The sequence below is a fragment of the Doryrhamphus excisus genome, linkage group LG8 (genome assembly GCF_037039965.1).
Source record: "Doryrhamphus excisus strain RoL-2023G ecotype Guam linkage group LG8, RoL_Dexc_Guam_v1.1, whole genome shotgun sequence".
NCBI lineage: Eukaryota > Metazoa > Chordata > Actinopteri > Syngnathiformes > Syngnathidae > Doryrhamphus > Doryrhamphus excisus.
In genome coordinates this window covers 14202285-14273549 of record NC_136364.1, presented here as the reverse complement: position 1 = coordinate 14273549, position 71265 = coordinate 14202285, and the positions used below count along the sequence as shown (strand labels likewise).

Genomic DNA, 71265 nt, shown 5'->3' with positions numbered 1-71265 from the left:
TTCTAACGGAAGAGACTAGCCCCCCCACTCTACCTGCTCATGCGTCACCTGGCGGTTATGGCTAACATACAGAACATTTGGAAAAAGCCAAGTGGTGGGTTGTCTCTGGTGGTCGAGTTCCTGCAATCGGTAAGCCCCCCCCCCCAAGCAAACACCCTTCAGCCCTTTCAGCAAGTTCTTGTAAGTTCTTGTCCGCCATTTATGCCGGGATGAATGAACACACGGAGAACATGTATGTACAAAAAAATGTATGTTTACAGCAAAGGCAAAGTGGTCTAAAAGTTCTTTCACTTGCAGCAACTAACTAGGAGGAACAAACATGAACTGTGTAGATAAGGTGGAGCACATACAGTACCCAATTGGTTGTTTTGAGTGGGGAGGCGGGGCTTTGGAGGAGGTTGGATTGGACTTGTAGTCAAATTCTCCCTGAAATCAAATCCAAACTGTCTTCATTGTAATGTACACTTGTTTTTGTTGTCTTTTCCCAAAAGATGAGGGGAGGATGAACGTGCAAAGTTCCATGTGGTCACTGTAGAAGACAAGATGAGAGGAGGATGCATATTATTCCTTCCCACGCTGCGTGTGTTTCCTTATGGTACACTACCTTTCACATTCCCAAATGGCCGCTTGCGTTTTCCTCTCTACACTTCAGCTTTCTGGCTGTTCTCCTCCACTTTCTCCTCCAGCTTTCGCTCCTCCTCAGAAGAGCCGTTCTCCTTCTCGCCAGTCTTCCAGCTTCCTTGCCTGCCAAGTGCGACACATTTCCACATTATTGTCATGATGATGCTGTTGCGTGCACAGTCGGTGCCCTGAGGGATGCCCAACAGCGCGTGGGATGGACCAGGCAGAAGATACAGATCATTTCTGTAACACTTAAACAAATATAGCACTCCATGCTACTTGACATCCTGTAGACACGCTGGCGATTGGTGTTAGCCAGTAACCACTCTCATTATTATTCAGTAGTAACCACTCTACGTATTACCTCCTCGGGAACTACTGCACTTATTACTTCTTTGGTAACCACTCTACTTATTACCTCCTCGGTAACCACTGCACTTATTACTTCCTCGGTAACCACTCTTATTAGTATTATTCCTCTGTAACCACTCTACTTGTTACCTCCTCTGTAACCACTCTACTTACTACCTCCTCGGTAACTACTGCACTTATTACTTCCTTGGTAACCACTCTACTTATTACCTCCTCGGTAACTACTGCACTTATTACTTTCTTGGTAACCACTCTACTTATTACCTCCTTGGCAACCGCTGCACTTATTACTTCCTCTGTAACCACTCTTATTATTATTATTCCTCTGCAACCACTCTACTGATTACCTCCTTGGTAACCACTGCACTTATTACTTCCTCGGTAACCACTCTACGTATTACTTCCTCGGTAACCACTCTACGTATTACTTCCTCGGTAACCACTCTACGTATTACTTCCCCGTAACCACTCTACTTATTACTTCCCCAGCAACCACTCTACTTATTACTTCCCCAGCAACCACTCTACTTATTACTTCCCCAGCAACCACTCTACTTATTACTTCCCCAGTAACCACTCTACTTATGACTTCCTCAGCAACCACTCTACTTGTTGTTCCTCAGTAACTACTGATCTTATTGTAAAGTGAGAGCACTTATTTTCTCCACGTTGTATAACGTATGAATGAAACGGAGTGCAGAGAGCCCGAAGGCGCCGCGTGGCGACTCACTTGGATTTCTTCTGGTAGATTCCATATGCCAGGCCGATTACCATGGCGGCGATGAGAAGGCCGACCACGACGCCCACCACCAACTTGGTCTGATCGCCGTCTTCTGATTGGTCTGCAGAAAGACGACAGACAAGCCTGAAAGTCGCACGCCTCCGATTGAGGAAACGCAGACATCGGCACTTCTTCATCATCCAGCCAGCAAGGATTATGGGTAATGTTTGCCAGGATGCTGGTGGCCCCACCCCTTCCTGGGATCTGTACTTGACTTCCCTTTCCACCACAAGCAAGAAGACTTCTAGGACTTACCTCGTTTATCCACTCTCACCTCCTCAAATACTGAAATCAGATATGAAATCAAATTAACGTCCAACCAAGGAAAAATGAAGTCTAAGCTACTTCTAAACTACCGTGGCATGCAGCAGGTTCAAGAGGGGACGGGTCGAGTCCCAGCATCCCAACATACACGCACTGGTGGAGGGGGCGAGAGAGAGGGAGAGAGAGAGGGAGAGAGGCCAAGCGTCCCAAACACTCGGCGAGGAAGAGCAAATGAAATAGGACACGGCCAACAGGACGACAAGACGGTGGCATGCAGGATTTAGATTCCAGCGTGGACACGGCACCACACCGTGGACGGTATGGACAAACACACACAGACTCCCCCACCCCTGAATTATGGAAAATAGTATTAGACAGGAAAGCTTGAACAAAAAGCCTGCAACAATAGCAGCGAGAGGAACGGAATATGGGGAGGAATATGACCTTTAAGAGCATAGAGTTGAAATATGATATATATTTTTATGATATCCGCCAATACAGTTGGAATGTTTGGACAAATTTACAATGTCACCAGAATAAATTCATCATCATGAGAAGAACATCATTGGACAGAACAAAGTCCTATTCTAATGAGACCAACTTGGAATGTTATATTTTAGTTGGGCATAGTTCAAATACAAAAATAATTCAATTAAAAGTTATATATTTGTCATTTTTGGAAAATTAGGTTGCAGAAAATGTAAATATATTACCAGAATAAAGAACAAAATCCTCACAAAGAAAGTTGAAACAAATAGAAAAAAAGTGTAACTTTACAAGAATAAAGTCCTAACATTAAGAGAGAAAAAAGTCATATTCCAACAAGAATAAAAGTTTCACTTTTTGAATAATAAAATAGTAAAATGGGAAATAATGAAAGGAAACATTTCCCAAGTTGTAAGTGAAAAGAATTAGCTTGGGAGAAGGAATGATCAAGCCATCATGCTAGGAGAAGAACGTTGCCAAAGAGGGTTGGTGAGGGGGCGGGGGGCGGGGTGTGACATCAATAACAAAATAAATAAATAAATGAAATAATAAATAAATTAATAAACAAATAAATGTCCCTCCCCGTTTTAATCCATCAGGAGTGGACTAGACTCCTGGGGACGCGTCTATCGACATACTTTGGTCCAATTGCGTGTTCTACCTTCCGGCCACACGTACTGAAGTCGGTCACCATTAGGGACGCCATCTTGAGCCCAACACAAACACAAAGCCGCGTACGAGTGGTGGAGTCGGCATGCGAGCGGTTAGCAAACGGCGTGAATGAAAAGCGGAGGTGAAGGCTAGCACATACGTAGCTGACGTGGCTGCGGCGTACTTACGAGACGACACATCGATGTCCGACGTGTCGGTGCCAAACATGTTGGTCACGGTGCACGATACGGTCAGGTTGACCGTGGGCACCACGGTGATCTTGTGCGTGATCTTCCCGTTCACGAAAGGACTTTCGGAAAGCTGAGAGAAAGACGAGACGTAAGCAGGGTTCCTTTGCCTCATAGAACATTCCTACCCATAAGGCATTTCCTCAAATACTGCTCTAATGCGGTACTCGCCACCCCATGGAATACTTGGGGAATACTTTGATACTATCACCTTCTAAATACATTGAACATCATTAGAGCCCCCAGACATAAAATAACACCCCTACATGTTCTGGATGTGGGACAGGAAGTGACGTGGGGGCTTGAGAGTTGAGTGATTAGACTTGTTGGATTGTGATAATTGTTTTAATTCTTTAAAGCACTTTGTGTTGCATGTCTTTGCAGGAAAAGTGCTGTACAAATAAAGTTGATTTGATACAAATCAGCTATTTTCATTCTTAGCAATTTCCAGACACTAAATAGTTAGCTAACATTAAATAATATTAGCCATAATCAGCCAATACGCCACTGAAAGTATTAATAGGACTCTATACTAATACTAATGTGCGTTTCAATAAATGTGTTCTGGATGAGGGGACAGGAAGTGACGGCGGGGGTTCAGGGTTGAGTTTCAGCTGGATTACTGCCGCAAAATAGCGTGTGTAATTATAACAAGTACAACGAAATAAAAAAAGTGCGAACAAAGTTGAGATATAATTCCAACCTCGGTGTCACTTTACGCTAAGACAGCCAACAGAGCGTCGTTACGGAGGAACTAAGGTGTAGTGGTTAGGGCGAGTTGGTTTGTTCTTCATCGCTGGTCAGGATGCCCAAAAATGATATTTTTCCCAGAGTTTGAAAATGTGAAAACGCCGTTTTGATGTCACGACCCACGGCCACGCCCACCCCATGGTAGTTCCTTGCTAGTTCCTGATAGTTAGAAAGGACTACGCTTGCCTTCTTTCTTCTTCTATGGTTTGCCGTGTCTGGTGGCTCCGTCTGGTGTCACACGCTGGTGTGCCGTGTTATTACGTGGTTTAATCTACATCCAACTGTTTACTCATCCGCCACTGTGTGGACGCTTATTTTTCTGAAGGAGCATACCACCATGGGCATGAGACATCCACCCCAGTGCATTTATTCTATATGATATATGATTTAGTCATTCATATACAGTATGTAAAAACTCTCCTTTCCTAATGCAACCCGGGCCCAAATCCCAACTACACCACTAGGGGGCGATGCTGGTTCAATGTTGGCACCTTGGCTGTGCATGCCTGTCATCCTCAGGGAGGGAGGAACCGGCCGACACCCTTTCAAGCTCCCCCATGTATAAATAGGATGCGGCTACACAAACAGCCATTCGCCAGGCTGCTATTCAGGGAAGGGAAGCTTTCAGCCACAAGCAGTCAAGTGTTGTTTCCAAAAGGCTCCTTATCATGGCCGCCAGGTATCAAGGTTATTCCTTGGTAGGCCAGTCTAGAAGGTCTGAAAAGGATACTGCACAAGCAGACCCCTCAGGCCCCCCCAGGTGTAAGTCACTCTACCCACGCTGAGTGTTTGTGCTGTCAGCTTGCACGCAGGCATGCATGCATGGGGGGGGGGTTCATCATCATAGTAGGATTGGACTGGGGTAGGACTAGTAGGACTGGGGGGGTGGCCTTGGGTATACATTCATTCATTCATTCATTCATTCATTCATTTTCTACCGCTTTTTCCTCACGAGGGTCGCGGAGGGTGCTGGAGCCTATCCCAGCTGTCTTCGGGCAAGAGGCGGGGTACACCCTGGACTGGTCGGCAGCCAACCATTCACACTCACATTCATACCTATGGACAATTTGGAGTGGCCAATTAACCGAGCATGTTTTTGGAATGTGGGAGGAAACCGGAGTACCCGGAGAAAACCCACGCATACACGGGGAGAACATGCAAACTCCACACAGAGATGGCCGAGGGTGGGGATATACATATATATTCTATTTTATAAAATAGATATAAATAGCCTGTTTATAATTTCATGAGGGACCACAAGGCATGATATAACACCCCTATAGTCCCGTCCATGCTACTGTTAGCCAATATAGTTAGCATTATCATAGAATATAATTCATCATCATAGTAGGATTGGACTGGGGTAGGACTAGTAGGACTGGGGGGGTGGCCTTGGATATACATATATATATTCTATTTTGTAAAATAGATAGCAATAGCCTGTTTATAATTTCATGAGGGACCACTATGCATGATATAACACCCCTATAGTCCCGTCCACGCTCCTGTTAGCCAATATAGTTAGCATTATCATAGAAAATAAGCCATTTAAGACATGCATTCAATTGAATTGAATTTGACTTCATTTCAACAAGTGTGTGTGTGTGTGTGTGGGCGTGTGTGTGCGTGCATACCGAGGTGCCATTGATGCTCCAGGAAACAGATGGCTTCGGAGAGCCCTCGGCCTCACAAATCAAGACTTTATGTTGACCGTCTTCACCGCGCTGTTTGGACAGCTGCTTGATGACTGGAGCGCCTGCAAATGGATGCTGGAGTTGTGATCTTCTTTTACATACTAGACACACATATGCATATACATATGGGGGGGGCGTTCTAACTCCATTTGTAGGTCAAAAAAGTAAGTGGAAATGTATCATAGGTCCCCTTTAAATGAGACATTTTTTGTCATCATCATCATGGTTCAGTTCTACCTGCCATTGAAACTGATGGAGAAACTGGAGAAACAGGGCTGGTCTCATCCTTTTTTCAGTTCTTTGTCTTCTCTTAGTTCATCTTTTTCCCGCCTGCTGCGTCCTCTGTTCTCTTATACATTATATATATATATATATATATATATATATATATTGCATATTTAAGCCCAGCATTTAACCTGCCCCCCAGCATCCCATTGGGAAGGCCATCCAGGCTACATCCATCCCTGGATGCATCAATAAGTTTAAAGATGTTTGCATTTCTTTTACCGACATTTTAGTGGTGACCAAGCCAACGAGCACTCACTCTACGTTGGTCAAATAAATCTATACTTATATACTATACAACTATATACTATACTTATTATTCTTTGTTTCCCAGCCAAAGTCATAATAATATCATCTCCTGTTTTCCAAAGACTTTGTGTGCATGACTGCTGTAAACACACACAGATGAAGACACACTGCAGATTAGACATCCTAACTGGCTGGATAGCATTGGTACTTCCTTCCGGAAGGCCCCCTCCAACTGAAAGGGACAGGATTTCATAAGATAAGATTTCATAAGAAATCACATAAATCTAAGTCATCCCTCCCAGGAAGCCATGAAGTCTGATTATGGTTGTCCATGCAGCATCTGAACGCACACGAAGCATCAACATGGAAGGTCACTCTCAAAGACAGCGAGGCACCACACAGACACCACCTTCCTGTTTTGCCATGAGTTGTTTCTTGGAGCCACTGAATGTTGACAAGCGGCAGCATTTTATTATTCATAACAATTATTGATCATTGATCTTTGATGGTTGTACCACAGGAAGGATCAATTTTGTCTTAACACGGTCAACAGGCATTGACCAATTTTGGCAGACATTTTCAGTGCTCACCGAACCACCAAAAGCCTCTGGAGCCGCAGTTTGGACAACCGTGGTGTGTACAATCAGACAAAATGAGACATAAATACAAGTGGCGCTAGTAAATGACTTCCGGCGCTCTTCGGGAAGCAGAGTGGGTGGCAGACAGGAAGTGACGTTGGACGTTCAGATTTTGCCGTCATCATGATGACTTTAGCTAATGCTAACGTTAGCTTTAGCTAACGCTCTGCTTTCCGTTGGAGCTTGTGGATAAAATCCATCATGCAGGCGGGGTCGGCATTGTGCCGTTCACGTCTTGTGAAGATGTCAGGCCCTTACCTTCAACAACCAGGTGGAAAGACATCTTCTTGTTCAGGGCTCCCATCTTCACTTCACACTCATAGTAGCCATTGTCTGCGTACGCCAGCTTGCTGAACTTGGGCTCTTTGTGCAGCTTGATGTTGTCCTGGTGAAGCAAAACCATGGGAAACAGACCCCGCCCCTTAGAGAACGGCACAGAGAGTCACACCAGGGACTGTTTACCTTCGTCCAGGAGACCTTAGATTCCCCCGAAGAGTTGATCTGGAAATGTAGCTCCAAAGCCTCCCCGGCTCTCTTGACGACGTTCCCAGACGGGCTTAAATTGACGTCCAGGTCTAAGAGAGAGGAGAAGATGGGAAACAAGCTAGCAAATATTTCTATTATTAGCAGAGGAGCTGCTGACACAGCAAAGCCAGGAAGACCAAGACGTATGAACGTCGTGGGCTGACAGCAACATGTGAGGCTAAGTAGGAAGACAAACAGAAGCAGGACGTGATGTCTTACAATTGACCAGGACGTCCCGGGAAGCCATCATGGAGGGGTTGTCAATGAGGGAGCATTTGTATTCACCGCTGGTGTCGCGCGACACGTGACTCAGGGTGTACGAATCCGTGTTATTGACGGTCACCATGTCCCCCTGCAGATTGCACAATAGCCGCTGATCAGCCGGGGGGGACGGGCGGCGTCCACACCGTGGGGCTAGTGTGTCCCGTGTACCTTGAGGTGGAAGTTAAAGCTGGTCGGGACCGGGTTACCATCCGCCACGCACTTCAGGGTCACGTTGGCTCCTTCCACCAGAGGCTCCTGTGCCTTCACCTGCAGGACGATGTTCTCGGTAGAGTCTGAGGGCGGTAAACGGAGTGTGAAAACATAAACGGTACTATTGTTTCATATGGCACGTCACACAAGGCCTCAGATACTCCGCCTTGGGCAATGATTCCCAACCACTGTGCTGAGAAAGCTGGTCTGACCATGAACCATGCGGGGGTGTCCAAACGTTCCTCCAGCCAGGCCCACAAAGCAACACAGGGAGAGATGCCAAGAAGCTATACCTATTTATTTGGTGATGATGCACCTCCACAATGGAAGACATTGTGTTTGGTGCAGTTGTAACCCCCCCAACCCCCACTCTCCACTCTGCTTGCACCTTTCCCATCGAGATCCATGCTCCGCAGCAACTGGGATGTGAAAAGGCATCCCGGAAATTTCAACACATGTAAATAGTTGATGGCGTTACATCTAATATCTAAATATCTATGGCTACATTTGTGGTGGTTATGCTGATGATATATCTGGCAAATCCTACCTACTGATCTAACCAACTCGTTTTTAATTTTGCGGCTGGAATATTCTGTTCAATCATAAAAATGGAAATGTAGTCTAATCACTTCAGTAAAACATTCAATACACACTAAAATACAATCCTGATCATTTTCTTCCTCGATTTATCTGGATGTTGTTCTTTCAGTAATGCAGTGATGGGCGGAGCATGGATGGACCAAATGAATACGAAGGAACCCCCCCCTCCCCATTAGTGCTTGGTCAACAATGGATCAGGAATGTCTAGCTTGGGCTAAAACGAGCTAAATGGGTCTAAAAGGGGCTCAAACTGGCTAAAATGGGCTAAAACATGCTAAATGGGGCTCAAACTGGCTAAAATGGGCTAAAACATGCTAAATGGGGCTCAAACGGTCTAAATGGGGCTAAAACAAGCTCAGTGGGTCTAAAAGGGGCTCAAACTGGCTAAAACGGGCTAAAACAGACTAAAATGAGCTAAATGGGGCTAAAAGGGGCTCAAACGGGCTAAAACGAGCTAAATGTGGCTAAAACAGGCTAAATTGGGCTCAAACTGACTAAATAGGGCTAAAATGGGCAAAATGGGGCTGAAACTGGCGAAATGGGGCTAAAATGGGCTAAATTGTGCTAAAATGAGCTAAAAATTTGTTAGCTAAAACGAGCTAAATGTGGCTAAAACAGGCTAAATTGGGCTCAAACTGACTAAATAGGGCTAAAATGGTCAAAATGGGGCAAAAATGGCTTAAATGGAGCTAAAACGGGCTAAAACAGACTAAAATTAGCTAAATGGGGCTCAAACGGGCTAAAATGTGCTAAATGGGGCTAAAACAGGCTAAATGGGTCTAAAATGGGCTAAAATGAGCTAAAATGAGTTAAATGGTGCTAAACCACTAAGATACTGCTCTGCTTATGGATATTCCTGATCCTAGCAGTCAGTTATTGGTCAGGGATTCCATGTTGCAGCCTTAAGTGGTATCACCCTTCCCCCCACCCCCCTTCTGCATCAGTCCTATTTCCGTGCTCAAGCCTGCAATGCTTAAAAACTACCTTAGGAGTTTTTCCAGGTAACCTGCAAAGAAAAGTCAGGGCAGGTAAACACAAGCCGGGGTGAGTATTTCATGGTCTGCCATGATGAAAGTGAAAGAAACCCTAAAAAGGAGAAGAAGTCAGGTGCCTCACATGTGATGGCGAAGGTGAGCGGGGGCGACGTCAGCTGCTGGCCCACATCGTGTTGAGAGCTGCAGGAGAACTGAGCGTCAGTGTCCTCTTTGTTAGCGGAGTACTCCAGCGTGGAGGAGGTGGTGGACAGCCCGGTCAGCGGGTCAACCTTCACCGAGGCTCGGATGGAAATGCCTGCGTTGATAACAAACAGCTAAAGTTTGCTCCGTCAGCAGGCGGACCGTTTAGCTCGGGGGGGGGGGCATTACAGTGTAGCCACAACGTACCTTTCCCATCGTCCAGCAGGGGCTTGCTGTTCTTCAGCCAGAGGATGTTGGCGGCCGGGTTGGCGTCTCGTACAACACATGTGGCCAGCTGTGCGACAAAGCGGCGAGTAAATCACTCCACAAAGGAACGAGGCCCCCCCGGGGGCCACTAGTGGCACATTCCAAGTATATTATTTCCCAGGGAAAACAACAACAGATATTTATAAATAATCTTTAATTGTGACGTGTGACCAATCACAGCAGAGTGGGCGGGCTGTGGGTGGAATAAATTAAAATAGAGCGGTTTGGCAGGAAGCACAAACAAGGAAATCCAGCTGGAATAGGTGCAGATACTGGAAGAGGTAAAAAGCTGCCTGTGCGGGTTATTGTGTGTAGCTGCTCTATAGCAGCCCACAAGTCAATACATAAGGTGGCATATGAGCATAGTAGGTCCCCTTTAGGGATGTTTTCGTTGCAAGAGCGGGGATTGTGCTTGTTACAAATTCATGAGCATCACTTCAAAGGGCTTGTTACTGTAGTAACACAGCCTGGGGGGGGTCCCTTGACGCTTAGCTTCTTAAAATAACCTCACCTTAGTAAGTTTGCCAAACTCCAGCTCCTCCGCTTTGTGGGAAACCTCCACCTCCACGGGCGCCTCTGCAACACAAAGGCGTGGCCATGACGCGGCTGCTGCTACCTGGCTGCAGCGCTAAGGGCTCCGGCGGCGGTACTCACTGTTGATGACCACCTGAACCGGGTACTCCTTGATGTCGCCGAGCACCACCATGCAGGTGAACGTGCGCTGGTCCGTCAGCTTGGCGCCACGCAGCAGCAGGCTGAAGTTGGCGGCCATGTTGATGCGGCCTTTATATTCGTCTGTGGCGCTAATGGAGAGGTTGGTGTTTTTCTGCTTGACTAGGAGGTCTCCTGAAAGTCCGTCTCCTTTGTCCTGTAGAATAGAGCAGAGAGGTTTTAGTAAAGGGACGCACGCGCACGCGCACACGCACACGCACACACACGGTCATATTGAGGGACAGATGCACGCTCCGGTGAACAGCGAATGCACTTAAGACTGGGTGTGGTTCAGACATGATAAATGGGTGTCAGACGGACGCCACCATTTTGAATCCATGGACGTCTGCGGCGACTTACATATTTCCATTTAGTCATCAGCACCTCTTCCGCTTTCACGGCTCCTTTGTTGCACGGAATCTCAAGTGTTTGGCCGTAGAGGCCAGCCACCGTCTCCAAGCCGCTCACTGCAAAGACAGAATCAGAGCATTTTTTGTTAAAGACGCTTCCCTGAGCACTGGACGAACATTTGAATCATTTCCTTGATCAGTGAGAAGGAAAATGAAGAATATTTTGGGTGATCATTTTTTCCGTATGACCTTAAGGAGGCATGTACTTCCACGATGAGAAAAGAAGGAAAGGAGCGAGAGGTTCAGGGATAACTCGTACAAATGTCATCTTTAGATCTCTAGCAGCAGTCTAGTAGTTTTTTCTTCAGTGTGGCCCCCAATAATTTTTCAAATAGTGACTCGGAGCGCGGGCGGCACGGCGGTCGAGTGGTTAGCGCACAGCATGCGTGGGTTTTCTCCGGGTACTCCGGTTTCCTCCCACATTCCAAAAACATGCTAGGTTAATTGGTGACTCCAAATTGTCCATAGGTATGAATGTGAGTGTGAATGGTTGTTTGTCTATATGTGCCCTGTGATTGGCTGGCCACCAGTCCACAGTGTACCCCGCATCTCGCCCGAAGACAGCTGGGATAGGCTCCAGCGCCCCCGCGAGGATAAGCGGGAGAAAATGAATGAATGACTCGGAGCGCCACCTATTGTTGACAAGGAAGAAAGCGTAAAGCAGAACAATACTTGCATCTAAATAAGGCAGAAAAAACAATGTTGGTTATTTTGAAAAATAAGCATGAGAAGCTTGTTATTGTGCCTTGGTTGTACGCGCCCATGGATTTTTTAAATGGGGTTTCCTTTGGAGGGACTTTAATTTCAATTGCTGTTGAAGTTGCAAGGCGGAGACCAAAAATCCTGATCTGCTGGAATTAAAGGAGCAGGTGAAGAGCAGACGGTGGTGAAATACGCACTGCCAACTCCGCAAATCGTCTGGTTGACAAACGATAACAACAAACCGGAAAGGGACCAAAGCAGCCTGAATGTAAAGTGTGAACAGTGAGCTGGCAAAGTGAAGGAGCCACCACTCAAGAAAGACAACACGGCACAAAACACAGGAGAAGTGATCACCGGGGAGCAGGGGAGGTAAAAAACTGGGAGATAATTGGCTGGAGGTGGAGGGGGGGGCAGACAGGTGGGAGAAACAAACAAGGACGGTAAAGCAGGATGCTCTGGGGGTAAGAAGGCACAGGAGTGGAAAACGATGGAACCTAGGCCAGATTATTATTGTTATGGGAGATTATGGGAGTTGGGCATCATGGGTCAAGGTCTATCGAGCATAATGCCCCCCCCCCCAAGTCGCCCGGCAACACGGCTACTTTTTTTTTTGTGGTCATCGTGCGTTCAAGCTGGCGAGGGCATCAATAAAAAAAAACTATGAGAGCATTTTAACGCTGCATGTCATTACCTTACAAGCTCTTCATGCTTCTGTGTTCCTCATTGTAATTGAACACGGAAAAGGTCTGGACACGCTTCCCTCGTTTTGAGAAGCGTTCCACGGACACATTGATGGCTATTGCCCCCCCCCTTGGGCAAAAGAACAGCATTTTTATCTGCTGCATGATGCGGCAGGTGGGAATCTCGCTAATGCTTCGCTTTAATAGGGCTGGGCCTCTGGTGGTTTTGGTGCGGATGTGCTACTTCTCTTTCATAAGATATATAATATGATATTTATAATAAAGTATATAGAATAGTATAAATAATATCTATCGTATATATTGGGTGTATATCCATCCATCCGTTTTCTATGCCGCTTATCCTCACCAGGGCGGGGGTATGCTGGAGCCTATCCCAGCTGTCTTGGGGAAGAAGCGGGGTCCACCCTGGACTGGCCAGCCAATCACAGGGCACATATAGACAAACAACCATTCCCACCCACATTCATACCTATGGACAATTTGGGGGGGAGGGGGCAATGAAGCTAACATGTTTTTGGAATGGGGGGGGGGCAGAGTACCCTGGGAAAAGCCCCCCCCACGCACGGAGAGAACATGCAAACCTCCATACAGAGATGGCTGAGGGGGGAATATACATGTATATTAATATATACACATTAATATATACATGAATATATACACATATACATGTATATTAATATATACATGTATATCAAATTTACTAGAAGAAAGTTAGAGTTGAAAAATTGAAATAAAAAACAGCAAGTGAAAACAATCTGAAAAACGTTAGTGAGAATAAGACAATTTTAAGAAAATGACATTTTAGTGAAGAATGTTTGTAGTACATTTCCAAAATGCTACTTTCGGAAGTCCACTCGGTCGGTGTGACGCCAAATCGTCAACAGACTTCCTCGCATTCCCATCCGACGAAGCAGTCGGCTCCATGCGAAGCTCAGACGGTACTCGCAGCGCCAATCATAAAGTTTAATTGAAAATGTTTGCTTTCTTCCGTTGGTGTCCTGATGGGAGGATAAGAAGCCAGTGACGGGGGGCGATGATGATGACTATTTTCATGATGTGCCGTAAGCTGGACAAATTGATCTTGTGAGCACGGTCATTAGTCTCTAAACGATTTCCTCCATTCCCGCCGCCACACGAGCATCCTCGGGAAACGTCTTTACAAATGCCATCAACTGTGGCCGCAGATGAGCTGCTCCTATGGAGTGGTGGGGGCTGTGAGTGCACTCAGACATCACATCCATTAAGGCCTGAATTATACATTTGAGGGGTGGGGTGCGGGCGGGGGTTGGGGGGCGGGGGGGGGCAGACCATCAAGAAGGAGCTCACAGTTATGACTCAAAACAGCCAAGAACACCTCCCATTAACGAAGTGCCATAAAAAAAACTGAAGGCCATTAACCAGGCAGAGCCATTAGTAGTTAGTATCAGTTAGTACCCCCCCCCCCAGTCAATGAAACATTCCTGATATGACCCAGAGTTTGGGCATTGGCAAGGTGGGATATGAAAGCCCGCCGGCTTGAGAGTCATTCCTGAATGTTGATGTATCTGGCCACGCCCTCCATGACTTTTCAGGGGCCAACGGTCAGCAAAACTGATGACGAGCGGAACGGAAAGCATCCTTCTATGATATGAATCATATTTCCAAATAATATGATTCATATCACGGAAACATGAGTCAAGCTGGCCGCTCCAGAGGAACGTCTTGGCGGGAAGACCTGACTGGTCTGCTACACCTTTTATTCTTTCTACCCGGGACATTTGGCAGGTGACCATAGCTACTTAATGAACATGAGTTTTTTTTTTTATGGCGGATGCAGGCGGGGGCCACTATCATCCCTGAGCAGAGTTCCCAATTAGGGGAGAGCCCATCACTCGTCTCACACACACACACAGTAATGTCTGATTAGGTCTGACTAATGGATGTATGCATGTTAGCTTTACTAGCGCCAGCTTTTCCTGTGTGTAACGCTTTGTTAGTCTGTAAAGAGCAGAAACTACTAAGAGGTGTTTTCATTTGCTCGGCAGATGGCTTGGGCTTGAAGCTGATTTCCTGTCGGGTGATTGTCATTCTGGAGCTGATCCTTTCACATTAGCAGCGTGCTTCACGGCGTTTGTGCACTCGTAACGCAACAGCCGACCTCCTGACCCCCCCTCGCTGAGAACCAGAGTGCTCTGTGCTCGCCGTGCCAATAAGCCCAACGGTCTGGTTGATATTAAGAGGGCATGACGGTTTCAAAGTGCGTCCTAATTCAAGCTTACGGAGGGGGGGGGGGGGGGGGGTATGCGGAATGTACATAGGATTACGTACATACATACTTTCTCATATATGGTACATCTACAGCAGGAAGGGCCAACACAAGTAGACTTTGCAGGAGTACTTCCATGCACCCCCCCAGACCGTTTGACATCACAAACCGCCAATAATGGTGTCGTCTTGTTTTACCATTGGTACACAACAGAAGTCAAGTATCACAACAAACCCAATCCGGCTTTTTGTTAGCTTCTTCGGTTTGCCGGGATGAGCTCACCATCCTCCACCTGGTGCCCACGTCACAGCCGTGGTGGACCAGAGGTCCTTGAAGGCATCATCATTTAATTAGTAGAGGCTATCACATTTTCTTCTGCCGTCAGGCCATGAAAGGAAGCCATACATCAAGCTAAGTGCTTTTAGCCATTGACCTCCGTTTCCGTCTGTGCTACCTTCTGCTTCTGCAAGCCCTGCAGATCCAGCTGGTTTCAGCTTTGTAGACTGCAAGGGGAGTGCATCATGTGACTAAAACATAGAAATACAAAAAAGCCTGTTGATACACAACAATGTGCCATCCACCCCCACGCCTTTCCAAATATACCCAAAATGTGGCCCGGGAGCTTTGTGGTGTGTGTGTGGGGGAGGGGGGGGGGCAAACTGAGCCAACATTGTCTCAGGAGGACATCTTCCACTGCAAGGTCAGCCTACCAAGACACCTTAAGGCTGAGCCTGCTTTTCTTTTTCAATGATAACTGCCATACAAAGTGGCTTGATGGCGCTATCTACAGGGGTAAAAAGCGCTACAGCTATGAACCCAGCAGAGGGCGCTGTCTCAAGTCAGTTTACTCAAGCTTTTCAAGCAGGAAGACGTCTTGACAAGAGGCACTGCACAATACTGTATGCTGCATATCTGTAATAGTTTTTAGGGAGTAAAACTACCTTTATATGCATAGAATGGTTCCAAATAGAATAGTTCATTTTTCCACCCTGACTTTACAAGGGGACCTGCCCCATTAAATGAAATGATCAATTAATGAACATAAAAAATGAGCATCATCAATTCCATTCCCGAATTATGGACCGCAAACGTTCAATTAGAACAAGCCATGATTCTATAAAGCATCCAGACAGGGCCATTGTCCTGAATCTGAAAACCTCTTCAGACATCCCATTAGCCAATGAAGTATCGCTCCCAATTACGAGACAAGCTTCTCTCCGCCGTCCTGGTGACGATGCTGAATAATTACCATCAGACTAGAGCACATGATCGTAAAAACACGTAAGGGACGCGTGGGAGTCATCGGCACGCGAGCAGTCGCCGCTCCACTTCTTGAGGTCAACACAATGTGAGGACACAGACGTCGTGGCTAATGTGTTGCTGTGCCAGAATGTATCTTCCTTCCGTCCATTATTCTGTCCACTTTATCCCAAACGTGTGCCCTGCAGTGGGGAAGAACCTCTGACTTTCCCTGGCACAGGAGGGGGGAACTCATGATTTCTCAACAGTGGAAAAGAACAAAGACTTGCAGAGACAACACAGCAGGAGGCGGCAACATGGAAAATCATCTAGCAACAAAACAGAAGTTTCTTCTAACTAAAATGGCGTCAACATCGCCTGACATGGCTGAGATTGTCCAATTGTACAAGGTAGCTGTACACCATGTTCTATCGGAGAAAGGTCCCATTAGTCATTGTTTTGCAATTAAATTGTGCTGATTCACAGCAAACTCCTCACGGTGCATTCATTTTGCCTCAGTTGGTTCAACAGCCAGCGAATAAACTACTCCATCGCTCCATCCCTCCAGGATTTGGCAGGCTTTGTTGGGATGGGCTCCTAAAAAAGTCAGGCTCCAATGTATTCTTTATTCATAGTTTTCCTCACAAGGGTCACGTGGGGTGCTGGAGCCTATCCCAGCTGTCTTCGGGCGAGAGGCGGGGTACACCCTGGACTGGTCGCCAGCCAATCACAGGGCACATATAGACAAACAACCATTCACACTCACATTCATACCTATGGACAATTTGGAGTCGCCAATTAACCTGTTAAAACCATTAAACCATGTTTTTAGAATGTGGGAGGAAACCGGAGTACCCGGAGAAAACCCACGCAAGCATGGGAAGAACATGCAAACTCCACACAGAGATGGCCGAGGATGGAATTGAACCCTGGTCTCCTAGCTGTCAGGTCTGCGCGCGAACCACTCGACCACCGTGCCGCCCATTTTTGTTGTTTTTTGTTAATTTTATTCCTACAACGTGCCTTGGGCCCCCAAACAGCACTACTACTACTACTTTGGACACGTCTGATTATTCCACCCTGTCCTAGTTGCCCAACCATGGCATTTATAGCCAATCAGTGTACAGTAGCCTGTAACTCGAGTGTAGGATTACTGCGAGTTATGGTGGTGGCCTACAGTAATGCATGCAGTATGTGTATGAGCATCTGTCCTGGAAGTTTCACTGTTTGTGTGCCACTTTGCCGCTTATTCACAGAGCACGAGAATGACAAATCAGTGTCAACAATGTCCAAGGCTGATCCTGTGAGCATCGGTCGGTTGATGATGCTTTTGGAATCTTTTCATATGTTTGTCACTGAGGCACCAACTGAATGGGCATGCTCTTAATTCCACAGCAGTGGAATATGTTCCCTCTGTGAAAGAGCCTCCATGAATGAGCTCTGCTGTCTCCTACAAGTTCATCCACAGCAGCACCCATTGAAGATGGCTTGGGGCCATGGATGAGGGGACGGGGGGATGGAGGGAAGGTTGTGAACGTCGGGTGTTGGACAAAGACGCAGCCTTCATAAATGCTGAATGCAAGGTCAACAGCTAGAGTGGGAAAAATAGTCCGGGGGGGTACCGATGCCAGATTGGAACTTTGGAAAGGGTGCTCGAAGCAGTACTTCTGAAAAGGAAAACAGAAATTTGGTCTCTTTTCCAAGATTTGATGCTACTTGTGTTGCTCGTCAATCCTACAGAAAGAGACGATGAATGATTACTTTCAAGACGTTACATAAACATTGACCTGACATCACCTGACATATGCTCAGTGTTTGGTCTGGTTAGTGGTTACCATCATTATGGCAAAGGTGGTTTCAGTATGCGCTCCAATGATTGAGGCAGATCCAGGCCTTAGTTTTAGACTTCAAGTTATTTCCTTTAAACTTAAATAGCCAAAAACTTACCACTTCCACACGGATAGGGAGGATAACTATTAACAGTTATTTAACCTTTAACATGAACATTAATCAAACGTAATAATTTTTTTCTGGGTACATGATACCATACAGCATCCATATCAAACTTGCACGGGCCGCACTAACATTAAATTTTCATATCAAGGCGGGGGCCTCAAACTAGTGTACTGCGGGCCACATTTGGCCCGCAGGCCGCGTGTTTGAGACCACTGCTTTAGTACATAAGCTGCGTCATGTCTGCTGACTTCCGTCAACCTCGACAAAGTCCAAATGAAGGAAGGACTGTAAAGAGACCCCATTGGACTCAATAAGGAGGAAGAATGAGTGACTTCATGGGCGTGCATGCATAAATATAACATTCACCGCTGACCTCCTTTATGGGTCAAAAGGAGCCCCCTGCTGCCGACAACCCCCATGCGGTGCCACTGGCTCGCCTTCCTAAATCTATCAACCATTTGAATGAGAATAGGGGCGTTTATTAAGAGCCATTTAAACAACAAAGGCCGTTTGGAGCGCAGACGTTCGTCGAGGTGGTACAATTGTCATGGCAGCTAGTAGCGCCCTCGGAAAGAATTCATTCAAAGCCGAGCCATGACTCTAATGGAGAGCTTCAACAAAGATCTGGCAAAAAGACGGGCGTGGCCCGCCTCCCCCGACTCCAGTCAGGTTGCACATGAAGTGCAGAGACGGGCCCTCTCGGAGGCGGGGGGGTGCTGTTCCATATTCATAACAAAGACAGGAGCGGCAGCAAGAAGTCGCTATCATATACACACATTTGCTTGAAAAGGGCGCCTTCACAATACAGCTGGCGGGAGTCCGCAGGAGTCCAGTGAAAGCTCAGGGGCTGCCTCAATGACAAAAGACGGGGGGCAAGCCTTAAACAAGGACGGCCCAATTTCTTGGTCCTTCACCAAAAAGCCAGGTCTACCTTCATGCATGTCAATGGGTGAGTTTCTCATAAAGAGGGCAGAGTCAACTCTGCTGTTGTTCAGGCTTCCTTTGTGTCTGAAACAATGACTTCCTAGCCCCTCCCCTCAGATAACAAATAAAGCATTATTTTGCACAACTGAGAGAATGGCCAGTGGCCACAATAAGAAGAATAGCAAGAGTGCTGTAATCTTACTCCGTTTGGTAAAACAATACATACAAGAGCCTGACCGTGAAGTATATCTGTAAAATACACTTTTTCATTGGATTTCTGTCAGGTTCAAACTCCTGTGACACTTATAAAAACACTTAATTACAGAAGAGACAGACAACAATATTCAAAGTTTCTCGCAGCGAGGAGAATGAAACAACATACCCAGTGACATGCCGCTCCACTCTGAGTATGCCATTCATGCTCCTCTCTTTTTATTTTCTTTAGGAGATCCCTAATAAATGGTCGTGCAACTCTAAGGGGAGGGGGAAGCAAGCTGTACTTGTTGTCTATGTGTGTGTGTGTATGTGACAATAATTACTTTTTGTGCATGTGTTCTTATCTTGGCACATTTTGCATGATGAAACTTCTTCAAAGTTGGTGCTGGCATTCCCAGGTACCTGCAAGATTAGTGGTGCTGGGAGTAGCTGGTCAGCGTTTTGGAATGCTGCTTCAAAGCACTCAAGACTATTGTCTATTGTCTAAGCAAACGGATATAAGGGTGATAACTTAACACTATAATGATTGACTTTACATTTTATTCTAACATTAACTAGCGCTACAATAATTGTATTTACATTTTATTCTAACAATTTCATTCCAACTTTTCAACTACATTCAAACCTCACTTTCATTTCAGAAACTAAAACCAAAAAGTGCCTACAAGCACTGCTTTTTGGAGTACAATGCCCATCGTAATAACATCCACCCATTTTCTACCGCTTATCCTCACCAGGGCGGGTGTATGTTGGAGCCTATCCCAGCTGTCTTGGGGGAGAGGCGGGGTACACCCTGGACTGGTGGCCAGCCAATCCCAGGGCACATATAGACAAACAAGCATTCCCACCCACATTCATACGTATGGATAAATTTGGAGTGGCCAATGAAGCTAACATGTTTTTGGAATGGGGGAGGAAGCCGGAGTACCCGGGGAAAAGCCGAGGGAGAATCCAACCCAGGTCTTCCCATCTTCCGCCTGTGTGGCCTGCATGCTAACCATTCGAACCAGATATCCGCTACGAGCCGTTTATGATGTCATCATTATATTCGTAAAAACAAATGTGGCCTTAGTTGAGCCAAGCACTAACGTGAAGGAATAAAGGGAAGAAACATGGCCGGTCTGGGTACCCTGGACTGGGCGACTGGCTTTTAGTGGCAGCTATTTCGAAACATTCCTGTATTTCACTAGCTTTACCAAATATTCTCTTGCCTTAATCATGGATACATCCTCAGTCCAACTGTAAACATACCAAAAACTAACCAAGCTGCCAGCCCGTCTTCACCTGACGGGCAAATGAAAGCACGATTGGATGCCTGAAGAGGCCATTTCAGCAGGGATTAGAAAGGAAAAGGGAATATATTCAGCAAACCCTGCAGCCAATCACCAAAGTGTAATTAACATTCAGTTGCTGCTGCATTGCTGATAATCCTGAGTGGAAAACTGTCGCGCCTGAACAAAAGTGGCCCTTTTCACATGGAATCATTCCCTCGGAAGGTTGACTTACAGACAACGTTCCGTTCCGTCTTTTAGCCCGTGGAGCAGACGTCTTTGAGAACAATAGAGAACAATGATGGCCCAAAAGGCTCTACGTAATGAAATAAACAAAGGTTGAAACCTGAGCCAGTCGAGTCGCTGGTTCTGAGTGATGGCAACAGAACGCTTTGCATCCCAACAACTGCACACACAAAACAGGAATCCTAAAGAGACGCCCGTGGCCCGACACGGCTCCTAAAACAAACACCCGTCCACCTGTTGCAGGGGGGAGAGGGGGGCATTCACAGAAAAGAAAAAAAAAAGAGTGTGTGTGCCACTTCAACCTCGCAACAAAAACCACACGTACGCATCCATACTGGGCGTGACTTTGGACAAAGTAGGACCTCAGATGGGACCGCTGTCATGCCGTGGATTCCGGCTTTACTATGAATTAACTTTCATTCCTGTATTGCACTGGCTTTGGTTATGCGCTGTTAGCAACGGGGCTCGCCGCCCGACACCCAGCAGTAGGACTCCATCAACAACAAAAACAAGCATCACACGTACGCCGATCCTAGGAAACAATCCACTCACAGTGGCGCCCTATCCTAAAGAGCATTTTTGGGAGACAATAGTGGCTACCAAATGGGGGAAAAAACATCCACCATGTTAGTCTGTGCTAATATTACACAATGGACTATTGTTAATTGGATGAATTCAAATGCATTTGGCATCTGATTAACGAGGTTTGGCCTAATTGTCTGACGAATTGATGCAGCAAAAACAACATTTGAATCACCTTTTGCACAAAAACAAAACCATTTCAGGCAAAGATGGTAACCGGGGGGTGGGAACCACGCTAACGCTACACATTTGACTCATATTGTTATTTATAGTGCTTAACGCTGAGGTGTCCAAAGTGCGGCCCAGGGACCATTTGCTGACCCGGTCTGTTTTTTTATTGGCCTGCAGCACATTGTAAAAATACAATTTAACAAGTCCAAAACAACGGCAAAGTCAAAGGTTTCTTTTATTTCTACAATGTGCTCCCCCCCCAAAAAAGCATGCCGCAGTCCGCCGATGGACCTCAGGCCGCAATTTAGACACCACCACGGAAGAGCGTCTCCGGGGCAGGCTGTATCTTCTCAGTCATGACTCCCACCCGGGCTGGGGTGCAAAGTATGCAGCCCCCAGCCTAGATGGGTGGCCTGCATATCCAAATCTCCACTCCGAGTGCGCCACCTTTCATGGTCACTTGCATTGGAACACTTCCGTTGTTTGGGATGTGTTGTGCTCTAAGCAGTGGCCGCCTCGCATGTCCCTGCACAGCTCTCGATGTCTGCAGTGTTGGAAGTGAAGGCCGGGAGCCGGTTCTTAGAGGTGAACAAACAGTGGTGGAGGGGGGTTCAAATCTTGTTTTCTGTTCAGGCCGCACGTGATTGGTCAGACTGTGTGGCGGTGTGTGTCAACGCTAATCAGAAGCGGGAGGGAAGGTGGGAGGGAGGAATTACGCACACAAGCAAGCTGGAAAGGTGGTGAAAATGAGCAGGAGGAAACAAAAGATGAGTCACTTTGTTTATCTGAACGCTATTCTTCACCTGGATGCTGTTTTTTTATTTATATTATTATGTTGTGTTTTTTGATTGTAAATAGTTGGAAATGTATAGTGACACAATCATTGGACCTTCGGAATATTGGACTCCGATGGGCTAATGTGTTTTAGAGTTGCTTTTTTGTTGCAGCCCATGAAATGACGCCCACATAAACAATAAATAATAAATAATAAACAGGGTGTGTCCGATCTTTTTTCCATGACAGCCATATACTGTACGCTAAGAAGTTGTATTTTATATATATACGTATATTAGTTTATATATGTACGTACACACACATATATACATTCATATATAAACATTTGATATGATCATGTTTTTCCACGTATTTTAGTCAAACATCAACATAAGACCCTCATTGGAGCCCACAGACATCCTGCTTCCATACAAAGATTTGAATCGAACAAAAAGAACCGGTTCCCTTAAGAGGAGGCAAAACGTACTAGTGAGCAATGGATGAAGAAAAATTAAAATTAAAAATGAAGATAGCTCCAATGTAGTCCATAAAAATGTCCATCATTTTGGCATCCTTCGTTTTTAAAATGAAAGATTAAAAGGTGAGACTTCCGTACCAAAAAGCTAAAAATGGCATTGAGTATACCAAACAAGCAAACAAGGTACTTGTCAGGCCCGTATCTGACTTGTGCACAAAGGCTGTCTTTTTTGGAGGGGGGGGGCAACAAAAAGGGAGGGAGTGTGGTTGGCCGCCGGGGTTGACTAGCATTCGTGTGGGGAGAGCAGACAAGATGAGGCACGCACACCAACCCCAAGCCGGCTCCGGGGCTACCAAGCCTACAATCAGCGAGCCTCCAACATCCTGGTGTTCAAGTCTGGACATGACAGGAGGAGGGGGTGGGGGGCATCTATCTCAGGTGGAATTGGGTGGGTCAGCCCCCCCACTCAGCAAAGTCCATTAGCGGCGGGAGAGACCCACTCGCTCGACAAGTAATACCAGCTGTGACACCGAGCGCTCAGAGAGGGGGGGAGTGGGTGGGGGTGAAGGGTGGGGTGCTGTGCGGGTAAGGTGGAGTCGAGGGAGTGAACAAAAAAAAAACAAAAGCACAGATGCATCTTTCCAGACTATTTGTTCTTGGAGATTTAGGGTACTTTAGGGGGAGGTCCTTAGTAAAAAATCTTGAGGGAGGGGGCTTATTTTTTCAGTTGCAATGCACAAGCAACACATGGTGGTTTTACTGATATATAGTATATTTTTATACTATGGTAAAAAATATATATATATATACTTTTTGTTGGGGGGGTGTAATAACTTTTTAATTCATCATTTTTGGGGAAAAAATTTTCAATGTTTGGTGAAAAACGTCAGGATTTGCAAAGCTTTGTTGTGATCTGTTATTGGTTATTGGTATCAGCAGTTCAGCTTCTCGCCTTCACATGCCGTGCTTCTTTTCCGTTGTGAGTCTTTTTGCTTTCTGTTATTTCTACATCGAGTCGTGTGCCACAAAAAAAGCAAATGTAAATGTTCCCGGCCCGCACCTTGGACACCCCAGAAGTCTAACTATCAATAATTCCTTCCCATGTGTTCACACCATCGCTCCTAAACACACGCAGCGCCGTAAAGCTTTACCCCCACCCAGTTCTCTCTCCGGCCGCCACCATGAAGTGGCACGACACAGTGGTGCAAACACACTCATTCACTTCCTCTCAAACAAACTACTTCAGCCTGACGGCATCCTGACGGATGGATGCTGCGAGGGGGTGGGGGGTTCACGGAGGTAAAAATTCATAATGAAAAATTCAAGTGGGGGGGGCTTTTGCTTATTAATGTCGGCGCACTACCTGTTGGCCTGCAGGCCAGGAAACTGATGCAGAAAGACAAGCGTCCAAGACACCGTTCCAAATTCCAGGCAGATGCATCCACATCCTAGCTAACAATGCTAACCATGCTTCCAGGGTGCATTCAAAGCCCTGCCACAGGAGGCCTGACCTTTGACAGCATATCAAAAGCAAGCCATGAATCATAATCCCAGTAATCCAAAGACAGGATGTGCCAGACTTGAAAGGGGAACTACATGGTGACGTCATAGCGTGAGCACACGTGATGACGAGTGAGGGTAAATTTGCTTGATAAGGTCATAGTGAGTCACTCACTCAAGTGAACGGGTCACTGATGTATAGGGGAAGAGTTGAATCCAAACACCTTCTCTGGTATGTTTGCATAACGAGTCCATGAAACATTTCCACAAAAGACTGTTTGTCGTGTTTCTTCATCTTTCTAATGGCGACCCCAGAAGCTGTGATTCCTGCCTCAGTCCAATGATTCCAATCAAAAAGGGGTCGACCAAAAGCACTGTTGAAGCAGTGGCAAATGGAATATGATGGAATATGAGGCCATATGATATTAACATTTGTTTTCCAACAAGAACAGAGAAAACGAAACTAAGGAAGTTTAAGGCGGCACCTGCACGCGCGCCAGTGGCACGTGTCCACACCTGTCGTCGGCGCCGGAACACGGAAGTAGCCCAAGTCCCCGGCTGCCCCGACGAAGACTACTTTACTCTTCTTTCTTTGTTCATCTTACCTTGGCGGAGCAGCGTGCTGAGGACCAGGACGAGGGCGCCCACGCAGCCGGCGGACAACAAGTGCATTGTGTGGCGTGGCTCGAGTCTCGCGAGGGGGGGGGGATCCTTCGAGTGCCAAAAAGAAAGGTCGTTGTCGGAGTGGGACGGTGCAGATGGAAATATTGCTTTCCAAATGATCCTCGAAGGCGTTCAAGTTGTTTTTTTGGCGGGAGGATGTTTCTCCGTAGCCCACGAAGTCAGCTCCCCAGTTGTGGTGGAACAGGTAATTGTGGAGAAAGAGCAGAGCAGGAAGGGATGTGGAGGGGAGGGGGGCGAGGAGATGCATGGAAGCCACGCCTACCCCCCCACTTTAACCCCCCCGCACACCCACCCTCCCTTCCAGCCTCACCCCCTTCAAACAAGTGCTCTCCACCACCCACCCCCATCATGTTCCCCTCCTACCCTTTGCACTTATCTCAAACATTTCCCCCTTTTTTCTCCTCTTTATCCCTTTTAAACATCTGCAACCCCCCCACACACACACCCCCAGGGGGAAAGTAAACCGCCCCAATATGAAATGGAAGTAGGAGTAGTAGCACTATTCACCCTGGCAAGTGGATAACTACTCTCTTCCATTCAATGTCAAAGACACTCTGCAGCTACAAGATAAGAGCCGTTGGGAAAAGTTAGTATCAAGGCTATTTATTGATAATGTATTATTCATTTCAGCATGAGTAGATGTCCATCCTATTTAGCAGCCTAAAGCAACATTTTAGAGAGAACAATTGTAGTTGTACCGGCAAAAGAAATGCTAACTGGACATTTAAAACAACAAAAAAACACTCTCATGATCTCTTTATTGTTGATGTTTTTGAATATTGATTTATTGTTGATGCAGCAAACAAACACTTTGGAATGACCACACAGTCGATGAGATCACGTCCAACCAGCCATCCGTTTTCTATGCTACTTATCCTCACCAGAGTGGGGCGGGGCTGTGCTGGAACCTATCCCAGCTGTCTTGGGGGAGAGGCGTGGTCCGGTGGCCAGCCAATCCCAGGGCACATATAGACAAACAACCATTCCCATCCACATTCATACCTATAGACAATTTGGGGGCGGGGGGCAATGAAGCTAACATGTTTTTTAAATATGGGTGGGGGGGCCCGTGTGGTGACTGTATCACATATTAGAAATACATCAACATATAATATACTGTATAAGTGAATTAACAAGAACCCAGACCAAACCAGGAAATCAAATTGGGTGTGACATTTGGCAGCCCGCCGCACGGTGATCAAGTGGTTAGCATGTACGTCACACAGTCAGGAGATGGGAAGACCTGGGTTAGAATCTCCGCTCGGCCATCTCTGTGTGGAGTTAGCATGTTCTCCCCGTGCATGTTACATGTTACTCCGGAAATATTTTTAATATCTCATTTCAAGCTTACGACATCTGTCCTCGAAAAAATCCACTCAAACGTCGCAAAAAAACACATTTGATGGCAGCGCTAAGCTTGTATTGGTTGTGTTTGATCATAAATCAATAACACATTTGTCTGAATATATCCTGTATCGACAATTCTATTTGTGTCCAATATCATGAATACAGATAATCTTTTTAGTATTTTTAGGAAGTCTCTGTGGGTCCTATGATTTCACATTTCTGCATCTACCTGTATAAAAGATATAGAGCTGAATTTTGATGAGAGGATGTCAACATTAGAAACCACTGTGGCTACGATGCAGTATGGTATTACACTTACACAAGCACAACAATAACCCGTCGGAAAATGACTAATTGACGCCATTCTTGATTTGCATGCTTGGCCAAATGTTTTAGGCTGCTGAGTCTATGAGTCGATATTTATGTCTATCTCGTCATTGGTGCTTTCTTTTGTCTCCAAAAAGTACACCATTTGTGTGGGTGGCAAACAATGTGCAGAACACCTGGTGCGCCCACACACACACACACATGCACGCCCACACACACGGCGGGTGAGGAAGCGTCACACAGCCGTTGGGTGCCTACAGGCTGCTGACAGACGGTTGATGGTAATTAGGGTGTATATAGGATGTGAGTCCAAAGTTAATCATAATGAAGACATTTCCATATTAATAATTCAACACTAATGAATAATTCAACTCACTGGCCATATCTTCTTACTTTTTGGGAGCACGTCATTATTATCCATATAAAGACTGCTAATAGTTGGGATTAATGCGAGGTACTGGGGCATATTTGCGCCTTTTTATCTACAATGAAACCTTCATAGTCAAATATAATTCTTAAATTTTTAATTTAATTCTTAAATTAAATGCAGGGGTCTCAAACACGCAGCCCGCGGGCCAAATGTGGCCCGCAGGACACTAGTTTGAGGCCCCCGCCTTGACATGAAAGTTTAATGTTAGTGCGGCCCGCGCAAGTTTGATATGGATGCTGTATGGTATCATGTACCCAGAAAAAATTATTACGTTTGATTAATGTCCATGTTAAAGGTTAAATAACTGTTACTAGTTATCCTCCCTATCCGTGTGGAAGTGGTAAGTTTTTGGCTATTTAAGTTTAAAGGAAATAACTTGAAGGCTACCGTTTAGGTTGCTAGCTCTCTAGTTTGCGAGTTAGCATGTGTCTCAAGACCCTGCAGTTGCGCAATATGTTGTAAATAAAAAAGTATAAATGTGACTATAGTTGTGTTTTGTCATGTCTACAGGGCTCTAATAATGCTGTGTTAATTTTAATCAGAAAAACATTTGTCTACCCATCAACTACATGTGGTTTCTTAAGTTTTTATTATTTGCCGTTGTATTATTATTATTATATTTATTTATTACTGATTGATTGATTTTCTTTATTCTTGATTTGTTCATTTATTTTTCATCTTATTTTGTGCAGAAAAATTAAGATATTTGAGAACAGTGGAATGTTTTATCAGAGCTTTTATTGTAGAAAATCGGAACCAGCACTGAAAAAGTTTGTATATTTTTCAGTTTTTAATAAATGTGTTTTGTCTTTTTTTGGAAAACCTGATGCGGCCCAGTCTTGCCCAGACCCTAGCTCCAGTGGCCCCTAGGTAAATTGAGTTTGAGACCGCTGGTCTAATGTGAAAAAAGACCTGGGGAATATCGTACTTTCCCCCTCATGAAACATGTGATCGGTCAATAAGTAACATTCCGAACTGTCATTAAGTAAAACTAGAAGTTGACGTCTATGATGCCAAAAGGAGGTGAAAGTACTGCTCCTTTTCAGGAAGACCAAAATGAGGAGGCAACAGGAAGGCGTTGTACAGCAGGTCATAAGAACACACCTTGAGTGGAGTGGGGTGCTTTGCTGGAATTGGGTACACTGGTAGCTCGGTTATTATGGTGTTCCATAATACAAGACGTTATGTCTAGAGTAAGAGTCTAGAAACAGCGATGCTGTACTGCATGGAAGCAGAGACGTAGTTGCGTCAAGAACGGATGGACCGTTGCAGCTCTCATAGGTAGACACCATCAGCACAAGAGACCACCCCCCCCCCCGCTTTACGATGATTTCATGCAGAGTTTCGGGTTCCAACGATTCAGCGACTTCCACAGCGTCTGATATTCGTTTCATGAATCTTCTCGTGTTGAACTACGGTTCTGAACGTTGCTGCATGGCGATGGGCTGCTGCTGCGAGTGGAAGCCTTATCAGCATGCTGCAAATGGACAGGACAGTTGCCACCTTGTCTCCTTGTCTCCTTTACATCTCTATCGCCCCCCCCCCCCGCTACTGTATGCGCCTTCTTATCAGCCCCCACCCACATGTGCCTTTTCTACACAGTTAGAACTTTTGGGGTATCCTGGTTCCTCCGCAGCCTCAGCTGGAGATGCTCCATATTGGCTTCTTACTGGAATTAGCCAGGACTTGGTGACCGATATTGGCAGCAGATCTTCCCTCAAGCCACTCAAGCCATGAAAGAACATGTGACGCTTCTCTTACTGCCATGCCGCTGGATGCATTTCATAAATAAACAGACAGGCGGCTCCATGTTGAGTTTGCTGATGTTGTTTTGACGCCGATTTAGCTTTTGCATTAAAGAAGATTGTTGATAGACCACCTCCTCGTTAGTCGACGTGACAACGCCTCTTCATCCTTGGTGATGGTCCCAGCTTCGGTCACAGGGGGACGGGCTATTTTTTGGCCCTGACATTTTGGATGTTGTGCCCTGTGATTGGTTGGCAACCAGTCCAGGGTGTACCCCGCCTCTTGCCCAAAGACAGCTGGGATAGGCTCCAGCACCCCCACGACCCTCGTGAGGAAAAAGCGGTAGAAAATGAATGAATTAATGAATTTTGGACGTTCCCCAAATTGCGAATCCGTCCTAACCAGATGCCGGAGCCACTTCATCTGGCTCCCAGCGAGGTTCTCCTGGATCAGGGGTCAGCACCCTGCGGCTCTGGAGCTGCATGCGGCTCTTCAGCGTCCTTGTTGCAGCTCCTTCCGATTTCCGAAATCAAGTCTAGACTGCATCCAGACTGCATTCTGACTGCTGATTGGATGAGCGGGGCGGGTAGGCTGGTGGATGCGGTAGCAGTGAGCCCCACGTCCCAAATACCATAACAATCGGCAGATTTCAGGGGAAAATGATCAAGTTGCATATGAGATGGGACGCCATTCACAGATGGAGAATACGCCAAAGGATCCTTCATAAAGATGTCACAGCATCTATTTTCCGAATTCAAACATAACAGGAAAATAAAGGTAGGTGTCAAAGACGTTGAGGACGGGACCAATAGGACGGTTATTGACGACGGGTCAGCGCAGGCGGAAATCGAGCCAACTGCAGTGCAGATACAAAGGCCTAAGTCAAGTCTAATGTCTTCAACTCCTGACAAAATGGCTCTTCTGACGCTAAAGGTGGTTGCCAACCCAGCCTGGACGACATCACTTCTCACTTATCTCTCACGGAGAAGAGCCCAGGACTCATTTTGGCCGCTTGTACCCGCCATCTTGTCCTTTTGGTCACTAAAGCGGGAAAAGGACTGTTTTTGTCAATAGTACAATAATTCAGCCCTTAATTTAGCCCTTAAGAGTGTCCCATATGGGGCGGCACGGCGGGCTAGTGGTTAGCGTGCAGACCTCACAGCTAGGAGACCAGGGTTCAATTCCACCCTCGGCCATCTCTGTGTAGAGTTTGCATGTTCTCCCCGTGAATGCGTGGGTTTACTCCGGGTACTCCGGTTTCCTCCCACATTCCAAAAACATGCTAGGTTAATTGGCGACTCCAAATTGTCCACAGGTATGAATGTGAGTGTGAATGGTTGTTTGTCTATATGTACCCTGTGATTGGCTGGGATAGGCTCCAGCACCCCCGCAACCCTCGTGAGGAAAAGCGGTAGAAAATGAATGAATGAATGAGTGTCCCATATGCTCGCTTCATGGAAACAGTCATAGGACGATGAAACGTCCGATGAAGGAAGATCTTGGTCAGTCCGCCTCATTTTCTGTCATTCACGGCTCTTTGTTTGATTCTTCCATTCTTCTCGCCACTATGACATGACACGAGCATGCAACTGTTACTGCCAGACCGCCTTTGTCCCCTCGGGTGATCTTCGTAGTCGGGGTAATCCTTGCATTGAGGGCGGATGTTGGCATAAATTTACCATGACAAATTCCCTGCGGATCCATTGTGCTCTGTGAAAGAAAGTGATCCTATCAAGAAGCTCTCTGGAGAATTGGTTCCTCCAAAGACAGGGTGACGCTTGCCGCAACACCTCGTTTTTCAGGGTCGATTCAATTACCCAACAATTCCACACTCACACACTCCAAACGTGAGTTCTTTCAGAGCAACGTATTGTGGACAATGATCAGTGGTCAGATGTGCTACAGGTGGAATGCTGTCAGTGGGTCTGCATCCTGTTCTATTCTCTAGTGGGATGCAGCTGCTACCTACCGTCTGATCAGCATGGCAGGCTCCGCCCCCGCCCCCGCCACCGCCACCTTGTGTGTCCCTTTTTCTAAATTAGATGGCTGCATAAATGGAATTCCCGGTGACATGAAAGGTGGCCCCCTCAGTCCTGATGGTTTTCCTGGTCCGCTCCAAGCCTGTCAGCTGCCAGCCTTGTTTGTTTTTCACCTCAGCCTGAAACTATTTGTTGGCTTGTCACTTAATGGCGGGTCATTGCTGTGGAGTCGGCAGCGCTTAAATACGCCTGGCTGCCTGCTGTCGCTTTGAAAACAGTAAACACAGAAAACACAGATTACTGTTATTTCTCTTTAATACGGATATTCTGGGAAAAACTTCCTCACTCCCTCATAATTATTCATTCATTCACTTTCTAGCGCTTGTCTTCCCGAGGGTCGTGGGGGTGCTGTAGCCTATCCCAGCTGTCTTCGGGCGAGAGGCGGGGTACACCCCGGACTGGTCGCCAGCCAATCACAGGGCACATATAGACAAACAACCATTCACACTCACATTCATACCTATGGACAATTTGGAGTCGCCAATTAACCTAGCATGTTTTTGGAATGTGGGAGGAAACCGGAGTACCCAGAGAAAACCCACGCATGCACGGGGAGAACATGCAAACTCCACACAGAGATGGCCCATAATTAATTAACTAATGATTAATAGACTAATTAACTAATGATTAATAACCAATGCTCCATGAAATTAACACTTGAACAAATGATGCAATCCCGTCATGACAATGTAGTCATCAGATGTCCGCTGTGTGAATTATTAGCGTTTTGTGGTGATGTTTGGGTGATGATTGACGGTCGGATCTAATTTCTGCAACAACTCGGTCCCGGCCTCGGTCTTGGTCTCGGCCTCGGTCTCAGTCTTGACGCATATTCAAGCATAAAATGGATAAGTGAATTAAAATACAGATATAATGCGTTATGACAGAGGCCTCCAAAATGCAAGCTGGGGGCCATTTGCGGCCTGCAGCTGCTTTTTGTTGGCCCGTGGCACAACAACAAAACAAAGTAGTAATAATTTAACGATAAAAAATGATGATGATTTAAGAAGAAACTATTGGTAAAATACAAAAGTGCAAGAAACAAAAAGAAGGCAGCCGTTTGTAGCCGCAATATGCTTTTGTCAACCATATAATTTTTTAATCATATTTTCCATGTTATTACCATCTATATTTTGGATTATGATGCAAGAGAAGCCTTGGGTGGTCCCACGTAGGTCACGTTGGACCTTTCAGGGGAACCAAGGCGTCCAGCCACATGTCCCCTCCAACCTTTGACCTTCACTCCCTCAGGCCTTTTGGCTCAGATACCTGTCGTGTTGAAGGTCACTTACAGTGGACATGAGCACATTTGACCTTTGACCTCACCATCTTGTGTCAGAAGAACTGGAAGTCAATAATGTTGTTGCCAGGGGGGTGAGCCTTAATGAGTACAAGTTGTAAGAAGATTTCCTGCAAATTGCTACAACAGAAATATGAACCCGACCTTTGACCTCTGCTACTTCAGCCATCTGGGCTGGGACCCCGGTTTCTATTCATGCAGCCCAGGGCTGCATTTTACTTTTGGAATATTATAACGTTCTCCTCATAATATTTGGACTTTATTCCCACAGTCTCATAACTTTATTCCCAAACTAACTGAAGACAATTACAACTTGTTTGGTCCTCCGATATTGGCTTTTTTAGCCACCTGATATCAGCCCATCGTGATACGGATAGTGTAAGATGATATCTGGTGGAATGAACACGTACTGTGTCGGATACCGATATCACCGATATCAAGCTATATTGCATTTTTATGCTCATTGTTAACATTTACAACTAAAGGTACATTATTTTATTCTTGCAATAAGCCCATCCATTTTGCAAACGGAACCCCCCCAAGTCTGTTTTTGTGGATGCTTGCACAGTGTGAAAGCCAGGAATAAAACAATGGCTACAGGAGCCCCCCCAAACTGCTCCTAGCAAACGGCAGGAGATGGGTTTTGCTGAAAAAGAGAGAAAAGATGTCTGAAAGGATATAAATCTTTTATCAAACGCTGCTGATGCGCCGAGCTGGAGAGCAGATGCTCAGATCTCTTTACCCCCCCCCATCCCCCAAACGGGATAAATCCCCTTCTACAGTTCTAAAGTGTCATGGGAGCTGCTCCGTCTGCACCGAAGCTGTTCGCTCCCCAGCAACTGCCCCATGGGCCCGGCACTATTTTAGCATTTGTTGGAAAAGCGAGAAGGAATGGCAGCATTTGGCCCCCAGTTGGGTTGGCATGCATTTGGCCCCCAGTTGGGATGGCATGCATTTGGCCCCCAGTTGGGATGGCAGCATTTGGCCCCAAGTTGAGTTGGAAGTGGGATTGTCTACGGAGCTCACTGCCGACTGGCAACCTTGTGGGCAACATTTTTGTTTAAGTGCTCTCGTTTTGGTCATTAGTGGCCATAGATTGCTTCCTGCGGCGTCTGTGTTCTTCGCTAGCTGCTAGCTCACAGTCCATGCAGCGTATGGATTTTATGGAAAGTGCTGGCAACCTCTGCATTACGACTACGGTAAACAGGAAGTGATGATTTATGAATGGCTGCTAGAAATGGAAAACCTAGACTTAATAACAGGGCTATCATATCCTAATGGGTCCGAGTCAAGACTTCCTTTGCTAACTTTGCTATCTTGCTATATGTTAGCATTATATGTTAGCATTTGTTAGCAATTGGCATCCTATTGGAAGGATTGTTGTACTAGCAACCTTTCAGATGGACCTGCGGACAACCTGCAGTTTGTCTTAATCTGGAAAGGAGTTTTAGCAAACGCTGATAAAGACAAACAGAGACTCTTTGGTTCTGCTGTTTTTTTGTTGTTGTTTTTTGCTTCTGCTTTCAATTCATGATCATGGCCACCTGATGAATGCAGGATGAGAATTTTGTATCTTTATGTCGACGTAGGGATTTATCAGGGAAACTCCTGACACCCGGATTGTCCCATTTTTTATTCTCTTTTATTCTCCAACAACAGTTGTGCAGCAGATCAATGTCTATTCATAGCCCAAGGCCAAGTAGTAGTCCAAGTAGTCCAAGTATAGGATTGTTGCCAGGGTGTAGTATCATCTCCGGGTCTGGTATGAGATCCTGCTCCCATGGGATAAGTTTCAGTATGTCCCAGTCTTGTTGATGAGTGAGGGTGGGATGAAACGGAATGACAGTGAGGCAAAACTGTCAGTTTACCAGTCAAGCTACACTATGGGACACCAGTGAATACACCTTTCCGAGAAACGGAACCTCTGTGAGGACTTCCCGACGATGACGGCGATGCCGCCCGCGATAACGGTACGGTTCCATTCATGAGTCATATACGCACGCTAAGCCACAGCCCATAACCCCCCCCCCACTCCCCCCATGGCTGTACATTATTGATGATGGACCTCCTTTCTTCCTCCATCACTGGGAGTGGCGGTGAATGGGGTTGTTGCTGGGCAAGACGGTCCCATCCTGCAGCAGACTGTTCACCCATCACCTTAAGGGGGTGACGCATCAATCATTTACAAGTAGCCCCGCCCTGAAAGGATGATGGACAGCTAGAAAAACAGCTGATGCTGGCCTTTCTATCCCTCTGACATTACTACCTGATGATGGCTTCTAGATGGCTTCTAGATGGCTCTGAACTTCCTCACCATTCGGGCTGATGCTAACCACCGTCCATTCGTTCCACGTTCCCTGCTTGACTGCTGAGGTTAATAGCGTCAGCCCACCTTCAGCAGTCCAAGCCAGACTTTTCACGTGTCTTACTCCATCCATGCTATTTGCTATTATGATGGTCATTGTTACCCCAGCACCGCCATCATGGCTTCTAACCACAAAGTCATCCTTCTCTTCATCTTCAACTCCAGCTGCTCCATCCATTTTTCATGAAGGAGCTGTCTGCTGCACCTGAAGTCTGGCCTACAGAAAGACTGGTATGCTTTTCCTTGGAGGCCAAATGACAGAACGATTATTCACAACAGGAAAAAGAAGTCCAGAAAGACGGATGGCAGATATGAAAGCGAGCGTATTTAATGGCGTCCATTCAAATGCCGCTCACGTTGACGGGACACCACCGTTAGAATATCATAAAGTAGGAGCAGCGGGTTCAATACAGATTTCTCTCTGTCCTCACTCAAGGCCGTAAACGCTTTCAGAGGGCAAAGCGGATGAATCCAAAGGTTAATGTCCGCACCATTTGGAGAGCGGCCGAGCCGAGCGTTCGTCTTTTCCTCGTTTTAATGAAATGACAGGCAAGTCATGAAAGGGATCGATGCTGAAGGTACACTTAGCGCTGCCTGAACGGACAAAGCTCAGCTGGTCACCGAGTGGCCATCTTGCCCATTATTGCCCTCCTTCTTCTCGTCATGGGCGGGACAACACGTCCTTATTTCAGCACATGGATCAGAAGAAGAAGAAGAAGAAGGGCTACCAGCTCGTAGCCTCAGCTCGTACTGCAGGATCTTCTGGTAAGGTAAGACCCAGAAGCTCGAGATGAGCAAGTCATGAACAGGTCCTTCAATCAGGACTTGCAGGAACTCATCTCGTTAACTCCTTCTTACACTCACCCCCCGCCAATGGACCCCGGGCGAGACGCCTCATGGCAAGGAAACTAAATCAGGTTAAAATGCATTTTGATGCGTTAAGAACAATAATGAATTATTAATTATGTTAATTATTTATGGAATATTCATTCAGTTTTAAAGCTATTTCTGAATTATTGATCATTGAATCTTACATTTTTTTCTATAATCAATGTAATGTAATTTAATTTCCCTTCTGGGGATTATAATAAAAATAAATAATGAAATTACATTTAATAATAGTGCATACTTCAAAATCTAGAATTATGTCTTCTAACAGAAAGTGTATTACTAAAATGTAATGAATAAAGGTAAAAATATATATATATATATTAATGAAATAAAAAAACCCCGAATGATTCAGATCCATGTAAGGTACTATAGTGCTGATTTTTGTTTCTTATATTGACTTATATTGTAATATTGTAATATGGACTTTTTAGGCAAGTGAACTGTGGATTAAAAAGTGGCGGAACGACGCCCTCTGGTGGAGAGTCATTGACACAAATACAACTTAATATCATATAAAGCATTTATTTATTTCTAAAGGTGTGACTTTTATCATCCAATGACCATTTGGTGTATTTAGGATTTATTCCAATTCCTGTAAAATGTTTCCTTACTTGACTCTGTCTCCTTTGCACCTCCCAGGCTTCCATAGCTCCTTCTTTCTGTTCCTCACCATGGACAGGAAACACCACTCAGATTCTTGCTGGCTGAGCACCTGTCAGTCAGCCAGTCGCACCGCGATGATACATTCATACAAACATGTGATTCCTTTTACCGACTTCACTTCTTAGGAGTTACTCACTGAAGAGAATCGGGTACTCGATCCATCCGAATCACTGGGCAAACTCTGATACCTTTGCATTTTTCTACGACTTCTTTCTTAAATTCATTTGTGTTCTCACCTTCTTCTCACCATTTTTCTTCACAGATTTTCTTCACAACACTGAGAAACACAGTCCACCACGCACTTGAACGCCTCTCCTTATAGCAGGAATCAAAGGAGACAGATATGAGTTGTTCATTGTTTATTTTGACTTTATATTCGTAAAAAAAAAATTCAACCAAATTTTCCAGAAATTACAACTTAATTCAACTTAATTTCTGACTTTAGAAAAGTAACATTATAACAAAACGTTATGCTCCCATGATTAATATTAGAATATTAGTCTAAAATAAGTCCAATTACTGCTGCTTTTTAACATATTTGCTCTTTTATACTTTTAGCATATGCAGAGGGCCCATAAGAAAAACAGCATGGGTGGCAAATGGCCCCCGGGCCGCACTTTACATCTCACCACCCCACTTTTTACATGCTAATAAGGGATGGAACTGGCAGCTGAGTGGCGGAGCGTTGGCAGAGCGTTGGCATGTTTCCATAAATAGATGTTGGAAATCCTGTCTGACGCATCCATGATCCTTCCATGTTATGGCCATTTGTGGATAATGGCTCTTACTGTGGTTGGCTGGAGTCCCAAAGCTTTAGGAGTGGCTTGATAAGCTTTTCCACGCGGGTAGATATGAATTCATCTAAGTTGCGTTATATTGGAAAGTTATTTTCCACACAGGGCCATGCGGGTTTGGATGTTTTTTCTTCCTTTATAATAAAACGTTTCATTTAAAAACAAAATGTAAACGTTAGAAACAAAGTTTGAATATTTGACTTACAAAGTGTGCCAATCATGCAGACAAATCAGAAATCAGGACGGGAGCAAACACTGTTTCACACCACTGGAGATTTTACTATGACATTTTATTTGTATTTGATCTTTTCTTTATTAAGTGTTCAACAACAATTACAATTACACTGTATTATCATCTTTTATTGGTATAAAAATCTAAAAATGAAATGAAAAAAATGCTAAAACATAACCTGATCTTAAACCTTTTCATCAATCACTGCACTGCAGCAAAGTTTGTATTGTGAACCTTCTGTCGCTACGGTTGTTTATTTCACAAATCAATATGGTAGAGCAATACTTCAATGCACCCATCAATGCACCGCTTTGTCTTCGTTGTTTTGACAACCTTCTAATAAAATGATCTAACTATCTAGCTGCCGTGTAGGAAAGTCTAATCCGGAACATATTTCATCATGTGTACAAATAACTAGGATATGTTGATAATTTACATATTCATTTAAAAGCGGGGTTCCAAGCTCCTGAGGCTGCTGGCACCGAGGGTAGGCGGGACTTCTGCAGGAGGCGGAGTGACAGCAGGACAAAGCCGACGCTGATGCCACCGAGGATGACCACACCCGAGATCAGAGCAGTGGTCACTGGGTTCATCAGCTGGGAAGAGTCACCTGGTGCTGCAAGGTTAAGGTGGGGGAGAGGGGGGAATGCAAACCACCAATTTCCATGACTCCTGTATCATCAGTTCCACCAACCAGGAAATTGTCGTGGGGTTTTGCTATTTCGTAACATTGCATAAGGCTCCTTACCAAGTTGAGAGTTGTTGACGGGAGTGTCTTCTGAAAGAAATGACAAATTGTTTTTATATTTCTACAGTAGAATCCATCCATCCATTTTATTATCCTCACTAGGGCGGGGGTATGCTGGAGCCAATCCCAGCTGACTTCGGACAAGAGGCGTGCTTCACCCTGGACTGGTCGCAAGCCAATCACAGGGCACATATAGACAAAGAACCACAATCACATTCATACTACGGACAATGGAATGCTCTTTCTTTATTTGGCAGGCAGCCAATCAAGAGGGATAGGTGAACTCACGACGAGCTTGTCAACCCGCTGGAAATCGCTAGAAGGTCATTACTCAATATAACAGTCCCACTCATTGTGTCACCTTACAAGAAGATAGCTGATATCATCACACAGGAGCTTAACACTCAACAGGTCGGTAATACATTGCAGGGCAAGTTCCAATACCAGTTTAAGATAAAAAAACAAGATCTATTTTAATTTCATCCCATAATGCAAAGCCGTCTGTGTCCACCAGACGGAGTCAGAGGAGCCCAGAGTCTAGAGCAGTGGTCCCCAAACTAAGGCCCGGGGGCCAGACATGGCCAACTTCCACATTTGACCCGGCCCCCTGAACAATAAAGCATGTACATTTTTCTGTCATAGAACTGGAAATGGTAACCTATTGTGAGCAACATGACTACAACCACACTTTGCCCCAGTCATACAACATAAACAAACAAACAACCCTGACCCTGGCCCCCCTTCAGAGGAGGGAAAAGTCATGTGGCCCTCACTGGAAAAAGTTTGGGGACCCCTGGTCTAGAGGGAGGCTGACATCTCTGCAGCGCCCTTGCAGCAATAACAAACGAAAGGCTTTGCTGAGACGAAATGCATTAGGGGATGACGTTAAAACAGCTTGCCTTGCCTTGTATGTTTGTTAAGTTGCTGGGTGATGATTTTAGACTTTTTTGTAAGATGAAGTCCGGAGGTCCGTAAGTCAGACTGTTATATTGAGCATTGAAAGATTAGACTCTCATCATTCATAAGCCTTTTTGTGGAAAGTGGGTGTCTTAAAATCGAGTGGTTTAAAAGAAGCATTTACATTTAAAGAACTGGTTACACGTTTCAACAACTGGCTTGTTCCGGTTGTGCTAGTAGACATTTTGACAAGCCAAGTTGGCCCCCCCAGTTCTTGCTCATGAAGGCAGGACAGTTTTGGCACCCGAGGGTACGGTGCCACCCAAGGAGAACAGCATGATTGGCAACTGGTGAAAACAAAGAAGAAGTCACTTCTTACCACTCCTGGTAATGATGGGCCCGGCACTGATGATGGCGTTCCCACTTGCAGCTGGAGGGGAAGAGAAGCTGGCTTCTTCATCTCGCCTACGCCGCCTCCCACAGATCTGCCAAACACACAATGGGACATCGTTGGAGTCCCGAGAAGCGGTAGTAGACTTTGACTGACAGGCTCTGGGTTGGAACGTACCGGCATGAGCACGATGCAGTCATCCGTCTTACACAGTTTGGTGACGCAGTGCAGGAACACCGTCGACATCTTCTGGTGTCTGTGCTTCACAAAACGGAAAACCTCAAAGGAAAAGCGACCCATCTGGCTCTTCCCATTCTCAAAAACGGTGGTCTGTGGGTCTTTGTAGCAGCTGCGCAGAAAAAGGCACAAGGTATGAGGCGTACATATTCAGAAGACATTGTTGCATTCACTGAATGGGTAATGGCGCCCCCTTTGTGGTCTCATCCAGCCTTCATCGTCAGGGGAAAGATGCGTGATTACCCCAGGAAAAGGTCGTAGCGGAGTTCATCATTCGGATTCCCTGAGGGCGTTGTGTAACAGTAGTCCATCAAGATGTTCCAACTGCAGGAGGACAAAACTGTGAGATTGGGATGCAAAACTACTCATGGGAAAAGCCCTTTCTCCGCCACGGACTGGCGCCTTTGTGTGGTATAATAGCAGGATGGCACAGTCCCATCCCGTCCGGACCGGCCTGTAGGCGTTAAATAACAGCTTCATGGTACCGTTTGTCCAGGTTTGTGGCCTTCACTGCTGCAAACACTCGGGTTTTCAGAGCTAGGCCGGCCATTGGGATGGCAAGCATTTGGTTGTATGTTGAATCCTGGGAAAGGTAAAGGAAAGATTTCATGAGCCGACATTTTACCAGTGCTTGGAAGCGAGCCAGGAATGTAGGATTCACGATGATTAGGGATGACCGATATTGGCGTTTTTGCTGAAAAACGATATTGTCCAACTCTCAATTTCCAATAGCGATATCAGCCGATACTGATACCGATATGTGTCACATGACATGAACACATAAATACAGCATTTTTCATATTGGTTTTCATGATCGGGAATAAATCCCATACCAATATCAACTGATGCAACCGATGTTCACCAGGGTATCGTACCACGTTGATTTCATGCAGAAGAGGTAGTAAGTACTCCCGATCTTGGAATTGGTTGAAGCTGCACCACCTGCCAAGGTTTGATCAACCCCAACATTTCTGCCTAACAACGTTTCGTGGGCCCTGGAACAGGCCTTGCTGTATCCTTCTCAAATCATGGTCAAATCATGGTCAAATCATGGTCAAATCATGGTGAAATCATTGTCAAAGCATTGTCAAATCATTGTCAAATCATTGTCAAAGCATTGTCAAATCATGGTCAAATCATGGTCAAATCATTGTCAAATCATTGTCAAATCCTTTGGTTTTGGCTAACTTGACATTTTTTCCATATGAAATTACATAATACCATAATCTATTATGTTATTACTTTTCCCCGATCATGAAAGCCGATATAAAAAAACAGGAGGGACGTCATATAACACGTAACGGTATCTGCGGATATCGGTATCGGAAAACAAGAGTTGGACATTTTAGGCATTTATTTTTTGGGCAAAAAAAGCCAATATCGGACATCCCTATCAATAACGGTAATAAATGATAAATAAATGGCAATGCGTGATTGGCCAATGACTTGGCAACCAATAGTCCTCAGATCAAACATTCATTTCTGTGTCGGCTGGGTTTGGATTGGGTACGGAATACAGATTCTCCTGAACTACTTCAAGTACTTCAAGTACTCTAGTAGAAATGTTGACTGGAACTCACGTTGTACAGCATGAGACTCAGTGTGCTCACAAAGGTGCCGTTGCTGTCCTTCACGGATATCGCCACAGAGGAGCTGGTGAAAGACACAAAGCGTGAGCAGCAAATTCCAACCAAAATCCATCTGGGTTTTGGAATGCTGTCATTGTCAGGACCACAGTGTGTTCACACCTTCATGTCAGCTCAAGGCGTGGCATGGACATAAGACAAAAGATGTGTAAGAGCTACTATTAGTGAGCGTGGCATGGACATAAGACAAAAGATGTGTACTAGCTATGAGAAGCTATGAGCCTACCCTAAACTCTTGCAAGTATGGAATTTGCCCAATATCACTTGTACCCCCCCCCCGGTTTGGGCTCCAGATGTTTAGGTACGCCCCTGATGAAAATGTTAAGACCAGCTGAAAGCTTGCAAGAAAGAACGTTATGCAGAACGAAGAAGAAGCAATTCATGGCAAACCAGCTGTCCATCAGTTGATCCCAAGGTCAAATTTTGGCGAAAAGGTGGATTAAATGTGATTTAGGGTCAAGAAGCTTTCCGTCTTTGACCACGGTGGGATTGTATCACTGCATGAGCAGTAGGTCCTTTCGAACTTCTGAAAAACAGCCAGAGGTTTCTGGAACAAAAAATCAAGACCCAAAAATGTTGCTGGTCCAGAGGATCCCGTACACGGGACTGTTCTTGGTCCAAATTAAGGTTGGTTCCCGTGCTGACTGCAGTCCAATAACCATCACATACCATCTGCCAGAGAAGGTGTTTCGGGGGAAAACGTCACAAAATCGGTGGTTTGGAATTTGCAGCTGCTGGCATGACAAGGAGATCCACCTGAGATGTTTTCCACACTTTGTCTCACTCCCATTTCTCCTTCTTGCATTTTCAAGCTCTGCTTAGAACCTCCTTAGCATCCAACTGGTCTTAACATTTGGATCCTTTTTCGGAACAGCTGGTAGCTGGTAGCAGCTCCAGTGACTGGTAGCCACTGAAAGTGTTTTTTGCCATTCCATGAGAATATTATGAGAAAGATAGTGGCAGTTGCAATATTAAAGGAAAAAATACCTTCCTTATAAAAGTCATAATATGATGAGAAGTCGTATTTTAGCCACATATTATGGCAAAAAAGCCAAAAGCTAAGAAAAATAAAACTTATGAAGATCATTTAAGAAGACATTTTTTTGGAACATTTCCATGCATACCACAAAGTTCATTCATTCATTTTCTACCGCTTTTCCTCACGAGGGTCGCGAGGGGTGCTGGAGCCTATCCCAGCTGTCTTTGGGCGAGAGGCGGGGTACACCCTGGACTGGTGGCCAGCCAATCACAGGGCACATATAGACAAACAACCATTCCCACTCACATTCATACCTATGGACAATTTGGAGTTGCCAATTAACCTAGTATGTTTTCGGAATGTGGGAGGAAACCGGAGTACCCGGAGAAAACCCACGCATGCACGGGGAGAACATGCAAACTCCACACAGAGATGGCCAAGGGTGGAATTGAACCCTGGTCTCCTAGCTGTGAGGTCTGCATGCTAACCACTCGACCGCCGTGCCGCCCTTACCCCAAAGTTGAAATGTATTATTGTGTGAAGCATCCTGCCATTCCCCCCGTGTCCCTGGCTGGCACCTTTGGACACCCCTGGCTGCCACAAACAAACAGGGGGGGCCGACACGGACAGGACCTGGTGATGTGTTAGGGGAATGCCACTCACGATGCCAGCTGGGAGTTATTGACCAGGTACTCCAGCGGGTAGCTGCAGCTGAATTTATACAACAACCCGGGAAGGTAGCTGATTACGGTCGGTGGATCGGGCGTATCGATAAAGCCGGAGACGTGTCCAATTTGGACCAGCGACGTATTCCCGTAGGCGTTGGGCCCGTGGGCGGTGCTGACCTGCGCCAAGACAGAGTCAATGCACAGCCGTTACTATTCATAGCGACGCAACGAACCGGCGAGCGTTCCTTACCACCAGGCTGCTTCCACACGCTTCCAAGGTGCTGAGGGCAATGCTGAACACCACGGCCGTGGGGAAGGTGTTGTTGTTAACCAAGCCTCGGCACTGGGCGTCGTGATGGTGCGCGTTGAGGGCCAAATCCGTATCGCTGTAGCCGGAGAACAGCACCGGGCAGAAGTTGATCTTCACCGTGATGGTCTGGACGCCGCAGTACACGCTGATGTCCCGCTCGCCTAGGAAATACACCGTGCGGGAGCGTTTTCATTTTCACTTGGGGGGGGTTCTTCTTGCCCAAATACTCAATCATCAAACACAATCCTAAATGAGCCTCCATTTCCCACCAACGATGCTTTATGCTACTTCCTACCCGATGCAGATGACAAAGCCTTTCTGCTTGGACCGGCTCTGTCATGTACTACACTGTTGTACTACACTGATGTACTACACTGATGTACTACACTGATGTACTACACTGATATACACCAATGCACTACACTGATGTACTACACTAATGTACTACACTGATGCACTACACTGATGTACTACACTAATGTACTATACTAATGTACTATACTAATGTACTACACTAATGTACTACACTGATGTACTACACTGATGTACTACACTAATGTACTACACTAATATACAATAATGTACTACACTGATGTACTACACTGACGTACTACACTAATGTACTACACTGATGTACTACACTGACGTACTACACTAATGTACTACACTGATGTACTACATGAATGTACTACACTAATGTACTACACTGATGTACTACACTAATATGCACTAATGTACTACTCTGATGTACTACACTAATGTAATACATTAATGTACGCTAATGTACTACACTAATATACACTAATGTACTACACTAATGTACTACACTAATGTACTACACTAATGCACTACACTGATGTACTACACTAATGTACACTAATGTACTACACTAATATACACTAATGTACTATACTAATGTAAACTAATGTACTACACTAATATACACTAATGTACTACACTAATGTACTACACTAATATACACTAATGTACTACACTAATGTACACTAATGTACTACACTGATGTACTACACTAATGTACACTAATGTACTACACTAATATACACTAATGTACTATACTAATGTAAACTAATGTACTACACTAATATACACTAATGTACTACACTAATATACACTAATGTACTATACTAATGTACACTAATGTACTGCACTGATGTACTACACTGATGTACAACACTAATGTACACTGGATGTACACCAAGGATCTCTAATATTTCTTTCCAGTAAAAAAATGATTTTCTTAGCGAAGTTCCGCCATCTTATGTTAAGTCGCACAAACTTCCACTTTCTGCGTTTGTCCTGCAGTCCTACTATCATATAGGGGTGCTATGTCATGGAATTATTCTCTGTCCAAATAATATTCCATGAAATGTTTACATACCAACTTATCATCATTTAGATATGAATTCTTTTTGCTGGAGTATATTGATTACAAACCTATTTTTATTTGATTGTTATTGTTACAAGTCATTAAAAGTACACATTTAAACAATACTATTATAATTATCATAACACTTTCATTAAAATGAATGTCAAAATATATTAAAATGTGAGATTTTTGGCTGTAATATTACTGTTAAGAATTATCCATTATTATTGTACTTGTATTTTGGATTTGTATATATTAAGAAGAGTACAAATATATAAATACTATTATTGTATTATCCAGTTCTAGTAATAAGAATAATACAAATGTCAGAGATATTATATTATATTTTTTGCAGTATCTATTTTTGTGAAATGTTCTTTTCTTCCAACACCAAATTCCAAGCGATGGAACAGCAGCTCCGACATTCCCTTGGAAGAGCCCAATATTCCTTTCATGCACCAACACTCACTTTCTAATTGGGGAGTTTTTGTCAGCCCCCCCACCCTGGCACGCACGCTAAGCGAGAGACAAGCACCACGGCGGCCTCACCAGGAAACCTGCTGTGGTGGTTGGCGTCACAGTTGTATCCGTTAAACTGCGCTGAAACCGCCGCGGCGCTGCTCATCAGCAGGATGGCGACGATGAAGCACACTGGCATCATTTTGGCACCCGGGGGACGTTTGGCCGCCGTCGTCTTCACAGGGTCAACATGGCGCGGACCGCATTCCTCGGGCGGACGCTGAAAAATGGCATCTACGTCCCAACAAGATGTCCCTTCCGCGCGTCTGCCCTCTGTGACCTCGATCAAAGTCGTGCAACCTTCTATCCTCGGGTTTGCGATCCTTCTGATCCTGCCCCCTTCTGCCCTCCCCCTCACCTCAGTCGCTCATGTTGGCCCCCGGACCTGGCGTTTTTCAACCCCCATTTAACCGAGGTGGCGCCTCATTTAGACCCGTTGCTCCCTTTTCCGCACCCGCTTAACCCTTTCCCGACGCCTTCAAAGTCGCCTCACCGGGGAGAAGTTCAACAAATGGGGACGGTTTGGTGGGGGCCGCCTTGCTTTCATTTGGTTGTGTGTGCACAGATATGAAAGATAGAGGCGGCCATTATCCAAACACGGCCTCGCCGACGGACGTGGGAACCTCCATCAGATCTGAAACAAATCTTTTCACGGAGCCCAGAAACCTGAGCTGGCGGCGAGGGTTCCCACTCGCCTCTCCTGGTTCTGATCATCACCTGTCAGCTGACACAAACGCCAGGCCTCGCTGGGGAGGTCCGGGGGGGGTACATATAGGAGGGGAATTAAGCTGTCATCAGTCACAATAGTCAGCTCGGCCCGACGCGGATCTGTCCGTGATTGGGACGCACAAAGTCTCACTAAAATCTTCTCTCAGGCCGCCATTCAGCTCGGCAGATGAAGGAGCGGGAACGTAAAGTTCCTTTCAGGCTTTTGTACTCCCATGCTCGCCTTAGGTCAGGCCCCGCCCCCCGCTGGCGCTTTCCTATGGCCCGAAAGAGAACCACGCCAAGCACTTGTCATGTGGTGCTCCGTCTTCTTTTCTCCTGCCTGGTGGCTCCTTCTTCCTTCTTCCTTCGTCCTTCGTCCTTCGTCCTTCTTTCTTCGTCCTTCGTCCTTCGTCCTTCGTCCTTCGTCTTTCGTCCTTCTTCCTTCGTCCTTCGTCCTTCTTCCTTCTTCCTTCGTCCTTCTTCCTTCTTCCTTCTTCCTTCTTACTTCTTCCTTCTTCCTTCTTCCTTTGTCCTTCTTCTTTCTTCCTTCTCCTTCGTTCTTCTTCCTTTATCATTTTTCTTTCGTCCTTCGTCCTTTGTCCGTCTTCCTTCGTTCTTCCTTCTTCCTTCGTTCTTCTTCCTTTATCATTTTTCTTTTGTCCTTCGTCCTTCTTCCTTTGTTCTTCTGCCTTCTTCTTTCTTCCTTCTTCCTTCGTTCTTTGTTCTTTGTTCTTTGTTCTTTGTTCTTCTTCCTTCTTCCTTCTCCCTTCTTCCTTCTTCCTTCGTCCTTCGTCCTTCTTCCTTTGTCCTTCTTCCTTCTTCCTTCTTTCTTTTTCTTTGTCCTTCATGTTCTTCCTTCATCCTTTTCCTTCCTCCTTCTTCCATCGTCCTTCTTCCGTCATCCTTTTTCCTTCTTCCTTCGTCTTCTTCCTTCGTCCTTCGTCTGTCACCTCCAAGCTCCAAGCGAACGGCCCCCAGACCAGCCATGTTCATGGACTCATTCACTCGCTCACATTTAATGGCGGGGGGGTCTGGGCATCGACCAGGGACTGGTGGCCGATGTTAGCATCAGCCTGTTTTGGGTTAACATGGTTGGCTTCCTGGAAGGGAATACGGTCCTGTTGCTCCCTCACCATATCGGTTTTGAAAAATAATGAATGAACAAACATGGCTGACTGCATTACTACTATAACTCTAGAAAGACCTGTTGTATTCTGGGCCCTCGGCATCAGGAATGTTAGAAGACACGACATGACCTTTGCCACTGACAGGGGCCACCCTACACCACCTACTACTACATCAGGTGAAGGAAGAACTGCCGGCTTGCAGACACTGTACCTTCTGATCAAATGGCCTTGTTGCCTTATTTGGCATACATTTCCTATTTTCACCCAAGACTGGATCTCCCAAATTACAGCAATCTACACTTCCTACTTACTTTGTCTTTATTGTCCCCTCAGCAAGAACATTGTCACTACTTTGGTTCCAGAAGCATTGTGCTAGTAGAGCAGTGTAATGGTTTTTATGATGGAGACGGCTTGGCCCTGGAACGGATTCATTCACTTCCTGTTACTAGTGTAGGAAATAAGCCTCCATCCAGGAGCAGAAATGCAGCTAAGATGTCAGCTGGCTGGTTGCACCTCCCTGATGTGGACTCATTTATCCAGCAGAGGTTTTAATGGCTGGTGGGGTCTCTGTTGCCCCCCCCCCCCCTCCTCTAACACAAGGCCTGTGCTCCCCCCGCTTAGACTCATTCTGGCCTGCGGCCTCCCGTGTCAGGCTCCCATCCGGCCGGGGCGGTGCCAAGCTTCCTGTGGAGGCCTGCGGGTGGTTCACATTCAGGGGCCGCTCACCTGCACCATGCACCATACACCATGCGCCATCCACCATGCACCATCCACCATGAGGTAGTGCTGAAATCCAAGCCAAGCAAAGAAGGATCAGATGGCCACTAACACATCCAGTATGGTGACCCCTTTCCATCTTCCTTATTTTACAAATGACCCATTTAGTCCCGCTACCCGTGCTCTACTTCTGCCATTGTCTTCCAGTCACGTGGGTTGGCTTCAAATATTAAAGAGCCAATGAGTGAGTGCCCAGTATTTCCAGTATATATTGTCCAGTATCCAGCATCTATGTGCAGGATGGCCGTAAGCAGCACGCTCTCCTGCATGAACCTCACCTGTCAGTCTGCAGGTCGTTGCGTTCGGAGACCTTTTAAGGCCCAGGACCTCCCGCCACTTTCAAGATGTGCCAGATAGAGCTGCCGCTATCTGATCAACCTGAAACAAGCAGACTCAACAAAACCACACAGACAGGCCTGCATCACAAAACCCGTGAGACTGCGCTCGTAATCTGACGCTCCGCTTTTTAACATAGGCGGGAAAGTGAAGACCTCATCAAAGGCCCCTGTTGGGACTCCACGTTCAGGGAGTAATGGCTCCAAACGGCAGGAAGCTCAACAGACCGAAAGGGATCACCATAATAGTTAGCAAACGTTTTCTTTGTTTGTGATCACAGATCACAGAGGTACAAAAGCGTTGAAGACTAAACAACATTTTAGTGTGCTCACATAAAATACAAATAACATTTTAAGATAACATGAACAGGTTCCTCACAGCTAGGAGACCAGGATTCAATTCCACCCTCGGCCATATCTGTGTGGAGTTTGCATGTTCTCCCCGTGCATGCGTGAGTTTTCTCCGGGTACTCCGGTTTCCTCCCACATTCCAAAAACATGCTAGGTTAATTTGCGACTCCAAATTGTCCAAGTATGAATGTGAGTGTGAATGGTTGTTTGTCTATATGTGCCCTGTGATTGTCTGGCGACCAGTCCAGGGTGTACCCCGAAGACAGCTGGGATAGGCTCCAGCACCCCCGTGACCCTCGTGAGGAAAAGCGGTAGAAAATGAATGAATGAATGAATGAACAGGTTCCAAGGTGTTCCAAGTGGAACAGGCAAAAGAACAGGACATGCCATGAATGCAGACCAACTCAGGAGAGAAAGCGCACCGAGGAGCCTTCCTCTCGCAGTCCGCTCACTTGAAACAATAGCTCTTCTTCCACATCACAGTTGTGTACAATCAAATCAACAGCAAAGAGAATGGAAAGATTGCAAGGCTTGAAACTGATCAACTGGATGATTGAATTCTACTGCAGGCCGTGTCGTACACGCTGCAGCTCAATGCTGCCCCTCTGTGGTCAGCGTTCGTCACTGCATCTACGGCGCAGCCTGCTCCTGCAGCTTTGGGTTCAATTGTCACCAAAAGGAGACCAAACTGCTGAAAATGTCCACAGTGTGGATTTACGTTGTGTTGTAGGAAATGATAGTACATAATACAGACCTGATTAAAATCTTAAGACCAGTGTAAAAATAGAATACACATTTTGTCCATTTTGTTCTTAATGAGGCTTTAAGTAGAGCTGCAATTTGCAAAAGCAAAAAGGGGGGTGAGACAAAAAACATTTGGAACTTGGAATTTAAAAAAAAGTGAAACAGGTTGTTTTTCACCTGATCAAAAGTTTAAGGCCACAGGCTATAAAAGCCAAAATCTGCTCCAAATTCCCATTTTCTGTCAGGCAGTGACACGGCCAGCCCTCCTGATGGCTAAAGCTAAGAAGTGTTCTCTTCCTAAACTTGGTGGGATGGTGGAGCTCCAGCTGCCATGGCTGCTGAGCTCGAACAGGAAGACAGTCATTCTACTTTTTGGAAAGATCCTCAGTATTACCCAACAAAAACGTCAACCGATGGGCCGTCCGTCAAGACATGGGGCGGTCCTGGACCCAAACCAAGACCCTTACTGGTGCCGACTGCAGCCCAATAACAATCATATGCCATCTGTGGGAAAAGGCTTTCAAAAACAAAAAGGAACGCCACAAGGTGTAGGGTCGTCAAACGGTGGACGGTGACGTGCGGATGTTCCGGAAGGCATCCCTCATCAGCGAGGGCCCTGGTCTTCTCCAACAGGAAAACGCTGCAGTTCCCAATGGTGGTTGACCAAGGACTTCTGGGAGAAGAACATCCCTCTTTTGGACCATCCCGCATTTTCCCCTGATTGACATCCCATAGAGAACATTTGGGGATGGAGGGCCAGAGAAGTTGATAACAATGGCCATCGGTTCCAGACGGTTGATGCCCTCGGTGAAGCTCTCTTCACCACTTGGACCAATGTTCCCAGTAGTGTCCTGGAAACACTCCCATGCAGCATGGCCAAAGCCATTCTTCAGGTGATGAACAAGAACGCTGGAGCTACCCATGACTGAGTCTACTCACACATTTTCTTCTTCTGCTTTGGAGGGTTTTTGACTAGGCTGTTCCAAGGTCTTCATTTGGTTTTTCTTCAGCCATTCAGAGGTGGACTTGCTGCTGTGTTTTGGATCATGGTCCTGCTGCCCACCCCAAGTCGCTTGCAGCCTTGGGTCACCAACACATGGCTGGACATTCTCCTTCGGCAGAATTCATGCTTCCATTTATCACAGCAAAACCGCCCAGACCATCACACTACCCCCAGCGCGCAGGCCTCACAGCTAGGAGACCCGAGTTCGAGGCAACCTTTCCGTGGGTGGGAATGGTTGTTTGTCTATATGTGCCCTGGGATTGGCTAGCCACCAGTCCAGGGTGGACCCCACCTCTCCCCAAGACAGCTGGGATAGGCTCCAGCACACCCCACACTGGGGAGGATAAGCGGTATAGAAGATGTACCTGAACAAGGCCCAAACACCCGCACCCATATGGTTGAATCCTGTTTCTGATACAAAGTTGAAATGAGGAGCTACTCTCAATCAGAACAGCATTAAATGTGTTTTTATGGAGCCGTGTCTCAGTTAAAAACATAATCATATCATTTTCAACATTCGGCAAACTAAGTTCGTACTTTTAGTACACAGTAAAAACACACTTTGATGAATGGTTAAATGACGTCATAGCAGTAAGAGCATTCCTACGTGCAATAATATGCCTTTTTGGTACACTTTTGGAAGCCTATTTTCTCACTGCCGGTATTCAATAAACTCAACTTCTTCCTACTCCTTTTCAGACAAGTTAAACTGCAAATGTAAACATGTGTTGTTCTCTTTTCCAAACAAATAAAACCATTAGCATTATGTCTCTTTTCCACCATGCCATCTCGTATTTCCAGATATTCCCTGTTCACTTACGGTGATAATCAAATCAATCGATACGAGCTTCACTGTGGCATTCAGGCCGCTGTGATTGAGTATTTTGTGTGGTGTTTTATGTTGTTTTTCTCAGCTAGACTCAAGTCAGTTATTGTGCACCTGCGCCACACTGGACTCACAAGCCCGTTGGTGTCACATCTGATCCAGGGTCAGCGGGGCGTCGTGTTGTTCGTGACAAGTTCCGCCATTTCCCCCCACTTCGGGCCCGTCTGCATCCTTCTTCCTCTTTCTCCATTGCGCTGTTATCGGCTAGTGGTGTCGGTACGGGGAGGCGTAGCGGCGCCAGACAGACAGACAGACAGGCAGGAAGGCAGGCAAGCAGGCAGGCAAACAGGCAGGCAAACAGGCAAGCAGGCAAGCAGGCAGGCAGGCAAGCGGGGATCCGGTGTTTTCCACAGTGGGATGAGAGCGGTTACCGACAGCCGGGCCGGATGAGTTTCAAACACCGCATCCCTTGAATTTGTGAGGGCAATTAGCGGCGCGACGACATATTGTAACATTTGTTATTGTTGTCTGTATTATAATAGCCTGCCTCTATTAGCTTAGCTCTGATTTCATACTTCCACCACGGTGGGGAAGGGAAGGAGGAGCCCGGCCAGGTTTCGGTAGCAGGCGGATGTTTTATGTCACTCTTTTTCCTCGGGCTCATTCACAAAGACGAACGGAGATAGATTTACATTTTTCAAGTGTTTTTTTGTTGTTGTTGCTGCACTGAGTGAGCGAAGATGTCGGGGCAAAGCATTACGGACCGGATAACGGCAGCCCAGCACAGTGTGACGGGATCGGCTGTGTCGAAAACAGTATGCAAGGCCACCACTCACGAAATAATGGGCCCGAAAAAGAAGCATCTGGACTGTGAGTATGAGCTCAAATGTGTCTTTTTAAACAACCTATTCAGGCTTAAACCATATTGGATTCGCAGCCGTACAGCGACTAGGCCTCAAAGCCCGAGGCGCTGCTATATGCTAATGCTAATTCACGTCAGGGGATGGAATCAGACTAAGTGTACATAACATTAAATCTTGCCAGTACAAGTTCTAAAAGACTGCTATTGTGACCACTAACTAATAACATTGCGTTCAAGTGAATTAAATCGTCGATATGGATTCGTTGCAAGATTGAATATCAAGCAGACATGGCAGCGTTTGCGGCTAACGCTCCACTTTGCTATCAGCCAGCAGGGGAACGATTGCAACAGTCAAAAGGCGCAAGTTGACATTTCAGATAATGTTTGCAACGCTCGTTATCATCTCCAGCCTTTGTTAGATTGCCGGGGCACTAGTCAACTCATTATTACGGTAGAATGAACACTTGAGACGCCCCTGATCGCAGTGCTCTTTTTGCTAGATATTGTGATCAGTGTAAACCCTTTAAATATGTCTAGTCATTACATTGGGTGATTCTCTAGTGCTAGGAGTGGACAAAATAAAGTTAAAAATATATACATATAAGACACACACCCACGGGAGAGAGAGATTATATGTACATGTGGTTGTCAGTGCCTTTAGTTCCCTTTGTGTTGCAGGTTGCACACCTGTGGTCCTGCTCAGGTGACTCCCTGAGGTGTCGAGAGTTGTTAGACTTTGCACTGTGTGTGTGTCAATTGTGTCAATACACTTTGAGCCCAAATACACACGTAACATGATTTATTTGCCTCCATATGTATGTCACGTCTCCTGTAATCCTGTAAGCTGTATAGTTTGAACAGTGATGCTTGCCTTGCAGATTTCAAGTCGTAGTATTTTACAGTACATCTTTCTGTGGTGGTGCACCTTCCAGCCGGTCACATGAATACATGTATGACTTAATTTAAAGCCCAAAACCGAATATGGACTGTGACATGGCAGTGCTGTCATTTCTTCCTCCATATTGGCTCTTCGTCACCAGGCAGTGCAGCCAGTCACTCATGCTAACTAGCGCTGCTTTTCGCGAAGGTTACCCTGTCCTACTTAGAGTCCCTTGCCTTTTGAGGGAGTCAAATATAGGACAGAAAGGGAGGCCCAATTACCCCCCCAGTCTGATCCATGTTGTGGGCAGCATGGGTCGTGAGCGCCAACAGGGGTTGGCGGCGTCATCTTTTGACTTGCATCACTCATCCATGCACACGAATGTGTAAAAAAAATAAAATAAAAATAAAGAAATGCAAAGAGTTGTGAGGAAGTGGGACAGCACATATATGATTTACTGATCTCTGGCAGCGTCTCCATGAGCTTGTCAGTGAGGAGAAAACATTTATTTAGCACACTATGTGCTCTTAGAGAAGAGAAAAGAGGCCATGTTAAAAGTTTGAATGTGCCAAACAGCCAAGAGCATTCAGTTATTCTCAAATGATGTGAAGAGTGTTGGCGTGTGATAGTTGTTTGCAGTGGATCCTACAAACATCTTTTTTTTCCATTTTCCTCATATTATGAAAGAATTGGGTAAAATCGTTGCTGTCATAGAACCATTATTGCAGTATTATTTGAACAGGCATTAACCCTTGTATTATGTTACGGGTCAATTTGACCCGTTTCAGTTTTTGTGTTGACCACAGTACTGGTTATCCTTTCTTTTTCTTCATGAAATTTCGTGACTTTTCCTCATCTAGGGTCATGAACAGGTGTGTAAAATTTGGACACTCTGATGTGTCGTCGTATGTCTGTGTTGAGTTTGTATACAAAGATGATGTTGCGGGTCATTTTGACCCGGACACTTTAATGTGGGTATATAGCTGTTCAGATCCAGAAAAAACATGTCTCTTTGATGTAGTTTATTTTGACTGCCCAATTATTTGTATTTTGATTGCCTTTGAAGAGCCATTCAGACCCAGGTGTGTGTAGAGGAGGAACTTTCTCTCCCTTGTCCTTGTCACTGTTCTCATGTCATCTCTTTGAGATGCACACCAAAAATGAGCTCCAGAAGGTTTACAGCTGAAGAAACTTTATCACAGATATTGAACTGTGATTAGTGATGCAGAGGAAGAGATTTCAGAGACAGAAGATCTTTCAGAGACTGAGGACAATCTTATTGATGATCCAGATTGTACAAAATCTAGCTATGCATGGAATATGCAAGTATACACAGGAAAGCTACCTAGAGGAGCATCTGAGAAGAATCAGGGGATGCGTGTGGTGCTGGATATGAGTGAAGGGCTGCAAGGTCATAACATCACATGTGACAACTTCTTTACATCCTACCACCTCGAAGATGAACTTCTAAAGAGAAAGCTGACTATGTTGGGGACGGTCAGAAGAAATAAGCCAGAACTTCCCAGTGAAATTCTGAAGATGCAGGGCAGACCTCTGCATTTCTCAATATTTGCTTTCACTGAGAAAGCAACAGTTGTTTCATACTGCCTAAAGAGAAACAAGAATGTTCTTGTCATGAGCACGATGCACACAGATGCATCTCTGAGCACAAATGATCCTGGACTACACCTCCACCAAAGGAGGAGTTGACAATCTGGACAAAGTCACAGCAACATACAGTTGCCAGTGCAAGACTGCTCATTGGCCCTTGGTGATTTTCTACAACATTGTGGACGTGTCTGCTTACAATGCCTATGTCCTGTGGACTGAAATCAACCTGCAGCAAATTGTACCCACGTCGACTTTTCCTGCAAGAACTCGGCAAAGCACTCGTCACTCCCAAGATCCAGAGGCGAGCCAGGCCACCTCAATCCCCAGCAGCTGTAGCTGTCATTGAAAAGGTCAGGATCCAGTGGATACAGGTGTAAAGAAACGGAAAAGATGCCAGGTCTGTCCCTTCCGAGAGCACAGTAAAACAAGTACCTCTTGCGTGAAATGCAAGAATTACAATCTGCAGAAAGCATATAGTTACATTCTGTCCATCATGTGGAGAACACTGAAACTGTTGAACATTGAAAATCAGAGAAAATGGGGCAAGGTAAATGGAAAAAAAAGTGTTTGTGAAGAGGGAAAAACTTGAACTAAATAGTTCGTAAACATAGTGTTGGTATTAAAAATGTATTGTATGTCTCTTTTCTAAATGCTTATATGATCTAAAATAAAGTTGTTATTGGTTAACCGGATTTTTTGACTGTTTTGAGTGGGTTTACACAGTACGGGTCAAAATGACCCGCAACATAATCAATGTAATTTTTTTTCAACATAATACAAGGGTTAAAAAAAATTATATTCACATTATTATTAACTGTCATGCAAATATAAAAAGTTAAACGCTTGGTGGTCAAGCACTTCAGGGGCAGTTTAACATTTCAACTTATTGTAGAATTAGCCATAGTGGATACAAAGTTTTCCAAACAAGACGTTGCAACTGAGTGCAAAACTTGTCATGCACCAGGTGGCACACAACCTGGTACATTTAGTACGACCAAACTCATCACACGTTTAAGCAACTATACAGTATTATGCCTCGCCACCACTACATTGTGGATAAATCTATATGATTTAAAAAAAAAAAAGATTTGTGCTGATATCAGATTGATATCAATATAGCTAATATTCAAGCATGCGGCATCTGATAGGAAGTGAAAAAGTTCGGGACACCCCAAATTAGCCATACTGTACTGAGCAGCCAATACGGTGTGTCATCCAAAAATTTACCATTTCAATTTGTATGTGCCATTTTTGCCATCACTGGTAGCCATTTGTGCTGGCATCCCTAATTAAAGGGGACCTATTATGCTTATTTTTCCACCCTTCCTATTGAGTTGTGGTGTCCTATAGAGCAGCTACACACCGTAACCCGCACAGAAAACATTTTAGATTTTGCAGAATCTGCACCTATTCCAACTGTATTTCCTTTGATTTGTGCTTCCGGCCAAAATGCTGTTTTAATTTATTCCACCCACGTCCCGCCTCCAGGCATGCCCACTCCAGTGTGATTGGTCACATGCTCAAAGTGCCTCCTAACTATGAACCATGTAAGGAAGTCTACCCCTCTGTGACATCACAAAGGAACACTTTTACCACATCTTTGGAAAACGAGCATTTTGAGCCATTCCAAACTTCTTTTAGTGCTCACTTCCATGTGCAAACCTCACTATGTGAAATGTTGGCATGGTTTAACATGACAATACAACATTCTTACTACATTTATAGGTCGGAAAGGCGGAAAAAGCACCATAGTTCCCCTTTAATGTAAGATAACATTGTGTACTGTCAGAACAATTGTCTTTTTGCTGCTCACGTTGTAACATATGTGGGACACAAGCATAAATAAAGTGGCAAACCTTCTTACGTTCACACATGCAAAATTCAGTTTAACCCTCCTCTGGCATCACGTCTCTATTTATTCCTAGTCGCCGTCAGCAGCAGGTGTGCGCCCGCTCATGGGCTCAACATGTGTTGGGGAATAAATAACGTCACTCCCTCGGGTTTATCAACGACCAAGCACCATTTGAAGATGGAGTCTGCTTTCTCAAAAGAAGAAATAGTAAAAGCTCCACACTAAATCTTACTTTGGATATTTTTAGGCAGTGTAGATAATAATCACCGGATTCACTGCCACACGACAGACATTGTTTTCATTGTTAACAATATGTACATGATCTTTGCAAAGTTTCTTGCTTTTGTTATGGAATATTAAATAACTAGACTCAGACGCAGCTTGCCGGTGAGCATTTTCTTCAACTTTGAGAAGTGTTTGGTCCCTCCTAGTTTTGTGGCTTAATTAGCAAAATTTGCAAGGGGGGGGGGGTCCTGAAACCCCCAAAACTTTGTGATGGCAAGCCCCAGTCTTCTGTCGCCTTCTTGTCCCAGACTTGATCCACTGCACCAATGAGATGAATGTGAACATTCCCCAACTGGCCGACTCGCTGTTTGAGAGGACCACCAACACCAGCTGGGTGGTTGTGTTCAAGTCATTGATCACCACACACCACCTCATGGTGTATGGCAACGAGGTGAGCACAGACCCTGCATGCAAGCACGCTTACGCTCAGATTATCTTCCAACAACACACTGACTAGATACATAGATGTCAGCAGTGGTGGGAGAAAAAGCTGATTATGTGAGCATCTCTGATGAAATGAATGCCTTCTAGTGAGCATATTTCCCTTTTTTTCCCCTCACTCATTTGCAGCGCTTTGTGCAGTACCTGGCTTCCAGAAACACACTGTTCAACCTCAGTAATTTCTTGGACAAAAGTGGCCTGCAAGGTAACTGCAAGCTCATCACACTCCATACCATTCCATACCAAGTAACACGTTAAAGTTGGTAATGTTGTCTTCATTCCAGGGTACGACATGTCCACCTTTATCCGGAGATATAGTCGCTACCTAAATGAGAAAGCCGTTTCGTACAGACAGGTTGCCTTTGACTTCACCAAAGTTAAGCGAGGGTAAGTAACTGATGTAAGTGATGTTGCCGTGGTCTGCAGTTTGAAGGTGCCCCCTTCCTAAATGCCTCTGCACCCAGGTGTATTGGGCCTTCGAGGAGGCAGCAGCATCACAACACACACACAACAGTAATATATGACATTATTGTAGAGTAGCGTGCAGTTGGTAAGCACAACACTACACACATTTATTTCTTGGTACTTATTATAGCAAGCATTTCCAGTCTTATGAGTCACTTCCTTATACTGTATGGTTTCATATAGTGGCTTGAATACAGTAAGTACCGTGGTCGCATGGAAAATCTGTGGCAGATTTGCAGTATGCTACTTGCATACTGCAGGTGAATTCAATTTTTTTTGCCCATATCTGATCTTTATCTCGTTTCAGTGTGCACAGTTCGGTGAGGATTTTTGTTTTCAAATGCAACTCTTTCATATGTAGACATAAAGCCATTACGTATCCGATGCTACTGAAGTCTGAATATTTGGGTCTCACGCATGCAACCTCAATGTCATGGAAAGGCAACTAACGTGGCAATTCGTCAAGATAATGGACACAAAAGAGAGAGCGATGAAAGAAGCAAAACTGAAGGAAAAAGAAGGAAAAGCTGATGTTTTGCAACCGATTTCTCACGTCCCCGTCACTCCTGGCTCCGACATCCACCCACACGCTCCTCGGAACAGACGTCGCCGCAAGTTCCCCACAAACTGTCAAAGCCAAAATAATTTGGTTAAGAAAATGTTGACTCCGGTTGCACAGACGTATTGCACAAATTACAATGTTTTGTGATTTTAAGGCCTGTATTTGTAGAGATTTATTTCCATAACTAGATAAATAATGAATACATTTTTATAGCATTGTTTGGTACAATACACATTTATATCCATGTCTTGACAACATATACCTGATCCTTTTGGTACCTTTTCTCAAGGCATGGATGACACTCTTGAATACCTCCACCAATGAGCATCTTTGACTAGGGCATATATTTCAGGAACTGACTGTCTTCTCCCTCCATGTCCACTCAGGGTGGATGGCGTCATGAGGACCATGAATACAGAGAAGCTGCTCAAGACCATCCCCATTATCCAGAACCAGATGGACGCCCTCCTGGATTTCAATGTGAGTCTAAGGTCGCTCCTGGGTTGTTTTATGGCGGGTTGGGGAAAAAAAGGACATCCACACAGTATGGCATCATGGCAGCAGTACAAGGCAAAAATGTCAGGAGACTTCCCTGGAGCCACGCTAGTGTAGTGTTTTGATATTGTGTTGGCTTTCAGCAGCAATACACCACTGCTCACTTTTGGTCATGTGATGGTGATGTCATCAAATACATCGTTGTCAGGTTTTCCCACTCTGGGAAAATACCATTTCAGGGTACGCCTGTGTGGATGAAAGGCTGAAACGATAAAATGCTCTACCTTTTCGACCTAAAAGCGTTCCTGTATAGACATAACTTCCGGTGAAGCTCCATGAGTGGCAGCAGCTTCATAACAAACCAAGCTATGCATTAGTGGTGTCACAAGATCAAAACATGACAAGATTTCGTGCTCTTTATCACAATAATGAATTAATTACTCACAAATTTCAATGAACTCCATATTTTGCCATGTGCATGTGTGTCTGTTTTCCTCATCGCTCGCCTCCAAACAGGCAGGAAAGGGCTTCACTCTTTGGTTCAGCACCTAGACACGAACAATGGCACTTGAGTGAGACCTCTTGTCACTCATTGTTACTGCTTCGTCTATGTGGGGGATAGGTAGGGAGCAATGCAAGGTAACAGTAGAAATTAGGAGGAAAAAGATCTCCTGGAAATGCAACATATTCTCCTGCGGCTGTGGCTACAGCACAGTTGAAATACTCCAAACATTTCACAGACAGCACAAGTTCCTGTGAGAAAAATGTCACAAACACCACTTGGACAACATTACAAAGTGAAAGATGACATATTAAAGGACATATTGCATTCTTATGATATAGTATTCTGTATTACTTTTACTATTATACGTATATTATCCTAACATTAGTGGTTTATATGATTCTCAAACAATATTGTTTAGTGTCAATGCATGGGACAATAAACATTTCAAAATGCACCTCGATTTGGTTAAATAGTTTCTGTCTAGCCATGAAAAAAACAAAGATTTCTTCTTAAAATGAATGTTAAAGTCTCATTCTCTCGTTCCCAAACTCGTGTATCATGAGTTGGCTGTCTCATGACAAGCCGTCATCCATGTATGAGACCGCTGTGTCGAAAAAAAGCCTTCTCTCAGTCTGCCGCCACTTTTTGTATACCAACAAAAAAATGCCAGGCATGTGTGCAAACCTGAGCTGATTGCTTTCCCGCAGGTCAATGCCAACGAGCTGACTAATGGAGTCATCAATGCAGCCTTCATGCTCCTCTTCAAAGACTCCATCAGGCTCTTTGCCGCCTATAATGAAGGCATCATCAACTTGCTCGGTAAGAAGCCTCCCCCTCAGATTCCAGCCGCCTCCTCTGGTAATCGTGTTGTTGTTGAAAGAAAATGTAACCAACCACCTTTTGTCACCAAACAGAGAAATACTTTGACATGAAAAAGACCCAGTGCAAAGAAGGTCTGGATATTTACAAGAAATTCCTCACCCGAATGACCCGAATATCGGAGTTCCTCAAAGTAGCCGAGGTACATGTGGGTCTTTGATGCGCTGGCTTGTTGTGTGCTGCTTAGCTTCGATGTCGAGAGAAGTAATTTGTTTTCTCTCTGCTCTGACAGCAGGTGGGCATTGACCGAGGAGACATTCCAGACCTTTCCCAGGTAAAGTCCTATTCTTGCAAGCTGGTATCTTTCCTTTTTTCTCTCTTTCCAACTGCTATTGTCCCCACAAAGCACCAACAAACATGTACTGCAATACAGGCATTAGGTATACTTTTATAGTCTTATGCAGTTCTATTTCACTGCATGCAACAATGAGTCAAAACAACCTCATTGGATTATGCAAGTGTACTTGAATTTGAGGTGCCACCTCCAATGCCGATGTCATTTAAGATACCATCATATGGTTTTTAACACCGGCCCACATTGGCCTCACTCTTTGGATCGGATCTCTTTGCACTTTGCATGCTTTCCACCCTGAGCGCATGTTTCCAAAGGAGGTGCACACTTTCCCTGTCCTTTTTTCTTCATCCTTCTAAATCTCTTCTTGCTGGGCTTCACCTTCTTCTTTGCCGCCTCCTACAGTAAATAAAGGTGTCTGGTACAAACAAAGGTGTTGCTCACTGCCATTGCAGTCTACTCACAGTTGCACAGTGACAGTTAAGGTTACACACACACATACAGGGTGCTGTGCTGCCGGCCATTTATTTGCTGTGCAGCTGAAATGGATTCCCCTCTTGACTGTCACCACCTTTATATTCTGTATTCTCCCCTTATCTTTCCACTTTAGTTCACAGTCTGTGTAAGTACTATCATTTCACTCTTCTTCTGTGTCTGTGATTTGCTTCGCTGTATGTATTCTTGCATGCCTCCGCGCCATCTCCCACATGTCAAATAACGGGGAAAAGGAGGGACAAAGAACCCACTGTCAGTGTGGTGACTTGGCGTCATAGTGAGGTGTAAAAGCAGAGTAGCTCATTTGCTGCAGAATGGCTGCCCTGTTGTGCTTTAGTTGTGGCCAATTTCAACACCGCCCCGGTTGTTGAAGGTGCCTGGATGGAGTATGTCATACCATACACGTGTTGCTCTCATCCAGAATAAATGTTGGCTGGAATGCATTCTTTGGTGCATCAGTGGTGGGCAGCATCAAGTCTGCTATCGCATCAGCTTGCACAAAAGTCAAATGTGAAAAGAGTGGCTTGTAATTCTGCTCTGCTTGGGCTTGGATGCCCACCACTGTCCTTCATGGTGTCAGTGTCCCCCCCTCCACACACACACACACACACACACACACACATGCACACACACAGTCGTCCATGTGTGTGGAAGAAGCATGCTGACGGTGTGTTTTCTCACCATGACAGGCTCCCAGCAGCCTTCTGGAAGCTCTGGAGCAGCATTTGGCTTCTTTGGAGGGCAAGAAGGTCAAAGACTCTACTGCTGCCAGCAGGTATGTTAATTCACCTGTCACCACGCTCCTCCCCTCTGGGACTCCTGTGTGTGATACCTGCATCCAACTTGAGTTTGTTTGTTTGCCGCAGGGCCAGCACTCTGTCAAACGCCGTGTCGTCGTTGGCGAGCACGGGAATGTCTTTCACTAAAGTGGACGAGCGGGAGAAGCAGGCAGCCCTTGAAGAGGAGCAGGCCCGTCTTAAAGCGCTTAAGGTACTAATATTATATCATGTATATGTGTGGTATATATGTATTGAACAATATGTTACATAGCGGCACACTTCCGGTTGCCCGCTTGGTGCGGCCGGGTGATTGTGTCATTCAGCCACTGCTCGTCACCGTGGCTGCCGTGCTCAAACTAGCTTCCTGTGGGCCTTATGGCTACAGCGGGAGAGGCCACCCGCCATGGCCGTACAAGGTGCATTAATGTTGGATACTAGAAGGCTACTGCGGCGGGGAGAACCACAGTGTACAGCTGGATGAGTACGTCGCCCCCTGCGGGAGCAGTACACAACTTGTGAAACGTGCTCCTCCCCTGCCTTGCCTGTGCGACCTGGCTGTTGCAAGGCTTTCCTGCGTGAACGCAAAAAATAATTAGCAATTTTTGTCTTTCAGGCTTTGTGTTCTGTCTGCGAATTTGAAAATTCATTTGAGTGGCGTGCTTGTTTCTTGCCATTGTCCCCATTTCAGCAGGAAGCCAGCATGACCCCCGAAAGTGCAAACTGAAACATGAATTTATGATCTTGGTCAACATAATGCATTGTTGCACCCAAAGTGTGTGTGTGTGTGTGTTCGATCAGCCACTATTTGAGTATCTCTCTCTTTCGGCTTGTTTGCTTGATCCAAATCCGCTTTCTCCCCCAGGAACAGAGGCTCAAGGAGCTCTCCAAAAGGCCCTCCTTTGCCACCACTGATACGTCGCCCATCTCCACCACCGGGGGCACTATTAGCACGGCACCTGCTATCGATCTCTTCTCTACACCCAGTTGCTCCAATGGGTATCTTGTGTTAAATCTCGTCTCAAGCTGTATAAGCAACGTCCTTCCTAAAGTATAGCTACTGGCAGCAACATATTCTTCCACCACGTGCATGTAACTACAAATCTTTTATGTCATTTGTGGAAGTGGACCATAACCGAGGTTGGACACAGAGGTCCTCCTGTTTTCCAGCCATATATTTTGTCACTGCTTATATCATTCCAAAAAGTAATACACAGATCAAAATCTGACAGCTTTTGCAAGTTTCTTTAGTTTCTGAGAGCAGCGAGCTGTCTGACATTGTTCGACGGACCATGACTGCACCATAGTTGTGTTTTCCAACACCGCAAAGATGAGACTATTTTGTATTTTTCTTGTTCGTCTTTCTCTTGCCGATACTGTGTGGGAATGTACAGACGTACAAGTAAGATTGGCCATACGACAACATTCTAATCAAAACCCCACGGGCATACTGATGCTAAGGTGACAAAATAAATTAATATATGAAATAAATAATACCCAACCCCCCGTTTTTCAGGGGAAGGAGCTGTCGTTCTCAGAGTGGAGGCTCACTGTGCCACACTTTAAAAATCCTGATCTAGTTAACCGGTGTAGTGTTTTTGCCAGTGGATGTATCAATAGAGAGGAACATATTCATTCAGAAAGAACATTCAGAAACAAATCCTCCTTTTGGTGTCATCAGTGCAGTGAAGATGGAGAGCGACCTCTTTGACCTCCAGTCAACGTTCCAGCCCTCCATGCAGCCCGCCTCCTCAGGGCTTCCCGTGGCAACGGCGTGGGCAGGTAAAGCGCCGCCAGCGCAACTCGAAACGTCGCCTGAGTTTTTGTTTTTGTTTCCTGGGGGGTTTACCTGCTCTGCATGCTGTCTTCTGATGTCCACCAGTTCCTCTCCACTTCATGTTCTGCTGTGTCTCTCTCTCTCTCTCTCTTCCTCTGCCTGCCTAGATCCTTTCACCTCCGCTGAAGCTGGAGACGACTCCATGCCAAACCTTAACCCTTTCCTCTCAAAACTTGTTGTCGATGCCTCTCACTTACCTGTCGTGTCTTCAGACGGTGTTAGCTTTTCCACTAGGACATCTGCTCATGAAATGTTTGGTGGTAATGACTCATTTTGTTTTTCCTCATTGCTCATGTTCGTGTGGACGCATGACTAGCTTGCTTGTTCTCCATGCTGCTGTAGTCTGAATGTTAGCGTTGTGTTCCAAGAGCTAAACCCCCGCCTTTCCCAGTGAAAAGACGTACTCCTTTTTATAAAGACGTCCATCAGTGTCATCACCAATGAAGGTTATGCCCACCTGTTTTTAAAATGACCTTTTTCTCACCCACCCCTTTTGATGAACAGTTTGGTTCTGTGTTGTCTTGTAGTACAAATATGCTGTAGAGCTATTAAGTGAAACCCTGTTTTTCTTTCACCAACACTATTTTTGATTCCCTAGATCGTTACAATCCCTTTATTGACACAAACTCATCCGTTTCAACCAATTACAAATGCACAGTGCGGCTAGAACACTCCATCTCAGGTACTTTGATGGCTCAGAGCCTTGCAAACATTGGCTTCTATGCCTAATGCAAAAATCATCTTCATATTCAAGATACTAGGGGTGTCACGAGATCTCGCAAGATGAAGACCTAACCATACTCTCTTGCCATAATGGATAAATTGTAGATAATACGATATAATAATAATAAGAATAAATGAAAATGAACTTGATAATTTTGCCATGTGCAAGCTTGTTCTTTTTAACCAAAAGTGTATTAATCATTGGCATTATCTGTATATTTTACTTTGGTTTTGTTTGAAATCTTTTTGATGTCAAACATCAAATATTTCAAAATGCCTATTTGTCAATATAAATGTCACATCCACATCTATGGCCTTTACCTGCAGGTGGCGTCTTGAGTATGGTAAGCTAAGCACGATCAGCATGGAGCATCACAAACCCTAGCAACATCAAACACAGTAGCATTTTAAAGGCTGTCATTTTTAAGAAGAAAAAAAAATCATTTTTTCGTTTTTATTTTTTAATTACATAATTACATTATTAAAGTGGGAAGGACTCAAAAGGCCTCGCAGACTACACATCTGTTTGATGTGCAGTAGTCTGTTGCTGTTACTTGTAAAATGAAAAAGACAAACTTTTCATTCGTATAAGAGAGGAAAAATGGCTCTTTTGATAGTAAAGCTTGGCAGCCCCTGATTGAGACAATCCATAGAACAATGGCAAACGGAGTGAGAGCTTAGGCATCCACTGTTGGGCCTTGTCTCTGTGGGAGTAGGCGGGGCTGCTGGCATACACCCACAGCAAAAGAGTGGAGTTAGGTGAGCAGCAATGCACGGTAACGTGCCATACGTTAGAAAGCCCAATGGCGCGGCCCCTGTGTGGAGTATTAGTAATGAGCACGGCGAGCCCATCGACACATTGTTTGTGACAATGTTGAAATGTCATCTCATGGTGTTTTTGTGGATCCAAGCTCCAATGCTCGCGCATCGTCTTGTCTTGTGACACCCCTATACAATACTGTCAGGCACTCCCTTCTGGTAACTAAGATAATACTTGTGGCTTTTCTTAAAACAGTTTTAATAACCTATACTTATTAGCTGCCTTTTCTCTGTCTGTCTGCTTTTATTGTCTCCTTTATTGCTCTGGTTCTTCTCCATCTTTTTCTTCTTCTTCCTGCTTCCTGTGGCGTGTCAGACTCCTTCTGTGGTCCAGTGTCCATAGCCCAGCACCTCCCACACCAGGCTCCCTTCCCCACAGAGCCCTCTACTGTAGCCGGTCTATTCAGAGGTACTGAAGGCTCTCTGTGTGTGAATCCTGCTTCTGCTGCTAGCTGATCATCCCTGCTCAGAGAAGCAAACCCAAGCCCTGTTTGAGAGGCATCGCTTGTCTTAACTGCAGCTGCCTTCTTTTCATCTTTTTTTTAAGGATACTCAGCGCCTCAGCCCCCTCCCCAGCCACCTGCAGGAGGTCTCCAAGTGGACTTTGAGTCCGTTTTTGGAACAAAAGCTACAGGCAGCAACAGTCACAATGTCGATGGTGAGGATGTAACACACTCATTTATTGTATGGGATGAACTACAAGCGGCCGGAAGGGTCTGTTTAATGAAAAGGGGACCTATGATGCTTTTTCTACCTGTCTGACCTGTAAATGTACTTGAATGTTGTATTCTGGTGATAATCCATGCCAACGTTTCAGATAATGAGGTTTGCACATGTGGAAGTGAGCACGAAAAGAAGTTTGGGATAACGCAAAACACTCACTTTCAAAAGGCGTGGTAAAACTGTTCCTTTGTGATGTCACAGAGGGGCACACTTCTTTACATGGTCTGTAGTTAGGAAGCACTTTTGGCGTGTGACCGATCACTGCAGAGTGGGCATGCTCAGAGGCGGGACGTGTGTGGAATAAATGAAAACGGAGCATTTTGGCAGGAAGAACAAATCAAAGGCAATCCAGCTGGAATCATTGCAGATTCTGCAAAATCTAAAATATTTTCTGTGAGGGTTATTGTGTGTAGCGACTCTATAGGAGACCACAACTCAATACAAAGGGTTGAAAATGAGAATAATAGGTCCCCTTTAAGCAATGTATTTTTTTTTTTTTTTTTTTATAGAGTTTTTAGTTTTTTTCACTGAGGGAACCTACTGTGGGCTCATTCTAATAGCTATCTGAAGAAGGTGTGCCCCAAGAGTCAATCTTGGGCCCCCTGCTATTCAGTATGTATCAAATCACACAAATCTTCTACACAAATCTTCCAAATCATCTAAAATAACAGAATCTGACATTAATCTCAAGAAATTACAGCTGTTTTGACTTTGTTCTTGGAACCTAACCTTTTCTGCAACCTAATTGTCTATTAGTCCAAATATTACAATTAGTTTTTCTCTTGTTAGATATCCTGAAACCGACTCTTGCCGGCTCCAACCAGCTGTCCAATCAGCAGCCAGAAAAGCTGGTGTCGGATGACCTGGACTCCTCCCTAGCCAACCTTGTCGGCAGTACGTATGCATGTTTGAATATTGCTCAGTCACAAAGTAAAAAAAAAAATCCAAACTTTGTGAATGTCAAACTTCTACTCCATGTTCTTCCTAGACCTCGGCATCGGAAATGGCACGATGAAGAAGTAAGTCTCAGGTTGTTTGCTACGTAGCAGCTCTTTGCTAACAAGCTTTTTTAAAATCCACAGTGACATCCACTGGAGTCAGCCCGGTGAAAAGAGGATGACTGGCGGCACCAACTGGCAACCCAAAGCGGCACCGTCGACCACCTGGAACCCCGTCTCCATGGTGATAACTTCAAAAGACTAACTATCACTGCATGACCTGTGATTAGAGTTGAACAACTTTGTGTCCTTGCAGCCGCCATCCATCATGGCCTTCCCCGCCACCACGCCCACAGGCATGATGGGATATGGCATGGTGAGTACCTGAGTGTAAAAAAAATGTTTTAATGTCAAACTAGATGCGCACATAAAGCGATGGATTCCATGTCTTGTGCAGCCTCCCCAAATGGGCTCCATGGGCATGATGAATCCGCCCACCATGATGTATGGCCAACCTGTGATGAGGGCGCCCAACCCTTTTGGCTCCGTATCCAGCACTCAGGTGGGTGCACGGCACATGCCTGCAGGTGGCGCAGTCATGTTGTCGTATGTCATCGTGCCAGAGTGAGCGGCGATGATGGTGGTTTGAACGAGAAAGATCCAAACTGCGTATCATCTCCTTGTTCTTTCTGTTTCGCCTTCCTCCTCCTCTTTATCAACTCATTCGATTGGCTATCACTGCTCGTCCCAACTAATCTCATCCCTCCTTGCATCTGTATGCTGACTCTCTGACTTGTCCTCTGGCCCTCCAACTTCCTGTGTCTCTTCCTGTGAAATAGCCCTCGGCAGCCTCTAGTCCTTCCAGCCAGAGTCCACTCCGAGCCCCTGGACAGGACCCGTTTGCACACCTCTCTCTCAAGGATTTCTTGTAGAGCGTCTCTTTAGGTACAGCATGCCCCTCTTGCTCGCGGATGCATCTGACACATGGCCTGTTTCAACATCCGTGTGGCTGCTTTTCCTTTCTCGTGCACCCTTTGTCTTTTCTCCATTCCACCAGCAATTCCCATGCTTTTGAATCTTGTATTTGCTTGTTTTGTTGGTGCACTGTAACAGTTGTTCTGCTCACTCGCCTTGTATTGCTATAGACTTTATAGACGGAATTGAACTAGCAGGCTGTTTGGAGTACTGGAGTACAATTTTATGACCTTAATTTCCCGTCTGTAAGCTGTTTCCTTTTTTGACACGCCATGCAGCCAATTTATAATTTATGGCTTTTTACATGATTATTGATTAATCAAACAATTAATAAATCATTGATCATTTTGACAGCCTCAATAAATGGACACGTGCATATACGCGCGCCTGTTCCTTTTCCTTGTCTCTCCTTACCACACGGGCTGGATGACGAGAGGGTTCACTCTGCATGTTTTATAGCGGAATGGAGAGTGTGAGCCCTCCTGTCAGCCATTCAGCCTCTTTGTCCCAGTATGTGCAGGCGGGGCTGCTACTGAGCGGATACACACTTGCAGGTAGCAAGCAAACGCTAATATAAATGAAGGCACAAAAGCGATAGTTTGTAAGACGAGTACCACAGCTCCAGTGTGGAATTGCACCCTTGTCCCGGTGGTCAACGCTTGCTGGGGTGTTTTATCGGCGAAGTCTATGTATAGGGCAGGGTAGCATGGGGTGGTGTGCGCTCGCAGACAGTGTCATTCACTGCATTGCAGGGGAGGTGCAGCCTTAGGGTGCGCTTGAGGAACCAGCATTTCGGAAGTGATTGGATGTGTTGGTGGACAATGCGAGTTGCCTGGGAGGGCGTGCGTGCACACGTCACAGGCAACAGTTCTTGAGCGGTGTGGCCGAGTGGAGGAGGATGTTTTGGAGGACAACATTGGCCTTTGCTCGACGGCTACAGATGTATGGTCCGGCTCAGCTGTCACCCTACACTTCTTGGGCGGTGCACTGCATGACTGCGTGTGTGTAGTTTTTATCGGGGTGTTTTGTTTTTCTTGGCAGAGACAGGGCCAACTGGCAGCCAATGTGGCTCACAAAGGTACACTATACTCGAGTACCCTCTAGTGGTTCAAATGTGAATTACAATTTGGTGATGATCATTTGTAGCACAATTATCAAGCAGGGATTTTTTCCCCTCCCTTAATGCTAAAAATATGCCATTTAAAAACTACATGTAGTGTTCAGTTGTGTTATCAATATTTCAATTAGTTTGACGATCTGAAACATTTAAGTGCGACAAACATGCAAAAAAAAAAGAAATGAGGAAAGGGTCAAACACTTTTTCATACCACTGTACATCTCAGAGAGGCGATGGACAGTTGGCAGGAAGAGGGCGGGATATAGTACGTCCTTACACTAGTGCCCCCCCAGTGCAATACTTGAACATGGCAGCCAGCACCTCAGGCATGAAGCAGAACTTACCTGCCCTTTGACATTGAACAGACACATCAAATAGAAGGTCTTATGTCAGGCGTGCCCACAAAGGTTGTTAGAAAAGAGCAGTGAAATCCGTAATCTTGCTACAATAACGTGATAAGATTAGAAAAAAGAGGGGAGTGGCCCAATTAGATTTGTATTTGTCATTTTTCCCATTGACCCCTGACCCCTGGCATGCATGCCAATACTTAAGTGGAAGAAAACACGCTGTCGGCACTGCTCTACCTAGTGGGGCTGTGTGTGATCACATGGTCTTTAGCCCTTAGGCTAAGAAAAAAAGTCATTGTTTTTAGCCCTTATTCAAACTAAATAGTCCACATGTTACAAGTAAGTCTGTGATTTGCTGCACACTAACCCCCGGAATGCTGACCTTACTCTGGTGTGGGTTGTTTTGATTAGATTAGGTTAGATATACCTTTATTCGTCCCTCTTTGGGGAAATAAACATTGCACAGCAGCAAAGAGGACAGAACCAGTTAAAGAGTAAAATATAAACAACCTAAAAAATAGGAGTTTTTGCGTCATTGTAGGTGGGGCTGATCGAATAGACACTTCACCGAGATCCCTTTCTCTCTTTTTGAACGTCTTGTCCTGTTTCCTTGCAGACGCAGTTCATGTAATTTGGAGGAGCTCGTCTCTCGGGAAGATGAAGCACTTAGCAGCAAAAAGCTTTGTCCTCGTTGCAGTCCAACAACTCTTCAGAGAGACATTCACCCTCACCACCTCTACACCGTCACCCCTCCTCAAGTAACTGATCACGTCAACAACCACCACCGCGATGGCGCAGCGACTGTCAGAAACCATGGTAACCATGTCTACAGAAAAATGACGTTTTGCTTGTGCGCACGCACACACACACACACACACACACACTTCATATTCTGTATCCTGTCCCCTGAGACGTGGAGCGGTGCTGCTGCCAGACCCCTAAAGAGGATTCCTTCTACATGTTACAGTGTCATCTGTAAGATAAAGATAGTTCTGGCCGCTGAGAGCCTTTCTTTGATGTTCTGTATTTGGTTAAAGGAAGCAAAAAACAACAGGAAACTGGTTGGATGTTGAACAGGGGGTGGGGGGGTTGGTAGTTGTAGGGCAATGGCGACCTTCCCTTTTCTCGACGCCATCGATCCGAGTCACCCCGCAGTTCTTTAACCATCACCGAGTAGTGATGCTAATGACGTTTACACCTGTTTAGTTTTTGTCTTTTTTACCGTGTTTACAGTAGACATTCCCTGTGTGTTTGTATTTATTTATGATTATTGGTTTAAGATGGAGGGGGTGGCGAGGGGTGGGAACTATTGTAAAATCAAAGCGTATGTAATAATGAGCATTGAACACGCGTGGGACTGCTTAAGCATTAAACATGGACTATCATTAAGAGGTAGTGACAAATAGCTATTATATAAATGACACCTATTAAGCTGAATGATAGAGCACTAAATATTCTTTGTGTTCCATTTTTTCTTTTTTTTTTTTTTGTTTTTTTTTTTTACTACTAGGACAAAAATCACAGCCGCCACTGTACTGTGAGTGCAGCGTTTCCACCGAGAGTCACTAAGAGTACATTCTGTGCCTGTAGGGGTCTTTTTTTGTTTGTTTGTATGCAAGTGATTGGTTGAATAACATTTCACGCACCATCCAGACGGCGGCGGGCTCCATTTGCTTTAAAGCTGGGCACGCCATCCACTCACTCAGCGTACTCAAGGCTGCCTTTACTATGAATGTGCAGAGTTGTCTTCATGTTGCACACATCTTTCCACGCTGTGCGTGCCCCCCCGCCCACCCCAGAGGCTCCAAACAATGTGGCTCTGCTGGCTTGCGTTAGGAGGGGCTTAAATTTGATGTAAATGAACTGTACAAACGAATCCAGAATCCGTGCGTAGTGCAGGGGAGGAGGCGGAGGTGGTGAGCGCTGTTGATCGGCGCTCTTGTGTAAATATCCTAATTAAAAAAAAAGACAAAAGCGAAAGATGTATGAAATATGAACACAATTCAATCAAATTGGGCTCTACCTAAATTTGATTCAGGATTCTCCTCTGTGTTTGTCTCTGCAGATCTATTGTCTTTGTCATTAGAACCTGTAGCAGACAATGACTGAAATCTTGTTTTTCTTTTACAAATAAAGAGCAGCTTCCACACTCTTTTGCCTCTTGAATACTCCTAAAATACTGCATTAAAATGGCACAAACAAACACAATTTCTGGGCTACACAAATGCTTCTCTTTTTCAGTCATGCAACATATTGCATATGTGGTTGTATTTTTAGATAAGAGCAATGCACTGCATTATGCACATTAACAGGATTCTAACCTGTGAACATCAACAGCAAGCCGTTTGGTGCCATATTGCAACTCCACTCCATGGTGTACTCGTCTTACATGGGTTTGCCTTGACTTAACACTTCCATGCTTTTGAAGCCTTGGTGGGAATACACTTGGCCTTTGGAGCTGGAGCCCCGGAGGTGCGTTCATGGACACTCTGAACCCATGTATGTGTGGTTTAAATAATTATCTGCATTTAAGTATGCTAAGAAAGTCCAGAAGCCACATCTACACGGAAAACGTGATTTCTACGTAAATTACGCCGTGGCTCATAACATGGTTAAAATGGGACAGAATTGTTGGGCAACGACATTTTCAGACGTGGTATCTCGTGTTAAGATGTTAACACTACAATTATGTGTAATAGTGTCCTGTCA

The 71265-nt window shown here is 45.3% G+C and overlaps 3 protein-coding genes across 10 annotated transcripts in view; 1 reads left to right on the top strand and 2 right to left on the bottom strand.

Moving 5' to 3' along the window:
* The window catches only part of LOC131134771 (CD166 antigen homolog), a 25474-nt gene extending 361 nt beyond the window's left edge, over positions 1–25113 (bottom strand). The window contains exons 1-16 of one of the 2 annotated variants that reach the window (XM_058080367.2): positions 24812–25113; positions 11152–11258; positions 10735–10948; positions 10592–10656; positions 10021–10108; positions 9755–9928; positions 7997–8121; positions 7784–7916; positions 7502–7614; positions 7298–7424; positions 5808–5929; positions 3364–3496; positions 2030–2059; positions 1724–1835; positions 605–744; positions 1–529 (exon numbers count right to left, since the gene is read on the bottom strand). The exon at positions 1–529 is cut by the window's left edge and continues 361 nt beyond it. In XM_058080367.2, coding sequence (XP_057936350.2) covers positions 642–744; positions 1724–1835; positions 2030–2059; positions 3364–3496; positions 5808–5929; positions 7298–7424; positions 7502–7614; positions 7784–7916; positions 7997–8121; positions 9755–9928; positions 10021–10108; positions 10592–10656; positions 10735–10948; positions 11152–11258; positions 24812–24878 — 1713 coding nt within the window. In that variant the 5' untranslated portion in view covers positions 24879–25113 and the 3' untranslated portion in view covers positions 1–529; positions 605–641. The remainder of the gene's footprint in view (positions 530–604; positions 745–1723; positions 1836–2029; positions 2060–3363; positions 3497–5807; positions 5930–7297; positions 7425–7501; positions 7615–7783; positions 7917–7996; positions 8122–9754; positions 9929–10020; positions 10109–10591; positions 10657–10734; positions 10949–11151; positions 11259–24811) is intronic. The other variant, XM_078792879.1, reaches the window with a different exon arrangement.
* Positions 25114–37113: 12000 nt separating this feature from the next.
* LOC131134855 (zona pellucida-like domain-containing protein 1) lies at positions 37114–49771 on the bottom strand. Its single transcript, XM_078793003.1, has 12 exons — positions 49642–49771; positions 49260–49324; positions 44837–45026; positions 42841–43061; positions 42586–42767; positions 40878–40950; positions 39783–39880; positions 39541–39621; positions 39238–39409; positions 39049–39154; positions 37773–37802; positions 37114–37640 (listed from the first exon to the last, which is right to left on the bottom strand). Exons 1-12 carry the CDS (start codon positions 49769–49771, stop codon positions 37465–37467), a joined length of 1524 nt encoding a protein of 507 aa, XP_078649129.1. The 3' UTR covers positions 37114–37464.
* Positions 49772–50793: 1022 nt separating this feature from the next.
* picalmb (phosphatidylinositol binding clathrin assembly protein b) lies at positions 50794–70708 on the top strand. 7 transcript variants are annotated; one of them, XM_058079206.2, is made up of 24 exons: positions 50795–51547; positions 56416–56558; positions 56738–56813; positions 56893–56995; positions 58022–58115; positions 59343–59454; positions 59550–59656; positions 59747–59788; positions 60417–60428; positions 60991–61076; positions 61168–61291; positions 61943–62076; positions 62759–62859; positions 63022–63174; positions 63513–63596; positions 64773–64865; positions 65004–65114; positions 65969–66073; positions 66168–66198; positions 66262–66361; positions 66434–66493; positions 66575–66679; positions 66957–67062; positions 69173–70708. In XM_058079206.2, the coding sequence occupies exons 1-23, from the start codon at positions 51418–51420 to the stop codon at positions 67047–67049; spliced, it is 2199 nt and encodes a 732-aa protein (XP_057935189.2). In that variant the 5' UTR covers positions 50795–51417; the 3' UTR covers positions 67050–67062; positions 69173–70708. The 7 variants fall into 7 exon arrangements, with proteins under 7 accessions (XP_078649003.1, XP_057935189.2, XP_078649004.1 ...); XM_078792877.1 differs by having other exon boundaries at positions 50794–51547; positions 62759–63174; XM_058079207.2 differs by lacking the exon at positions 60417–60428 and having other exon boundaries at positions 50796–51547.
* The last annotated feature ends 557 nt before the right edge of the window (positions 70709–71265 follow it).

Excerpts from the sequence above, each read along its gene's own strand:
- LOC131134855 (XM_078793003.1), bottom strand. The coding sequence starts at position 49,771 with ATGGGTAGCTCCAGCGTTCTTGTTCATCACCTGAAGAATGGCTTTGGC. Across the intron at positions 40,951-42,585 it reads AATAACTCCCAGCTGGCATC|CTCCTCTGTGGCGATATCCG; the intron begins GTGAGTGGCATT and ends GTCTTTCACCAG. Across the intron at positions 39,155-39,237 it reads ACTGCATCGTGCTCATGCCG|ATCTGTGGGAGGCGGCGTAG; the intron begins GTACGTTCCAAC and ends TGTGTTTGGCAG.
- picalmb (XM_078792877.1), top strand. The coding sequence starts at position 51,418 with ATGTCGGGGCAAAGCATTACGGACCGGATAACGGCAGCCCAGCACAGT. Across the intron at positions 62,077-62,758 it reads ACACCCAGTTGCTCCAATGG|TGCAGTGAAGATGGAGAGCG; the intron begins GTATCTTGTGTT and ends TGGTGTCATCAG. Across the intron at positions 65,115-65,968 it reads CAACAGTCACAATGTCGATG|ATATCCTGAAACCGACTCTT; the intron begins GTGAGGATGTAA and ends TTCTCTTGTTAG.